The following is a 72,089-nucleotide window of genomic DNA, read 5'->3' on the forward strand; positions in this document are numbered from 1 at the left end:
GGAGGATGGCCAACATCTCTTGGTCGTATACATTCATTTGCATCTCCTTCTCATTAAGCTTGCAGCTTTCAAATGCAATCACACCATGCTCTTGCAACAATACTACACCAATACCCCGACCACTGGCATCACAGTGAATGGTAAAGAGCTTAGAGAAGTCATGGCAAACAAGGATGGGGGCTGAAGTAAGCGCATCCTTTAACTATTTGAAGCTATGATCTGTAGTGGCATCCCAAAAGAATGACTCTTTTTTCAAGCGATCAATCAAAGGTACTGCAATGGTGGCATAGTGCTTAATGAAGCATCTGTAGAATGAAGAGAGACCAAGGAAGCCACATAAGGAGGTGGTGGTGGAAGGAGTGGGCCAATCCTTAACACATTGCACCTTTTTGGGGTCAACCTGTATACCATTTTTGCTCACAATGTGTCCCAAGTACTCCACAGATGTCTGCATGAATATACATTTGCTCTCCTTAGCAAAGATTCGATACTCTCTTAATATGTCAAACACCCTCCATAGAGGACTTGCTGTAAATAAGGATGTCAAGTGCTCCATAGAGGACTTGCTGTAAATGAGGATGTCATCAAAGAAAACAAGAACGAACTTAAACAAAAGGGGCTGTAGGATTTGTTCATGAGGCTTTGAAAGGTGGCAGGGGCGTTAGTCAATCCAAAAGGCATCACAAGAAAGTGGTAAAGTCCACGATCAGTCCTGAAGGCCGTTTTGACCTCATCTCCTGTCAGCATACAAATCTGATGGTAGCTAGAGCGCAAGTCAATCTTAGTGAAAAAGCATACCCCTTTCTCTTCCCCTTGGCGTCTTGACCCGGGAATCATCTTCCATGGTGGACAGCAGCTAGGACTATTTGAAATAGTTTGGGGGTAGCCATGAATTCTTCTAATTGAAGCTTTCCCTGACCCGGAGAGCTCAACCCCTTCAGCCCGTGAAGGATTTCTCTTGCCAGAATGAAGCCATTGAGCTCAACATGCATGGGAGCTTTGCGGGCAGCCATGAAATCTTCACTTGAGCTTCAAGAATGGGAAGCTTCAAGTGAAGCTTTCATGGCTGCCCGCAAAGTGCATGCCCCTTTTAACTCATCCAGCAAATCATCAATCCATGGAATGGGGTAGTGGTTCTTCTTGTTCAAATCTCTGTAGTCAATACACATACAAAAGGAGCCATCTTTCTTTTTTACTAAGAGGACAGGGGATGCATAGGGGGAAGAACTCGATTCAATGAAACCCATCTCCAACAACTCCTTGATTTGCTTTGCAACCTCTTTACGCTCACACTTGGAGAGTCTATAGGGGGGTTTGTTCACTGGCTTGGAATGGGGCTCTAGGTCGAGTGGGTGGTCCACTTGTCTCTTGGGAGGGAGGGATGTAGGCATCTGAAATAAGTCATTGTACTCCTCAAGTAAGGCTTGCAAGGTAGAGTCATGTGATACTGCAGAGGGCTGATCAAAAGTGTCATTTAATTGCAAAACAAAGATCTGTGAGCATTTCTTAAACTCCCATTTGAGTTGTTTTGTTGTAATGAGCTGAAAATCAGCATGATCTCGAACTCCCTCTAGGTGGATAGCATGTCCATGCATCATAAACTCCATGTAAAGCTAAGAGAAGTCCATAGCAATTTTCCCCAATTGTTTCAGCTAGTCACAGCCCAAGACAACATCAATGGGGCCCATATCTAGGGCAATCAGATCAACCAGTGCCACATAATTTTCAGCCAAGCATAAGGGAACTACGAAACATACATGTGTGCTGATTTCTTCTTCTTCATTTGCTACCTCGACCTTCAAGGGGTGGTGTAATGCCATAGGGGTACATTTCAACCGATCAATGGCTCATTTATTGGCGAAATTGTGAGTGCTTCCACTATCCACAAGGATAAAAGCATGCTTCCCATTGATACTGCCTTGAATGAGAAGGGTACTAGGGCTGCGGGAACCCGTCCAAGCATCCAAGGAGATCAAACAAAGGGAAGTGGGAGGTGGGTGGGATGTAAAATCAAGTATCTGTGAGGGAGCACCGCCCGGGTCAAAGGGAAACCCATTCTCCAAGTCATAGAACTGCTCATGATCAACATCCTCCGTGGGCTCAATCTAGTCAATGGCCAGGTTATCCTCCTCATTGTGCCAATCCTCCATGACATACATGCTATGAACTTTGACCTTAGTTGTCTTGTACCGGGCATTAGGAGGTATGATCAGTAGTGTACTTATCTCCACATTTAAAGCATCTCCACATTTAGAGCATAGGCCCTTTTCTTTCTGTTCCTTCACAACATCTAGGGAGATGAACCGTTGACTACTGGATCCATGGGAGGGTGATGCAATGGATTGTTTATTTTCAGCATACCAATTTTCAACAATAGAGCCCGATGTTGTCCCAAAAGTGCCCATTTTTCTTTCAGCATGGAAGGCGGGGTAAGTGGATACTTTGGGGCTCTTATTAGGCATAAGAGAGCCTCAAAAACCACCTCCGTATGGGACTGATCGTGAAGGGATCCGGGGAGATCCAACACCTTGCTGAAAATGCTCATTCTTACAGTACTTTCTTGCATATCTCTCAGCCAGTTCGATTGCATCAAACAGTGTAGTGGGTTTTTTGGCCATGACATCAGCCGATAGACTTGATTCCAACCTATAGATATACTTGTGCAATTTAGCATCATCACTGATGCTTTCCACGTACATGGTCAAGTTCATGAATTGATTGGTGTAGTCACGTACAGTGAGGTTACATTGGTCAAGAGAATACCATCTTCTTACCAACCGTTCTTTTTCCACAGGGGACACAAAAACTTGGACCATATGCATTTTGAAATCTTCCCAATCAATGAATTGTTGATTCTCCCGATTGATATAGTGCCACCAAGTGTGGGCAAAACCTTCCAAGTGGAGAGAAGCAAAAAGTATTTTCTGATCATTAGTGTGGGGGTAGATGTTGAAGTAGGACTCCAACTTGGATGTCCATTCTTCCAGGTCAGATGGTGAGGGGGATTGCCCATTGTACTTTGTGAGAATGACCTTGTCACGCAAATCATAGGGGCCATGCTACCCATGAAATCCTTGTTGTCCATGCATCCCGTGGTGGCCATACATGCCCTACTGTCCATACATCCCTTGTGGTGCATTTACCCCATGTTTTCCATTATAACCATGCTGTCCATGATTGCCAGGATGGCCATTTGTACCATATGGTCCTTGATGGGACCGACTCATATGTGGTGCATGGGGGCTCCTAGGTAGAGTGGGTGAAATTCGACCCAAGGTGGAAGAAGGCCTCAAGTGAATGTTGTCGGCATGATGGATAGGGGAATTCAATAGGGGCTCATCATACATATGAGAGGGTTCCCTAATCTCATAAGTAGAAGGGGAAATTCCCTTAGCGCCAAGTATATCCTGTGGTCCATGCAACGGTTCCTGATGTGGAGGCTGTCTAGAGTCATTGGTCTTCTCTTGGGATGAAGCGGTATGAGCAACAAGAGCAGTGAGTTGTTCCAAGGTCTGTTGATTCTTTGAGTTTGAGATAGCCATGTGCTCGATCACTTCATCAAACTTGGACATCATCTGGTGGTGGTTGGTGACCATATCATTGTGGCGTTCCATATGACAGAGCTCATGTTGACAAAGGATGTGATTAAGAAGGGCATACGGGTCCGTTTCAGGCATTTGCTCCTGTATGTCACCATGCTAATCTTGTGCTAAGCTTGGTTCCTCATTCATGGAGGTCCGGGAGTCTCTAATCTCCCTAAGGAGTTCCTCTTGGGCCTTGCTTTTGCCTTTCTAGCCAGCCATCTAGATGCAGTCCACAGGACCTACTGTCAGTAAAAAGGGCGTAACTCTTAGTAGGAAACTCTGATTGCTGAGGTTTTGGACTCAAGTCAGAGGGGACAACGGCCTCTTTGAGATGAGCTATTAACCTTTATGACAGAAAATGATCAAAATTTTATGTAGGGGTTTTATAGTGTCTGTCCTAGAGCGGTCTGCAACCTGTCCACAGTGACCCTAGTGCACAAAAATGGGCATAACTTTCACACTGAAACTCCCATTGGGGAGATTTTTGATTCAAACCGGAGGGGACAAAGTTCTCTTCGAGATGAGCTATAGGGTTCACCCTCAAATTCAGGACATAATTTATTGCAATGGAATCTTTGTGATAGTTGTGCAGGACTGTGACCAAAAACACTGCATATCCCTTAGTGCCAATGTCTTACATGGATAGAGCATAGATCAAGGGGCCTGATCTGCCACATCAATAGCATCTTGAGCATACTGAACATAATCCCGATCATCATTGCATACCCATTGACTCTGCCATGCGTGCATAAGTACATTCACTACTATACATCTCCATTGACTGCATGTACCTCAAGTGGCATACATGGGTGCCATTAGTATTGTGGGGTATCCAAGAGGGATCATTGGGCCAGGGAAGTGGGGCTTATGGAAGTACCTGCACCTGCAAACAAGTATTGGGCTCCGGATCACCGAGAGGTGGGCAAAGTTCCCCCCAAGCCGGGTTGTGCACCCCTTCAGGATCTTAAGTGGTAAGGGAAGGTCACCTCTCTTTTGTCTTGCCACCTTGCTTGGCATCGACCTTTTTCCTCAGTCGGAGTATACATGGCAGACATTTTTAATTAGCAATCAGCATGAGATGCATTGAAAAGAAGACATTGGGTCTTTTCATGAGATGCAAGGAATGATGAAGGTTGGGGTAGGGGTTACCTTGGCAGTCCAGTGACTCACTGGCTGCTACTTACCCAATTTACAATGGCTAATATTCATCCAAGATCATACAACAAAGTAAGGGTTAATGTCAGCCATTACAATGAAATGCGGGAAGAGGTATGATGCTTGTATGCAATCTTGAATCTCTCCAACAATGGATTAAGCTCGACAAGTGGCTAAATTGAGAGATTAAGATCAGAGTGGCATACCTCTTTAATGCTTGTGACGACCGTTGAAGACCGAATCATCATGATGCCGCTTGCTCCGTTGATCAAGTCCAGTTGTTGGTTAAGCATCCGTGGAAGAGTGCTTCAGCATTTGAGTGCTCTTGCTGATGAAGAAGGCGCCCAAGCTTATCCCCGAGCTTGAGCTTCAAGAATGGGAAGCTTCAAGTGAAGCTTTCATGGCTGCCCACAAAGCTCCCATGCATGCTGAGCTCAATGGCTTCATCCGAGCAAGAGAAATCCTTCAGGGGCTGAAGGGATTGTGGGGTTGAGCTCTCCAGGTCAAGGAAAGCTTCAATTAGAAGAATTCATGGCTGCCCCCAAACTGTTTTAAACAGTCCCAGTTGTTGTCCACCATGGAAGATGATTCCCGGGTCAAGATGCCAAGCGGAAGAGGAAGGGGTATGCTGAATCAGTGCCCAAGAGTGCTGGGGAAGGTAGAAAAGCAAGAGAAGATCACAAGGACTGGGGGAGGGGCAGGCAGAGCAGGGAACAACAGCGCAAAATGCGCCGCGATTTTCGGGCTGTTCACTAGGCCCTCTACCCGGCTATGCCCCTCCACAAGGGTGTTGTCCTTGGTCAGGGGGGAGTTGGGAAGGCTCCTGGACCCTCAAATGAGGACTCCCATGGCTGCTCCGGAGGGAAAGAGAAGATTTTCACTGCTGTGTGGCCATGGCAGCTTACCTGGGAGGAGAGAGAAAGAGGCTGCAGCAAAAAGTAACTCAAGTTTTTCCCTCTTCCAACTCCTAGGATCCTAAACTTGGCCTGGAACCCTTAAAATTTGCATGAAAAGAAGTGATGACCTGCTATTTTAACCGTTTTACCTCCAGATATACCTGAGTCTCTAGCCATAGCTCCTGCTTGCTCCAAAAAGCTGGTTAACTGTAGTCCTTCTTGCTGTACATGTACCTATAAGCTGAGTAACTAGGGTTTTTGGGATTTGAAAAGGCAGAAAGGGAAAAGAGGAAAATGACCAAAGCCTGAAGCTCTGATACCACTTGTAATGAAAGAAGCTGAGGGGAGAGAGAAAGAGAGCTGAGGAGAGGGAAAGAGAACAAGAAGAAGAAGGAAGAAGACTAGAAGAGGAGAGAGAAAGAGAGAAAAGAGGGGAGAAGGAAGAAGGAAGCCATGGAAAATAAGGAGGCTCTCTGGTTAGGCCATTTGGTAGCAAACCTTAGTATTATTGATGTGATTCCTACACTACGTTAGGATTCTATGAGTTATTCAATTGACCAAGAATCCATCTTCCATGAGAAAACAAAGCACATTGGGATGTGTTACCATTTTATCCAAGAGATCATTGAGGATAAGTCCATTGAGCTTGTCAAGATCTCCTTCAAATCGTTGTCAATCCTAGGTTTCTCTATGGCTCTAATGGAATGAAACTCCTTCAAATCGTTGCCGCCTGACTCTAGACTATTTTGAACTAAGTAAAAAGGAAAACAATGACAATAGTCAATGTGATAAAAGTATGGATACCATTATCATTTCTCTTGCTTAGTCAAATAGATCAAATGTCAAAAAGACAAGAAGTGAAGAAACTTGTTGCTAATAACCTTCATTGCAAGTGGGAGCAACGATCATCTCCAAGCATTTTGGTTTGTTGTTGGACAATGTCTTTCAACTAGAAGCGATTATCTAATGACTTATATAAATAATTTCAAGAATACTTAGTGGTACCAACTTCATTAGGAAGCACCATGGAAAGATATCAAACTGGTAAATTAAACCTTGCCATAAAGCACCATGAAAAGATAGCACACTACCTTGCATCTTGTGTGCTCTTAGATGAAGCCCCATGGGAATCCTGGCTTTTCTTTTAAACTCAATGGTGGGTACGCATATCATGATTTGCACATACATATGTTTGTATACAATTAGTATCAGCCTTTTACAACCACAAGACTCTTTGTAGCCAAACCAAAGTAATGCTAGAATAATGAGGGACTACGAATGAATACAACCATATTTGTGTTTACAGTCATGTGGGGGCAAAGGGATATATGAGATCATATCCCCAATTCTGTACTCAAAGAACTTCATTTGCACAAGATTCTGTCCAACATACATGTCAAGGAGAGTCTGAAGCAGAGCCTCTATCAACATTGCTCGCTTCATTAGACTCGACAATCTCTACCACATCTAGATCCAGTTCCACATTGATTAGTTCACCACATTTGATTAGTGATGCCTCCACCTGTATAGTAAAAACATTACATACGCACGAATGCGCGTGCACGCGCACACACACACACACACACACTCACTCTCTCTCTCTCTCTCTCTCTCTCTCTCTCTCTCTCTCTCTCTACAAAAGAAGAAGAAAAGAGAAATTCTATCAGTATATACCAGAGTTCAAAAACTGAGGTGAGAACGATGTAATATAAGCCCTACATAAGACGGCATTAATACATGGTGAGATAAATAAGGGCTGAATGTGTTCTTAAATGGGATTTTTTCTCTCTCTAGAGGGTCCATTAAAAAAAATGCCTATTTATCAGAAGTGACATTTTGAGATTGAAATGATAGACAACATGCTGTTGTGATATGGACTAAACAAGTCAGTTTCCCCTTTACCATCACATCAACCTGGGTGGATTAGACAGCATCAAGGGTTTCTTGGCCACTCAACTGCACGGTTAAAAAACATCAAATCTTTTTGAAATAGGTTGAGGTTGGCCTTTCATTGATGACAGGCTGGCCCTAGTTTTGAAATGTTCCAACTTTTTGGTAACCCAATGTGATGATAGCAGTCAATTGGTGAAATTCCAGGTCTTCACATCCTACTTAAGTGACGATTTGAAGTGTTGCCATTAGTCGGTTTTATTCCAGGTCTGGAGTGTGAAGCAAGCCTCTAACACAGATCAGAAGACGAAATTTAAAAATACTATTTTGCTAATATTCCAGATCTCGAATCTGAGGCAAGCCTCTAACACACACAGATCAGAGTAAAAAATCAAAAAATATTGTTATCTTAATATCCTGATCCTGGAGTGTGAGGCTAGCCTCAAACACATATAAAATGGGAGACAAAATTTAAAAATGCTTTTTACCTTAAAATCCCGATCTCTGAGTGTGAGACAAGCCTCAAACAGACACAGAATGAGTGATTAAATTTTTAAATACTAGATTTAACAATAACAGATAAATTAAAGTTTTCTAGTAACCGCTTTCGGTGCTTTTTATTGTCTTACATAACATGTACACAAGGGACCATTCTAATCAAGTCAATCATCATAGCACCTTGCTTAGCTTTTTTTTAAATAAAAAAACTTAACCAAAAAAGGAAAAACAACAAATAACTATTTCTTACACAACAATGCATGCTTTTGCATACTTTGCTATCTTCATTGCACAGGACCAGGAACTGGCAACATGGTAAGCAACTGATGCAAGATGACTGGCCAGCAGCATAAAGCGTGTGAAGCTCTAGGAAAGAACTAAACACTTTCTTGATGAACACATAGACGAAAAAGATTGAGAGAGCCATATGAACCTCTAATACAATCTTGTTTCGTAACCTAGAAACAGGTAGCCTATTGATTAGTTGCATCAATGAGAAGATAAAAGCTTGTAGATACATCACATACAGTGGCATGCCACACAATAGCAGGATAGAAACATGTTATTAGCTGTTGTAGATATGAAACCTACAAAACAACAATGGTATTTGAAGACTTCAACAAGCAAAGGAAACAAACTTCTGCAATTCAAGATGTAGTTTAGCAGTGTACCTTCCCAATCTCATTAAGTGGACTCATAATGCACCCTTCCAGATTGATGTAAGGTCCAGACTTGACCCTTATGTTGGACCCAATAATGTTCACACCAGTTTTTCCTTCGTGTGCTTTCAGTGCTTTTCCAATAGCTTGCTTCAACTGTTTCTCCACTTTGGCTTGTTCTATGAGCCTTTCCAAGTCTTCCTCTTCCTCTTTTATCTTCTTGACCATCTTTTCTATGTCTTCAAGTGGTACAGGAGTAGGCATCACTATTGGTTCACTGTCATGAAAATTTGAATAGCATAAATATCATCACCAAGAACTGCATAAAATTTGAGGTCTTTTAAAATGAGCAAGTTCCAATCCATAATTTACAATGTTAAGAGAGTTTGTTTTGTAAACATCTGTGGATAGATTTCCATGTATCTGCAGTCCTTCCACAATATCCATAGGAAAACCATTAAAACCACCTCTTTAAAGAAGTTCCTAGTCAGGACCACCACCCCTCCACCTCCCCCCCGCACCCGGCCTCAGGATCACAAACCCATTTGATTTCTCGCTTCTCACTGTATTTTGCAAGCCCTAGTTCTGTTCTCGTTCAGTTTCTCAGGCATTTCCACACTTTTATGAAACACATCCACTGTCTGAGCTGTTACATGGGACATTGTTACAGCATTGTGGAACACAGGAATAAGAGAAGACGAGTGTTGCAGCAGCAGTGCCAGTGATCTTAGGTGCATTCCACAAGATTAGAGCCATTTGACCACATGCAGAAGCAAAACATGTGAGTGCTGCAAAGATACAAGATGCAGCCAGAAAGATGCAAGTCTAGGAGCAGGTTCATGTGACAATGTCCAAGAACAACAGAAGTTCACACCATAGTTGAGGGAAACAGGGAAACGGAAATGCAAACAGACATGGCAATTTTGGAGGAGGGGGAAACAGAAATGCCACGTCATCAGAAGGGGGGTGAGACTCGAGAGGTTAGAGCCTAGGGGCTTAGAAATTACGATATAGATTACAAGTTTCATACTCAAAATCAAAGCTGTCTAATTTCCAAGTTTTGAAAGAGTTCTACAAAAGGCATAAGCTGAAAGGAGCTTCCTGATGCGTACAAGGATTTTGAAATATAATTCATATGCTAATTGCAAATAAGGAACAATTCTAAATAAGTGCATAATGCAAAAAGAAAGTGATTGATAACTAATAATCATCTCATAGTTCCTCTTCCTCTCCATCTCCCTCTTCCTCATCCATTTGTTTGCTGAAGCAGAGGGCACGAGGATCGAGACACGCTATGCTTTCTCACAGCAGAGAGACAAAGAGAGAGAGTGCAGAGTAGTGAGGAGAGTGAGCACGACTTGTGGGTACAATGACAAGTGTACCTCTTTAGGTTTTTAGATAGATATATATATATATATATGAAAGTACAAATGTGCTAAGGGTGTGTTCACACCCGTGCACATATAAAAGGCACGATGGCCCTTTATTCCCACCACATTTCATAGTCTTCAGTTGTTGTAGGCAAATCCTCTTCATCCTTCTTATCCCCGGCATCTTGCACAAACCCAGAATCCTACTCACTTTTATGAAAACCTATATACACATCTCGAGAATACTCTTCATTTTTGTCAACGAACGTAGGTTTGCATTGACAAAAATGAGGTCATCTACTCTTTGAAGCCCTAACGATTCCTTTTCTTCATGCGGATGTCACTAAAGGTGCTCCAAAGCCTCTCTAGTGCTGATGATAAGCAAACTTGGATATGAATCCTGATAGCCAAGTTTTGAAGCTCATGTGAGTCTACTCCATAGTCCTCCCACCAAGTCACAGCACCAACATGGAATCTACAAGATAAATACAACATTGAGAAAAGAATCCCTTATTGATTCAAATTATAATACTAAAGAATGGCTGCATAAAGATTTAAAAAATGTAGATGGGATTACCTATCACATTGAGTATCATGCCACCCAAAAACTCCCTCCTTATTACAAAAGTTTGCAAGTTAATCTTTCACCAACCTGCATTCCTCTGGAGTAGGAATCGACTTCTCAAGAGTTAAATTCCAACCTCGCACCACCTCTGCATCTGCTTGAATAAAATTTTTCCCTCGTGTCGGAACTCAAGATCCAATGCATAAGCTGCAGAATGTAATGGAGAGTAATATTGATTCGACCTACTTACCGCAAGTTTTTCAATCTCTTGTAATCTAGCATTATCTATCTCAATGGATCAATTTTCTATCATCCAATCCATTGCCTCATCTTCCCAATATAGGGAACATCACTATCCACATGACGCAACAACTTCACAATGGGCAAGCACAAAAGAAGTAAATTTTTCACCTCTGGAAATAAATCCTCTTGGATGATGGTGGTATAGCATAGTTGTGACATAGCTATGCGAGAAGTAGGCCAACCCTCCCATTTTGGACTAACCACCATTTGCTTCAATGCCAGTCACATGTTGTGCAAACAGCGAAGCATTAAAAAGTTAAGTGCAAATCTAGTCTCTGCATACTTCAACAACTCTTTCTTTGCAAACTTCTTATATAATGCCAATGAGAAATGGTGACGAGTGATGAATATCACTATTTCCTTACATGTAGTAATAATGGTTTTTACCCATGGCAAAGCACCAATGTCCTTCGACAAATTCTTGAGACAATGTTCCATGCATGGACTCCATGTGATAACAAGATACTTGCTCTCTAATAAGCCACCTACTGCTCTATTGGTGGCCTCTCCATCTGATACAAATTGCACAACATTCTATGGTCCCACATATTCCACAGCCTCACTCCAAAGCTTGCATAAAACAAAAGTTGTCTTCTATCGTGGACCACACTCTGTGGACTTAATGTAAACTGCTTTGTTGTAACAAGCTGCAAGCACTCCCTCCAAAGAATGACTGTGCACATTTGTCCATCCATCACCTAGCAATGATACACCATATAAGCTCCACCTTTGCTTTATTGGTTGTATGGCCTCTTTAATGCTTGAGACCTCATCCTCGAGAAGCTTTTACCACAAGGCATCATACATGGGTGGTGTGTAGGTGGGCCCAAATTGAGCAATCTCTCTAACCATCTCCTTAAAGAAAGGAGATCACGCAACATTGAAAGGAATCCAACAAGAATTTAAAAAAAGGGGCTACTACTGCATCCACTCGTGCCTCTTACGCTGGGGATGCCAAGAAGTAAACAAAGTATTTTGTTTACATCGAGAGGCTAGTTGAGAAGATGTTGCAGTTCCATGTATATTAAAAGCACCTCCACTAGAGAAAGAAGATTGGCTTCCTCCATCTCTACGTGCATGAGGTTCAAAGGTTGCACTAGTGGGTCACCTTGATGTTGGAATAGCAAAGGGATTTTGAGGAGTCCTTGATTCTTGAAACATTTTGTGCTCTTTGTCTATTTGAACATGCTCCTCCATAAGGATCTTGGCGCAAGCCTTAATCCCAGTTCCACTGAGACCAAGTAGATGGGCTTTCACCCTTTCTATTTATCCACCTTTTTCAATGCCACAGTAATGACACATCCACCACCCAGCAGCACCTTTCTTACTATTGTACTAGCGTAAGATCTTCACTTGATCCCACCAATATTCAGCTTAGGTCCTCTCTTCTCCATGCTAGTCTCATTGAGAAAGGCTTCAGCAGCTTCGGGGTTCATATTTTGAGAGGAAGAGAAAGCTTTGGGCTCTGAGAGAGAGAGAGGTGGATGCTTAGCTTGATGGTTGATTTGGATTCTCTAGCCTTTGATGGCATGGGGCAAAGCTGAAAGACATATTTATAGCGTTTCTAGACCTAGTTGTTACCCCTTACTCCATTATTTTTAAAACTTTATGACAGATTTGATTATTGATTGTGTGGTATAGTAATTACTTTATTTCCATGATTAAAATATGTTAGACAGAAAGAGAAAAAAAGGCCTGCATCTGGACTGTTGGAGAGAAAGACAGAGACTGAGACAGAAAGATGCTAGTGGTAGTTCTAGGTTGGTTTTAAGCTCTTAGCTCATAATTAAAGTTTGGCAATAATAGGTCTGTTCTCACTGTCCAGCTCATTATTGGAGCTTGATGGAAAGTGCATTGTCAGTCTATGGTGTGGTAGAGAGAGAGAGAGAGAGAGAGAGAGAGAGAGAGAGAGATATGCTTATAACTGAAGTTTGTTAGGAAGCGGTTGTATTCTGTGGTGGTGGTGGTTGGCAGGTGGGGGGGAGAGAGAGATGCTAATAACATAAATTAGTTGGTAGGTGGAGTCTAGGCTGTGGTATAGAGGTGAGAGAGAGAGAGAGCTGTTAGTGCAGTTTTGGCGGAGTGATAGACTGTTTCTTTAAAATTTTGTGTGTTTATGTTATGTTACCACATGGGGGGGAGAGAGAGAGAGAGAGAGAGAGAGAGAGAGAGAGAGAGAGGATCTGGATTCTATTACGAAGCATGGGCCCTGGACTCTGGAGCATCACAACTATCACGACTAATTCGTGAAAGAAACGACCTGATCTTGATATCTTCAAATGCGTCTAGAGCTGGGTCGTGCCATGCAGGCCTGATTTAAAACGAAACATAAATACGTTGACTCTTAAAGTTGTTCATTATTAATAATGTTCAAGATTAAAAACAAAACATTACAACATTTTGTTGAGAAACCCTTCAACCTTCACCCGCAGTTTGCGTTTTAGCGTTTTTGCGTTTTGTGTTTAGGGTTTGCAGCCCCAAAAAGGGGCATCATCCTAGATTGACTATGCCTATTTATAGGCCACTCTCTCATTCATTCCTCACAGCTGATTCATTCAGTCCATCACCTCTTCTCTCCAGCCTCTCCACTACCCTCACACCCTTTCAAGAGGACATTGCAGTTCGTGGTTCGTGGCTATCTTCATCATCTTCCTTGTGCTACAGCACCCTTGTTCCCTTGTATCACATTCACTCCATGATTCAGATCTTCATCATTCCATTCATCACAGTTTCTTCTCTCTTCTCTTCTCCTCTCCATGTTTGCCGAGTTCACTCCATGTTCCTCCCTGCCAACCCTAATGTCTCACTGGTACATCATCTTTTGACATGGTATCAGAGCTAGATCTGCTCACCTAGCAGCGAAGATCCTCCACTTCAGTGAAGGCAAAGACCGATGGCGGGTTCGGCATCCACTTCTCTTCTTCTTCCACTGCATCAAAATCTCATTTTTGCACATTTCAGGTGTTTCAGCTTGCTGCCCACACCCCGTTCGTGGAGTACATCTCAACCGAAGCTATCCATTGCTGTCTCCATCAGTTGGCGCCCAATTTCTAGCCCTCTTCACGTAGTTTGGAGCTTATTCCAGCCAGGCGACCGCTGTTCCTGTGCAAACCTGCTGCCGTACCACCTGCCATGTCATCACAGTCCTGCTGCCTACGTTTTTAGTCTCTCTCCTACAGGCTGTCATGCCTGCGTTTTTAGTATTTCTCTCTCCTGTTGCCTGCGTTTTTTATCTTTCTCTCACCTACTACCGACGTTTTTAGTCTTTCTCTCTCCTGCAGACTGTCCTGCCTGCGTTTTTAGTCTTTCTCTCTCCTCACCTGCGTTTTTCTACTAGTTGCAACCTCTTACTGCTGGTCACATCCTCCTCCCACTAGCAGCTCACTTCCAGCCCTTCACACTGCTCTCACACCCCTTGAGGCGGACATTGTGGTTCGTGGTTCATGGTGGCTGACCTCTTCCTTCTTCAACAAGGCACACTGATATCCATGGCTTCAACACCGACAAATTGCCAATCTACTAGGTGTTCCTACTACAACACGAACGGTCATCCCACCGAAGACTATCGACATCGACCTTTACTCCCCACCCCCCCGGAGTATATGCATCTTCCACCAGGCACTCCTTGTGCCACCTCTCCTTTCTAGGCCACAGAGATTGTTCTGCATCCGCTATCGGAGTACTATGCCCAAGGCAATAAGATGCATCCGATACACACTAAGTCCTTTCGAGCACATGGAGGATCGATTGGCGCTACAACCTCCTGGAGATCGTCGCGATGCCAGCGGTAGTCTTCTCCCACTTATTTTCAGGTACAGTGGCTTCCACGACCTACGGATCTACAGTCCGCTCTATCAAGAGACAGTGATTGTTTGATACCGTCTCCTCGTCAGTCTGCTCCTTCCAGAGACAATGGCTGCTCAACTCCTTCCTCTTCTTCGGCTACCCAGTCTGCTCCATTGAGAGACAACGATTGTTGCCCACCTCTTGCTCATTCTGAGCCCCACCCTCCCCCACCCTCGACTACTCAGGTTCGAGAGGCTACCTCTGGGAGCTCTTCGGCACCCCAGATACCTTCTTCAGCATGACCGGTGGTACTTCCTTCATCATCAGACATTTCGAAGTCCGTGATCCATGAGTTATTAGATTCCCTATCTACTTCAGAGGGGGATTCAGAGAGGGATGTTATTTCTTTGCCCTCCAAGGGGCCATCTACTTCTTCTTTGACTTCAACGAGGGCCCCTCCACCTCCCACCTCAGAGGGAAAACCTACTCCACATGAAGTTCTTCACCCATCCTCTACTTTCTTAGGTGGCTATCTTCGACTAGTCATCTCTTCTACTAATACCCAAGATCTTCAGGTACCACCTAGATTGGGACCTCTGAGGTTCAACCGCGACTTGGTGATGAGGCCTTCGTATTCCTTCCAGCATGGATGCACGGAGCTAGTGGCTTCTCTCCCGAGATTGTGTTTCGGGTTTTCCAGTTCTCTCTGTCTACTGGTCTTTACTGCAGGTTCCCTTTCCGGTGGATATCTTGGATCTTAGGGATCCTCTGCATCTTCTTCCTCCTCTTCTCGTCTTGCCTTCGTCACTTGATTAGCATGGACCCACCTCCTGAGATCAAGTACGGGCATATCCTTATGGTTCTCTGCGCCACACAAACTCCAACATTCCTCCTATGCATTGCATGTTGTCATCATCTTTGTACTAGGGCACTTGGGCAAGTGAACAATTTCCCTGCGAGGGACACTGTCCAAGTGGCTCTTTCTGCATGAGCATTCTTCAGCATGTAGCATTGCATCTCCACCTCACTCTTCTCTTGTTCCCCTTTTTGGGCCTGAGAGGGGGTGTTGAGAAACCCTTCACCCGCAGTTTGCGTTTTGCGTTTAGGATTTGCAGCCCCAAAAAGGGGCGCCATCCTAGACTGACTATGCCTATTTGTAGGCCACTCTCTCATTCATTCCTCACGACTAATTCATTCAGTCCGTCACCTCTTCTCTCCAGCCTCTCCACTACCCTCGCACCCCTTCAGGAAGACATTGCAGTTCGTGGTTCGTGGCTGTCTTCATCATCTTCCTTGTGCTACAACACCCTTGTTCCCTTGTATCACATTCACTCCATGATTCAGATCTTCATCATTCCATTCATCAGAGTTTCTTCTCTCTTCTCTTCTCCTCTCCATGTTTGCCGAGTTCACTCCGTGTTCCTCCCCACTAACCCTAATGTCTCGCTGGTATGTCATCTTTTGACACATTTACTATAAAAAAACGTTTGGAAATTGGATGATACGATTCAAACAAAACATAGTTAAAAACGAAACTTCAAAATTAAAACATTTATTATTAAAAAGGTTTGGACAACACGATTAATCCAAACCACAAAGAAAGTGAGACATTAGAAGAAAATGTTTGGACGAAACGTTTAAAACAAGACGTAAATAGCAATCATTATCCTATTTCGAAAAACAAGCCAATTAACTGAAAACGTTTCGGCACCTCCCAAGGGGTGTTTTGGGACATTTCCCACTTCTATGGTTCACACAGCAAGCATGCAAGTTTCAGTGCCCAAGACTCATAGATGTCAATGCCATGACAGCCCAAGGCAATGCTTAGTTCATGCATAGAAAATACTCATTAATGTGAACTTGATGATGGCTCTACTATAATTGTGTTGCCATGCTCCAATTCAACTTTCTCACTTTGTAACGCCAATGCTGTAGCCTACTCTTATAACATAGCTCACATGTAAACAAACTAATTGCATGTCATTAGTTCTTCAGCTAGTAAGTTGTGACATGACACACATCACATCACATCACATCAGTTCATTTCATTAACACATGCCCTCACTTTGATCTTTGTTGAGAAATAGACAAATGATATATGCTCCAAGAATAGCTATCCTAAATCCCATATGCACAGTGAGAAGAGTGGAACAACTCAAAGTCTATAAAGCATTGTACTTGACTATGAAATGAATACAATGTCATGATGCTTTGTACTTTCAGTTAAGTGTAGTGTCATTGCCGATCTTACACAAGATTGTGTTTATGAGTCCAAGCTAATCTATCTTGGAACCTAATTCACTTGTGTAACAGTTTGTCTCTACTTGTTCATGTCATTATGAGTTTGGTCTCCATCTTTCAACCACCATAGCTTGTGTCATGCTCTAGATCCGCAATTTCTAACATGGTATCAGAGCCCAGTCGGGCATGGCACTAATCCTCCAACTTCATTTCACTCTTACCTAGCTCAACTTGAGCTCAGATCAACTCAGAACAAGTCTGGAACTCCAAATCCTACTCCTTCTCAATGCCCTGCTTGGCAGCCATAGCCAAACTGCACCTACCTTCAGTTGAGCATTCAGATCTCACCATAAAGGCTATGTCAGCTCTTGCTTCCTTCACCAAAGTTACTCCTTAGCTCAAGGCGCTCCCTGCTATCACATCGGACGGCGACATTACCATCTACAGAAGGCGGCATTGCGTGATCTTCAAAAACGACACAGTCTGCAACAGCGTAACGATTCGTACAGCTCTGCTCACAATACACAGCGCAATTCTCGCAGCCACCATAGGGCTTTTGTAGCAAATGAGATAAGCTTCATTGTCATGTAAAAAGTTTTAAGAATGATCAAGTGTGCAGTCCACACAGAGCAAAAAACCAGGCTGCTGCAAAAACCCTAATCCAAGAAGCCATAGCCAAAGCTTCAAAATTTGACATTCTTCACAGGTTCTTCTCACTAAAGTCATCAACAGTGATTTTAATCACTAAGCAATACTCTCTAAAGTTCATTACTGTTCTGGAAGTGCCCAAGCAAGCTCAGAAGCCATCCAGGAAGTTTATGAGAGAGAAAGCAGATCAAGTACCGACTAGTATTCATTAACACTCAACTAGTGTCAATTTGACACTGATTCTCTTGTGTCTCTTGACACATTAAAATACAAACTTTTGCTGGTTAACTAAAGTTTAGCAACATGGCAGAGCTTGAGCAAATAGCTAAATTCAATGGTAAAGGATTTCATGCATGGAAGGAGAAGGCCATGTATCAACTGATGCGAAAGGACTTATGGGACCTGTTTGAAGATGATGCAGATAGCAAGGGGGAAGATGATGAAGACGGGTTCGTTGAAAAAGACCAGCTCAAAACCAAAGAATGGAATAACAAGGCACTAGGTATCATTGCCTGGGGACTAAGTGATGATGTACTACATCATATATCTAGCATTAGAAATGCTAGAACCACTTGGGAAGAACTTGACAGAATGTTTGGTACCCAAGCAAAGAACTCAAAGGTAAAACTCCTCGTGCAGTTTTATAAACTATGTATCAAAGACAGTGCTTCTATGACCACGCACATTAACAAGTTCAAGAGCCTAAAAACCCAGCTTGCAACTCTTAAGAAGAATATTGATGAAGATGAAGCAATAGCCATACTGCTTGCAAGTGTAAACAAGGATCCATATGAGAACCTTGTGTCCACTCTAAGTAATGTTCCGAGTCTCTCACTCAAAGATATTGAGCACTCACTGCTTGATGGAGAAAGCAAATTTGAAAGCAAAGAGACCAGATCAAGGGAAAACCTTTTATACACTAGAGGAGCTACTGGACCCAAGGAAAGAGGTCGAGGATTCAACACCGACAACAAGAGTCGGATGGCATGTCAGTATTGTGGTAAAACTGGCTGCATTGTCAGTGAATGCTTCCACAAGAAAAGAGCATAGCAGATGCAGAACGACCATCACCAAAGTCAATTTATGAATGAAGAAGAAGAAAAAGACACTTCAGCTACCATCAACAACTCTTACAGGTTGTTCTAAGGAATTTGTTTCCATAGTGGATCTCTATGTTTCCCTTAGTGGATTTGATTGTAAAACCCTTGCCAAAGATGTAAAGTCTCAAGCTTTAACTTGACTAGGCTGCCTATGAGCTAGTCTTCCAGGCCATGTTATCATGTAGGGGGGGGCAAAAGCCAGCAAGTGTAGGGACTCATCATTTGAGAGGGGGTGTTGAGAAATAGACAAATGATGTATGCTTCAAGAAGAGTTGTCATGAATCCCATATGCACAATGAGGAGAGTGGAACAACTCAAAGTCTATAAAGCATTGTACTTGACTATGAAATGAATACAATATCACGATGCTTTGTACTTTCAGTTAAGTGTAGTGTCATTGTTGATCTTACACAAGATTGTGTTTATGAGTCCAAGCTAATCTATCTTGGAACCTAATTCACTTGTGTAACGGTTTGTCTCTACTTGTTCATGTCATTATGAGTTTGGTCTCCATCTTTCAACCACCATAGCTTGTGTCATGCTCTAGATCCACAGTTTCTAACAATCTTCACATGAAATACAAGCGAGTCATCTTCATGGGTCCAACACGGAAACCTCTTTGTATGAAACTGTCAGAAGTGGATGCAACAATGGAAGCATAAACATGTACTGAAATAAACTGCTAAACATAAGACAAAAGAGAAAGGAAAGAAGGAACCCTGAAGAACACAATATAAAACTCAGTGTATGCTCGGAAAATGAAATCCATATATCTAACACGAGACAATCGCATACAACAGTGAGTCACTGGCTACGTGGGCATCAGCACTGGCTCCTCTCTCCAACAAAAGATCCACACGAGTGATGGTGAATGACTGACTGAGGAGGAGGAGCTTGAATAAATAGGACAAAAATATGTCCTCAATATGATCAGGTTGGACTAGCAGTAAATGCTAAATATGACCAAAATGAAGACCATAAAAAATACCTAAAATAATCTAAATAATGCCCAACCCTAAAGCATGCACAAACTCATGCATGAGCTGACATATTTGCTAACACCCACTCTTAAATCATGGGTGATCTAATACAATACAATGGTACAATGATAATGAATCATAAACCATATAACATAGAACCACCAAGTAGAACCATGGATACCTAAGCAATGGGTGTGCACTGCGCAAGCCACCACCAAGGTGCCTTGAAGAAAACCTTATGTCAATGTCAATCATACTAGCACTTGAAAATAGAAAAGATCATAGCATATCTCTATGTTTGTCGCAATGTCTCGCAGTAGCATACATGAGCATCCTATTAAAAATGCCTCTAGAATATACATTGTCGGAGCGTTTGGAATCGAAAGTCTACCTCGGGGGTAAGAGACAGTAGGGTGAAGGGAGATTCAAGGAGAGGAGTAGACAAAAGAGAAAGGGATTAAAGAAATAGGAGATGTAGAAGAGAATTGATAGAGATGAATCCTATCAAATTATTTCAACATCCTATCATACATGGAAGACATCAGCTTATAATCATAGCTCATAGCCAAATACATCCAAATAAAGGAGGATTGAAGCCCAAGACACACTGAGACAATAGCCCAGCTCATACACAAATACACAATATAACCCATGAACATAATCCATGATCCATGTTGTTGTCGTCCATTGGCTATTATAGGTACTCACCTCAAAAGTACATGTAGCTTCAATCTAATAGTGGTAGAAGCCTTTACAATTAGGACATATTTCAAATACTTTTGGCAAATCCCTATCAAAGCTAATGAAGTACTTCGGCCCTGTCAATAACCTGTTAATAACAGGGTATTCTAGCCCTCAAACAAAGCTTCAAAATGCATACAAATCCAATCGTAAGCTCCTCTAATGAATGCCCGAGGTTGCCTTGCTGTTTGGGGACCATATCCAATACATACTTGCATTTAGATCACTTGCAAACTCTTCCAAATTGAGTGGATTATGGGCTGCCCTGTTTATGACACTTTTGAACAGTCCAAAACAGCCCATAGACCAAGAAAAATCACTCCTTTGGCTGCCCAAATGGTACACTAAATCCTCAGGCAAGATTCAAGCTTTCTCTCTCATCTTGGCTTTCTCTCTCATCTTCTCCAACCCATTCTCTCTCAAATTTCTCTCTCATCTTGGCTTTCTCTCACCTTCTCCAACCCATTCTCGAGAGATCTCAGCATTTCTCGGCCACTTTGAGCAGATCTCAACCAAATTTGGTGGACAGCATAAAGATCTCTACTATTAAATTTCTACAAAAATTAGGTTTTGACAACCACCTCAAGACCCGTACCAATTGATGAAGGCATCGTACACTAAATTCAACATCTGAAATTTGTGTAATTGTCAGGGAATTCAAATGCTAGCCCATTCGTTGTAATTTGGGGCAACATTTGGCTAGTTGGTGGTTCCCTTTATGCAAGTCCTGGGTGAAAAATTAAGAGGCAATTGGCCCAAATTGATCGTTAATTGTTGCTATAGCAAAGAGGCTTTTTAGAACAGCAAAAGAGATTGTGAATCTTAGCTTGTACTCATTTCATTAGCAATCAAGTTAAAGAAATACCAAAAGAGGCACCAGTTTTGGGGCCAACAGGGTGTCCGATGTCCGAGATTATTAAGGTAATTTGTGCATTTCAAGTTACATTCATTTGCTGATTGTTGTAGTTAAGTGCTTAATCAGGGAATTACCACCCTTTCCAAGAAGGAAGATTGGTTTCACACATATATATCCTCACGTAGGTCACCATTCAAGAATGTCATCTTGGTGTTCAATTGATATACCTTCCAATCATAATTTGCAGCCATAGCAATAATACACCTAACTATAATCATATGGGATGTAGGAGCAAATGTCTCCTAATAATCGATACCCTTCTTCTGTGCATAGACTTTGGCTACCAAACATGCCTACAACCATCAACCTTGCACTTCAATTTATAGACCCATTTGGTTCCAACGGCTTTCTTGCCAAGTGGCAACTCAATAAGTTCCCAAGTATTATTGGTGGCAATAGAATCTAATTCTTCTTACATGGCATGTATCCAATGTACATCCTATTGGGCTTCTTCCAAGAAACTACACTCATCTTTCTCTAATTGAGCTCATAAATGCATATTCATCACAAGAATCATCTACTTCTGAAAGATCAACTGCATGAGCCTCCCCACATGATGTGCTGCATTTAAAATAACCATGCGAAAAGACTACATTTTTGGCACAAATTACATCTCTACTAACAAATCCTTTTTGTGTGTGTGGATCATATAATTGATAGCCTTTGCTTTCCAAACTATAGCCAATAAAAATGCCTCCTTCAGCACGCATGCATAAGCTATGCATCCAAATACTCCAAAATAATCAACCTTCGGTTTGTTTCCATATGAAGCCTCAAAAGGTGTGATAGTCTTTAGTATCTTCGTTAGCGTAGGATTCAAAACATGACTAGCACACTAAAGTCTCTCTAACCAAAACTTATGCGGTAGCTCTTTGCTCTTAAGCATACATCTGGTTATCTCCATGCGTGTGTGATTCTTTCTTTCAGCCACTCCATTTTGTTGAGGTATCATTCTCACATTGGTCTCATGTGTAATGCCATGCTCAAGCAAAAATGTCTTAAATGCACAAGACATAGACTCCCCAACCCTTGATCCGAACATAAGGTCTACACCTTTAAAATTGTTTCTACTTCCAATTTTGCAACCAAGTGTTTGAAGTGCATAAATACATCCTAGAATAGAAAAGTTCTGCACATCATGAGAACTTCTCTCATATGCGTCCAACAAAAATAGGCCCTTACACACGATACCTGACAATCAAACAGCGTAGTTCAGCTCTCTGTCTCTAGTAATACACTTGTCATCCTCAAAGATGACCTCAAATCCATACTTATTGAAAGCTCAAATGAACAATAGATTCATTGTGATACTAGGCACAAACGAGACATGTAGAAGCATAAAATCCAAGCCATCTACAGTAGTGATCAGCATGAACAAATACCACAAACATCATAACAGATGTTATTAGCACATGTAGCACATTTCCCTGCAAAGGCTAAATGCAATGATGTGATCAAACACTTCCGTGAAGTGATGTGCCCAAATGCCCCACTGTCAAAATATGAAGCATGCTGCATTTCAGCAACACTAAATGCACTACCAGCCATGAAAGTGTCATTATTGCATGTCAGCAATGCATAGTCCTCCTCTACAAAGCTGGTTCTAACATCCCTATCCGAAGACCGAGTGGCACATGTCTCCTGGAGTTCTTTTTCTTCTCCTTGGCCAACCTTTTCCTGCATTCATCAATGTAATATCCTAGTTTCTTACTGCAGTGGCATTTCTCCTTTTTCTTTGTCTTTTCTATATCTTGGGCAGCCTTGTTAGATTGCTGTCCCATATCAACCTTGGGCTGATTTTTTATGTACTGCTTTGCTTTACCCTTGCCTTTATATTTAGAGAGCATGGGCTACATCCCTTGAAAGCATAGCAACATTTCTCCAAGTCTGTTCCTCTTGTCATAAGAGGCCTTCCAATTCCACCAATGTAAGGGGCTGTTGTAGCAAGTTCATCCATATGTACATTAGCAAGTTCTAGCAAGTTCTCTCCATAAGTAAGAGATTTTGGCTTTATTACGAGCTCCAAACATGTGTTCCAAGACATCCCAAGCTACTTTAGAGGTCTTGCATGACCATATATGACGTATGATAGCTCTCTTAACTGACAAGGCACTCAATGACAAAGCCTGTGCATCCTTTGAATCCTATCTCCTCTAATTTGCTATAGGAGGAGCAAGGGCAACAACAAGAGCAGTTGGCTATACTCAAGTACCACGCTAAGGTGTTTAGGTGCAAGCTCACTTGGTCTCTACAAATCTTTTGTGACATGATCCCATGGATCATTCGCAACAAAGACTGCGCACCATAAAACTCCATAGGGGATAGTTGGTGCGATCTAGTTTGTCCTCATGAGTGAGGACTCCCAAAATGTTGCTCAAATCCCCAGTATTGTGATTTGACATTGCAGTAAATTAATGCACAAATTGAGAAACCAAACACTTCCAAGTTGGAGTGTGAAATACTCGACTGATTACCAAAATCCCAACACGGGATACTAAAGCAAGCACAAAACTGTCAAAACTATCAATCTTCTCGAAAAGCGTGCCTACTCTACACAAAGCAGCACCCAATCTGCAATTTACAGCAATTCAGTGCTGTATTACTGCATGTGCCTTGAGATACATGCCATTAAATGCAGCACCTTGATCCTGAAAATCCCCAATTTTTACAACAATTTTCCAAATTTGTACAAATTTCTCAGCCCAATGTTACATAAACAGCAAAACAATACTGTTGCAACACTTGTCCACTGCTTTGGGATACATGCCATGCAAAAACCCCAAACCTCAATGAAGAAATTCTGAGAAATTGCAGAGATTTTATACTTATAACCTGAAAATCCGATGATATGTCATGCCGAGATGTGTGCTAGACGCAAGAATCACAGAAGCGCCATATTCTTGCACAAATCTCAAGGAAATTGTTGCTGCTTTTTGTCTTCAGCCATCTGCGCTTTGATTTCTGCATTATTTTATTCAGTATCTACATCTAATGCCTGTAGCTGTATTGTTATATGTAAACTCAACTGATGGCAAATAGTGCTCCCACTATGTTTTGTGGTCTGAAACATAGCACCTCAAAAGATCCAATACCGTGGAATTTGCTTCCTCAAACTAACCATCTGTCTACAGATAGAAGAATCATAAGAATTTTAGCATGGTACCCATATTCTCAAACAACCCCTTTCAGAATAAACTGGTCATCCGAGGGTCTCAATCACTAATGATCAACTCTGGCATACCATGATACTTAAAGATGTGTTGCAAAAATAATCGTACCATATGATTAAACATTATTTTCTTCCTCATCAAAATGAAATGGGCATGTTGTTAGCAGAGTATGCCAACTCATGTGTGAGTCTGAGCATGTATTATGGCTGGGCACATTAGATAGTTATTTTAGGCATTTTTAGTGTCTAGCATTTTGTGCTATTGTGGCATTTATTGCTGCCAATCAGCCAGTATTAAATGCTGGCCGACCTGACATATTTTATGGCATTATTCATACCTAAATATATTATGGGCTCCTCCTTGGATAGTTCAGTTCATCACCTGGAGGTCCCATGGAGAGAAGAGCCAGTGCTAGTGCCCACGCAGCCAGTGACTCACTTTGTATGCAACAATCTCGTGTCTGATATATGGATTCCATTTCCCGAGCGTACATCTGAGTTCTCATTTGTATTGTGTTCTTTCTTTCGCCTTCTCTCTCATCTTGTGCTTCAGCAGTTTATTACAGCTTATGTTTACGCTTCCATTGCTTCACAACTTCTAACATGATATCAGATTTCAAGATTTGTGCTTTTGCTGTGTTTTCTTGTTGCTTGGCTGGAAAGAGGAAAATTTTGATCACGGATAGGTTGCCTAGGCACTAGCAAACAAGGAAATATCAGGAAGCAACAGTGAACAGCGATTGGAAGCGTGTAAATCCATTGTAATAGATTGAACAACACGAGAGAAAAAAGAGACTGCAAAGAAAAGAAGCACATTGCAAAAAAACTCACAAGAAGAATACCCAAGAAATGGAATTCCGAATCCATATACCAAGACAAGAGACAATACAAGACAACAACGAGTCACTAGCTGAGTGGGCAATGGCATTGGCTCCCTCTCTCAAATAGGACCTATTGTAGGGTGCGCATTGAGACAACTAAGGAGGAAGCCCCGGCATATAAATAAGTTATAAATAGGGTATATCCATGCAAAAGTTGGCCAGCCCAATGAATAATAAACCAATCAGATTGGCCAGCCAACAATAAACGCCAATAAATCAAGTGCCTAAAACACAACCAAAATCAAGACTGGAAAATAATGTGCCCAGCCTATTGATACACAAACAAACTCGTATATGAACTGCCTAATCTACTAATACCAACATCAAGGAAGGAAGGCTAACCATAATAAAAGACGTCTTTCTTTTGAGAGAACGTGTCACGAGGATGTGAAATTTTATTATTTTGCTTAGCATTTGATTGAAAGTTGATCAAATGTGCAAATGTGACTTGCACATGTGAGGTGCATGTCAATTATTTCACAATCTGGGACCAGGACCCCGAGATATCAGTTGGTACCAAAGGCAAAAGTTGTAATAAGTTATGTCTAACAAGTACTAGGTGATACCTGGTGTTAGATTTGGGCCCAAACAAATTTGTTGGCCACTAATGTCAATGGTAACATTAAAGACTAGGCATTAATTAATTAATTAATGCCGATCCAAGGATCAATAACTGCTTAGGGATACTTGGAAGACAAATTGGCCTAGCAAATGAATTGGCTGGTGAAATTAAATTTTTGAGCACTAGGATAGTGTTAAATTAATTTTCAAAATTAATATTCTAAAATTTAATTTAATAAACTAGTTAATGTTAAAAAATGAGACTAGAAGGCTGCTACTTAGCAAAAACTTGCCCATGCAAGTGGAAAATACGTTTTTCAAGCTAGGAGAGAGAGAGAGGGGGGGGGGGATGCTGCTATTGCTACTACGGCAATTGACAAGCCAGTTCTAGCGAGCAAGAGACCCTCCAAGAGCTAGAGACATGTCAAAAGAATCTACAACAATTGATGACAGCAATTTGAGGGCTGTTTCAACCAGGTAATATCACATTCAGGGTATTTCATCAATGGAGACAACTTTCATGGCTGTCTAGACAAGGCAACAACAACTAATTTCTTCCATTTTCTCGAGATTGAAGTGTGAATTTTCTAATTTTCTCTTCAACATTCTCTCTCGTCCGCCCACCTATTCTCATCCTCTCTTAGCAATTTCCAACAAAATCAGCCATTGGAGGTAGAGGTTTTGACCAATCTTTGCTGTTAACCCTAAATTATAGCAGAAATTAGAGTTTAACAATCACCTCAGGATGTGTGCTTAGAATTGAAAGCCTAGAACTTGAATTCCAATAATTGAAATTGAAGAATTTCAAGGTGATTCAAGAGGTCAACCAACCAATTTCAATTTAAGGCTAAATTTGTTTTGCAAGGAGCAAGGTGAGAGCCAATTTCCCAAGCAAACCAAGGGACCAACTGGTTTGAAGGCTTGTTGGTCATTAATGATAACAAGTAGCACTTGGATTAGCGGAGGAGATCAATGAATCTCCATTGAACTCCATCCATTTGCAATAAAAGATAAAGAAATACCAAAAGGAACGCCGGTTTTGGGGCCAACAAGCTGTCCATTTCCAAGATTAAGTGGTAACATTTGCATTTTCAATTTATATAATTTTATACTTGCTGTAATTAGTGTCAAATCTAGTTATTTACCTGAAGAAGAAGATTGGTTTCATGGTTCCATTGTTGGAATACCCTCAAATCCCTTGACTTGGTGGGCCCTAGGCACCTAATTGAGGATCAAAAGTTTTCCTCAAGTGCTAAAATTGTGTTCGGTTGAGCATTTACACCATGTAATCTTACAGTGAGATGGAATCAAGCAATGACGATGCATGTCATTTTGCAAATGCACATAATGAAGGGGAAAATGCAATGCCTGATCTTGGAAGAGGCTTACACCATGGATAGCAAGGAGAAAATGTGGTTGTGAATCAAGAAGCAGGTCCTTCAAGGCCACAAGATGCTAATGACCAGTAAGGAGATAAAGAATATGAAGCCAATTCAACGCTCAGATGAAGGCAGCAGCTAACATCTTTGTTCATTTGGCCACCTATACAAGGGCATTCACCGCCCTCCACTCTACTACTCATTTTGACTGGTCATTCTTCCGCAACTCAGTGTTTGCCCTCATCCCCATCAGCTGGTCGTGCGTCTTCTAGAGCTGGCAACCTAATCTACAACTACTACCACACATCCAGAGGCTGCCCAGCCTGTTATGATCTGTCCTAGAGGTTTTCAACATGCTGGCAATTTCAGTTCATGCTGCCTTCTGCTGTGCTGGTGGCCACCCTGCTGTCCTTGACCTTTGACTTCAATGCCACATCTGCATTTTGCATCCTACATGCACTCTCCATGCTTGCGACTTCGTCCTAGCTAATTGCGACCAGCTGGCAGCACTCCTGCTGCATTTTGTTGGGGGAGGTAGTCTATGGGCAGCTGACAGCACTCAAACGTCTTTCTTCAGCTGTGTTTGCAGATTTCTGGTCTCCTACAGCAGGCACCATTCTCATCCATCATCCATTTCTTATAGGAGCCCATCTTCGTATGCATTCTTGCATTTTCTGATCATCTACAGCCAGCATTGTTGTGTTTGCCATACACACTCTATGTTTCTCTCTACGAACTCTACCATTTCTGCACAACATTAACCACCTAGAGATGCCTCAAAGGTTTAAGGCATATGGGACAAAAGCACAACATGTCATCAAGATTACAATCCACTTTGCATGTGCCTGATGGTACTTGCTACCAACCAAAAAGACAAAAAATTTGGGAAAACATGTTACTGAATATATCATGATGCTGCAAGGGAGATTCAATAAGATGCCCATGGTTATGAAACCCCTCAATGGCTACTCTACCCTCTTCATAAACTGCCCACTTCCCTGTTTCCGTTGCAGCTTTACCCTTGCATAATTCTGCTCTCGTCTCCTTGAGGTACCCCAGGCTCAGCTCATCTACGACCACTACTTAGTTCCTTTAAGTAACTTGAACTGCTTCAAAACCTCAATCTTCTCCCTTTTCTCTTGATATTTCAAGATGGCATTACCTTTTAGTTTAATCATGCATAGCTTTCTAATATTAGTAAGGAGAGAAATGCAACAAATCGATATTTGCATTTGGCCCAGCTCACGAATATAATGCTGCAATTCTAACCCTTCAAGTTCAATCACATCAACCTGATACCCATTCTTCAAGTACACCACCAACTTGAATATAGCATGATAATACATCCCAAAGATCTTCCTCTATAATGCCAGAAATAAATTTGGATGATTTTGTGGGACGACAATGTACAATAGAGAGGCCAAGCACACTCCGCGTCTCCATGTCAGACAAGCAGAGGATCCACTGCAAAGTATAAACAGTGGCTATAAGATTGCAAGAGGTGAGGTTAGCCACAACAACAAGAGATACTCATGAATAGGTTACATTGCATGGATATGGATAAGGAAAATCCTTTTCATCAAGGAGGGACAGGCCAAATCATCAAATCCAACATAGCTGCCACATAACTGAACCTAGCAATTTGATTGCTAGCCCAGCTGCCAACATCCTATCCATCACACTCCTGCTAAATGGTCCAATTCACTTCCTCTCTCACTGAAGTAGGCATAACTGAATGTAAGTGAGCGCAGAATTCACTCCATTCAGGGCATTTAACCATGAGATCTTGCTTACACAAAGATTAGTTGTTGTCCATTGCAGCTTCTACAGTCCTCTTGAGACATCTACAAAGACTGCCCTGTTTGGTCTCCCTTTTGTCCTTTAAATACCCTAGCCCCCAAAGACCCTATTCAAATTTTATCTTGTGCCTGACATTCACCGATGTAACCCAGTCCTACTTCTCTTGCTTTCAATGTATTCTATTCAGTGTCCTTATTGCTTTAAAACAGTCCTTCCAATTTGCTGCTGTGTTTAAGGATTGTACATGAGGAATAGATTCATCAGTAGATACACGTGAGTGTAAGGAAACACTAAATCATTGTTAAGCTTCAATAGTTTCGATAAAATCACAAACACTACAGTAAAGTGAAATGCAGTCAAGTAAGTACTGACACTCACAGAGAACCAACTTTTCTTCCAAAGAATCCCTTGCACCTTGGCACTCTCCTAATGACATCATGCATCGGTTTGGACATCACAAATCGAGCAAATACACAACCTGAATGGAGCCTTCTCCTGGATTTTGAGATGCTTCCATCCTTCATTTTCCTTTTTGAAGGCACAGTTGGAACAAAGATCTGTACAACACGAGACCATAACTAAAAATAGCAGTACATCAAAGAGACTTTAACGTACATATAAACAAATGATAGCTCTTCCAAGACTATAATCATAAGATGTATGTAACCCAGTGCAAGCTAATTTAGACATTTCAAAAACAGGTGAAAATTGATGCTTCAGCAGATTTCAATACTTTCTTTGTCAAGGAAAAAGACATTTCCCCCATTAAATACACCCCCTAATGTAAACATTGGTTAAGGAGAATAGGCACTGACATATTAATAGAAGGCAGACTTCTAAACACCAAATTAGGTGTCAAGTTGGCCACACCCTAAATTGTCAAACAAAGGAGAATTTTAGGAAACTTCTGAAACTCGCACTAGATGTTGTCTGGCCTTGCATCACACCTATTATATGTAGTTTTATAGTTATAGTCTGCTGTTTTGTAATGCACAAAGATGAAATTTACTCAATTCAAACATAAAAATTACTGAGTTCAAGTTACTTCTATTCATCCATACATGACCAGAGTTACAACATTTTACACTCTCAAAAGCACTGGTATGATCCTAAGATCACTTGAAATATCAAGTACCCACCTAGATTGTGACTTTCTAGTTAATAAATCAAATCCTAGATGTAATAAGCATGGGTTGTAGCTCAACAAAATGATTGCATTGGAAGACAGCTCAACATGCCAAAACCCAAATTAATACACTGCATTGTAAAGTTTGCATAAAATTTGAGACCCTAAAGCTCGAAAAGCTGAACAGTAGAAATCAGAAAACAAGAAAGATGAGTAAGACAGACAAAGACAGAAAGAGTGAGAGAGTGAGAGGAAGAAAGTCGTATTAAGATCTATTAGAGACCAAAATGACCACAAGAACCCAAAAAGAGTACCACTGATCAATGATTTATCTCACCATGGAATAACAAAGAAAAATAAGAAAGGGGATATTGACATGATTGTATACAAGAGCTCCTAGCTCTCCTACCATCCTACAAGATCCATCACAGGACTATTGTGGACAGATTTCAGCTCCTACATGCTAAAATCTGGTGAAGTGCATCTCTTTGGTTATGTCCAACAGTATGAGAGATGGTAGTCTAGATCCTCAAACAGCCTTGTAGATGTTGTCTGGTCCAAGGGCAAAACCATCTAGTTGCTAAAATTCTCTCTTAACATTCTAAGAGGGCCTAAATGCTTCGTGAGCTCGAGCATAGAAGATTAAAACTAATGGGACAATCACGATCCATGTTATGTTCTAGTTAGGACAATAGGCAATCTCCAACTCTCTTTTACTCAAAGATGCACTCTCAAACATAATGAAAGTAAATGTCATGCAAGGATGGAACACCAAACCCATTTCCATGTTATTAGAACTGGAACACCTTGTAAAGAATATGTAGGATAGCTGAAAGTGAGTCCACACTACCACTTTGAAGCTCTACAAATGCATGTTAAAGCAATGTAAATAAGAAAAGGGCACATGATACGATTGACAAATAGAGAATGGATAAACTCTTGGAAACTGTCCAAATGCTCAGAGTAACATGCTTTTACCTCAAATTCTTCATCTGGAAAATTGATGAAGACCGCTTTGGAGATCAATTCAGCCATCTCAGCCTCAGAGTTAGATGGCACAAACACCATCCACCACTGCAAGCCACGTGCCCTCAGGCGACCCATATTGAGCTCGTGCTTCAGTCCTTTAGGAGGAGGTTTTTCCTTCTCAAGCATTCTTCTTTCAACCTGTTCTCTCCAGGGGGTTCTCTCTGCTTTGAGCTGCTCCCTTCTCTCATTTCTCTGCTTTCTGCGTTCTTTCGCAGACAATGTCTCTTCTTTGGTCTCCACTGCGAGCACAGGCACAGCTTGGGCCGAAGGAGCAGCTTGGCATGTGACAGAGGAGGAGGGTGTACAGCAAGTCCGATGGGAGAGCTGCAGGAGAGCTCTCGAGGCTGGAGATGGAGGCAAGTGGGTTGCGCAATACATTGCTTGCCAGTCTTTAAACACCCACACACACACAGACTCGTGTGTGTGTGTGTGTGTGCGTGCGTGCGTGCGTGCGCGCGCGCCCGCGTTCGTGTGTTCCGATGGCGCCCACAAATCAGATCACTTGTGCAGACGCAGCGCCCGCTATGGCTGGCCAGCCACTGAAGTAACCGATCTCTCCATTCACCATGTGTAATAATAATCAGGCTAGATAACATACGGTTTCGTACAAAATACCCCTTCTCCTTACTATGCTTATAACAGTAGTATTAATCACGTTAGTGATAGTAGTCTGCTTACTGTGCTTATAATAGTAGTATTAATCACGTTAGCTTAAGCTTTTCTTTTGTGAAAAATACCGCTTTTTATCATTAAGGTGCAAAAGTCCATGGATATCCGTCTTGAGTCAAAGATATCCAATCATAAGAAACAACTAGCATCATTATGGTCCATGGATATCCGTCTTGAGTCAAAGATATCCAATCATAAGAAACAACTAGCATCATTCAAAATCATGTGGAAGGATTTGCATTTACAGGATAGGTAACCACTCTTGTTGATATCAAAAGTATTTGAACATCAAAACCATCCTCCATTGGAAGTGATTTTTAACAAATTATTGTCAATAGAATATCTGCAAAAGCATATTAAGTTCACCTAGAATTGTGGGTTTCATTCTTTGAGCATTGTTATGCTCTACGGTGGCCAAGGGAGCTTCAATTGACCTATTCAAAGCAAAGAAGGAAGTGCACATGCAGCAAAGGGCCTACAATAAGAGGAGATGGGCTGAGGCAACAACAGTTGGCAAGAGTTTCTTCCAAGCAAAGGCATCTCTATCCCTTGATCAAATCAAGCTATGTTTTGCCAATTTATCTACTATTGGTTTATTCTTCTATTTCCTTGCTAAGCCTCCAAATGAAACAGAGTTTAAAAGATGGTTTGCAAGCACCTTTTAGGCTAGAGCAAAGCTTCTACAATTTCTATTTGTGGGTAAGGGTTTCTACATGGTCCTAGTTGCTTCACAGCTAGAACATGATTAGATTTTGGGGTGTGCAGCTGGCTATTGGTGGAATCTAGTACTTACACTCCCTTGGAGTCTTGGCTTCTCACCTAAGAATGTGCTCTTCATGAATGCCCAATGTGGGTTACATTCCGAGGGCTTCCATTGTGGCTCGATGGTGAAGTACTAGCATTGGCCTTGGCTCTGACAAAGGCCCTTCATGTGCCAAATGTTGCTGCTAATACTAGCACCCTCAAGCCTGAGTGAAGGACTTGCATTCTATGGGATTGTTGACAAAGTTTGCCCGAGTTTATGAAACCCAAATATACAAACGGGTGGTTTGATGTCATCCTTCATGTTAGATTTGGGACCTTCCTAGATGCATGTTATGTGTGCAGACAAACTGGGCATTTTTCCAAAGATTGTCCTACCAAGAAGGACAATGCACCCACGCCTAATGACAAACAAAATGAGGAGCAATCACTTGGGGAAAAGAAAGATAGTGTTCATATGGCTACGCAAGAGAAATAAGTCCTTGCTACAAACTTGAGGGGTAAAAAGAAGATTGGGGATAGCATAGTTGGGCAAGGAAGTAGTAAAGGAAAATTGAGGGTTGTCCAAAATGTTGGTACGATGACCCAACCCAGAAAAAATATGGACAAGGAGAACATTGCTCTTGGCACTAAAAGGGCAAGCCAAACTAACAAAAAGAAGAACAAGCTGTTAATCAAGCAGCTTGCTCGCATACCCCTTGTGGATAGGAGTTACTATGTTACAATCAAAGGGAGCAAGGAGATGGATGGTGGTGTCTCTTATTACTGAGATCAATTAAGACTCAAAGAGGCTGACCACCATTTCATGGAACATCAAGGGACTGTGTTTCGTTAAAAGGAAGGAAATTCTTTATGGAGCCCTCAAGAGAAGGAAACTTGACAATTGGCCTTGCAAGAGATTAAAGTGGATGCTATTGATGCTATCTAGATAGCACCACCAGGATATGTCACCCTTGCTTTCTGGATGCAAAAGAGGGCATGGTGGGTCCTTGCTACTTATTAAGGATACTTTGCAACCTACATTGTGCTAGTTCTCAAAGGACAGTGCATTCGTAGCCATGCCACCAAAGTTGGAGGAGAAATCATTCATGTGATCTCGACCTATGCATGCAATGCTTCTAGGATAAGGGTGGCACAATGGGAGCTTATGCAAATGATGATGGAGGCCTACCCCAAGTTGCTCTTAAGAGATTGGAATATGACAGAAAGTAGAAGCGATTGGTCCTACGAAGCCTCATGCATGAGCAAGGATGAGAATGACAAATGGCAAAGGCTTCTGTACACCCACCAACTTAAGGACTTGAACATGGCAGTAGCCTCACCATGTGTCTTTACTTGGCACAATAGGTAGGGGACTAAACTGGAGAGGAGCATCTAGACTTGAGAGAGCCTACACCAATCGGGATGGATGGTGGCTATCCTAGAACTATCGCATGGAGGTCCTAAGCAATTATCTATCTTCGGATCATGTGCCACTTCAAGTTACATTCAGGGTGATGCTCCCAAGAGTTGTAGACAATGGTCCCCCCTCCCCCCTAAGGCTTAACACATCCTTCCTTAATGACCAATGGTTTCTTATTAGGGCTAAACGACTGTGGAAGGAGACGTGGGAGAAACATACATATAGAATCTTGAGGTGGGAGGCACATAATGAAGCCCTTGTGAAGCTTGCTAAAAGTCACGGCAAATAGTGAGTCAAGAGTAGAAGAGAGGGGCAAGACAAGGCCTCAAGAGTGAAGGGCAACCTGTTAGCATCTTTGTCCTTGTGTCCTAATGATGATATCCTTGTTTGCCTATTGTAGGAATGCAAAAACATTCTATAGTAGCAGGAGAAGTACAAAATTTGGGCGACATGTGTTTACCTCAAGACCAAGTGGGACTTGGAAGGGGATGCACCGACCTCCTTCTACTACAAGGCCTTAAAGTAGGAGGTACAAAGAGAAACAATCACTTGCATCAAGGATGACATGGGGAGAAGAGTGACACAAAGCGAGGAGATTATGGAGGCCTTCCATAGGCACCTATCCTCTATTGTAGGTGTTGAATTTGTACAACCACTGGACTACAACAAGAGAATGGCAAAGCTATTTGAAGGGTATTCAGAATGCATTGCTACTAGAGGTAGTGTCTTAGTTTAGTAGACCATTCTCAATAGATGAGGTTTCCTATGTAGTGCACTTAATGAAGGACGGGAAATCCCCAAGCATTGATGGGATCCTTGTTGAAGCCTATAAGGCCTTATGGGATGTGTATAGGGAGGATTTAATTGGGTTTGTCAATGACTATTTCAAAATGAAAATGAGATGCCTAAGGACCTAATTAAATTGATAGTGAAGTCCACTACTAGGATGAAGGTGGACCAATGGAGGCTCTCACTATGCTCATTGTGGCCTACAAGGTCCTTGCTAAATTACTAGCCTTATATATCAAATTGATCTTTTCTAAAGCAGTTCATCCCAACAATATGGGTTCATCTTTGGTGGGAGAATTCAAGTCCATATTCTCAACCTTACCTTTGCAATGGACTGGGCCCTAGCTAGTTGACAAAAGTACATGATGGTTAGTGTGGGCCTTGATAAGACCTACGGCCGTGTTAGCTAGAGGTTCATCCTTGCAGTCTTACAGGTAATGGATTTTGAGCATAGATTTGTGAGCATGGTATCCACTCTATTCATAAATGCCTTAGCCTCCATCTACATCAATGGAGAGGTGTTTGATGCCTTCCCTCTCCAAAGATTAGTCTGACAGGGGTGCCCCTTGCCCCCGCTACTATTTACAGTAGTGTTAGACCCAATTATTAGAAGGATTGATTAGCTAATCTAGCTAGGGACCTTATAGTCATTGGTACACTGCTAAGAGAAAAGATTTTGAATGCTATGAAGGCAGGCATATACTCAAGCTTTCAAAATAATGGAAGAAGCGGTTCCTGCCGCAAAGTCAAGCCCAGAATGTGCAAGAAGAGAGTGAGGAGAGTTTGGAAATGAACACCCTTGAGGAGGTTAAATTTTTATTTATGGGGGACCTTGCTTAATAATTTTCGAAGTAGGGAAAGGTTGGCTAAAGCCAAGAACATCTCCCCTATGTGCCCCTTGTGTAATAGGGAGGAAGAATTGTTGTTTCACCTGCTGTGGAAATGCATGGAAACAAAACCCCTTTGGAGGGAATTGAGAGATTGGTGGATAAGGCAAGTTTCCATGCATTTATTTCCCCTGATTGATTTTGTTTGGTGCCTAAGGTAAGTTGAATGATGCATCACTTGAGATGTGGGATGTCATTCGTGAGGTGGACATCCATTGAATTTTAGAAACAAAAGAGTCTTTCAGAGGACTAAAATGTTTCATGGGCTAGATGCTTCTCAATGCAAGCATCTAATGTTAACCCCAACATGAAGAAAGCAAAAGGAAATTAAAAAGATGCAGGGCAAAGGCGGAAAAAAAAGGTAGCCCGACAGAAGAAAGAAGAGAAGAAAAGGCCAAAAGCGCAGGGGCAACCTTAAAAAGCCAAGGCAAATGAAAAAGGGGAAAGGTGCATTTTAAAATACAAAGGCACACCCTGAAATCTTGTAAAAAAGTGCCAGGCGGTGGAAAATCTGGAAAGATGAAACAGAGGACAAAGACAAGGCCAAGGTAAAGAGAAACGGAAGACAAAGACGCACAAGGAAAAGCGCAAGTCAAAACTTTTGTAAAAGAGCGCAAGCGCATCATGGTTTAATTCAAGGAGCGTCGGGCTCTCACCCGTGCAATTTGTAAATGTAGACGGGCGGTGGAAAGGAAGCTAGAGAGATAGAGGGACAATGGGAAAAGGGCCTAGGCCACAGCCGGCCATGTAAAAAAAAGGGAAAAAGGGGATGACCGCCCAAAAAGGGATTTAGGGTTTTGTATATAAAGTTGAAAAGTGAATGCGAAGCTCATTCTTGTGTGTGGCCAAAAGTAGCTCTCCTCCTCTTCTTCTTCTTCTTGCTTGCTTGAGCTTGTGCTTGAGAGAGGGAGTGTGAGAGTGTGAGGGAGTGAGTGTGTGAGGGGGGTGAGGGACCATGGGGTGGAGAAGCTCTCCATCTTCTCCTCTCTTCTTCTCTTCTCTTCTCTTCTCTTCTCTTCTCTTCTCTTGCTTGCGGTGATGGAGCTTGGAGCATGGGGCTTGAGGATGGAGCTTGCTTGAAGCTTGCACTTGGATCATGGAGCTACCGGAGTGCACGGGAGAGGAGGTAATTCAAATGGCATGGAGGTAAGCTCACTACACCCGTAGATATGGATGGCGCGTCGGTTATGTGAGAGGTAGCCATTAGTGCTCGGCTTGGAATGCTTGAAACAATAAGCGGTCCGTGGGTCTTGGCGGTTGAGCGAGAGCTCCCACATCTAACCTTTGAATAATTCTAAAATAGAATGGCCCATGTACTTTCAATCAACCCTATTCTAAAGTGAATTTAGCCCACGAAATCCCTTCAATTACATGAATAAATCTTTATGACAATACATATACATGCATACTTCAAAACAATCCATGTTTCTTCTTCAAACAAGCTAATCAAAGGCTATAATTCTAAGTAGAAATGGATTACAACAATGCTACCCTATTCTGGAGAGTATTTAATAGTGATTCTCTACATACATGAGGCTCAAAATAGGACAAGTTTTGTCTCATACATCTTTGCATCATTTATACAAGTTCTCTCCATACTTTTCTAAGACAAAAATACGTGTTTTAGCCTTTCTTTTTCCTTTTAAACTTAAAAGCCTTATTTTTCTTTTCATCTTCCCTTGTTCCTTGCAATCATGTGAGCAGCCTGATGGCACCAAAAGACTAGCATGTTTTCCTCCCAATTTAGACAACAATGGCATGCATACTCCAAAATCATGAAAAAAACACACCCTTAAAGCGTATGTACAGTGGCCCTTTAATCACTTAAGTAAATACTCTCTAGTTTCTTGAGATATTTTATGGTTTGAACTTAATGAAGACTTTGTATCTTTCATGGCACATAAGAACATATCAACCTCTCCCAGTCATGTATCAATATTGCTTTATCACTTCATAAAGTCCATTGAAATAACATCGCATACGGGGTCAATTAAAATCTATACATGTCTTTCATTCACTAGACCTATAACCTCATAAATTTGAGCAAATAACATCCTATATGCATATAGATGAATATATCCAGGTAAATGGTCTTTTCTATGATTTTGCATTTGTGAACCCCTAGCTACATGACATCCACCCCCTCTAAACTTGCACATCCTCCAACATGTGCCACTTATTTTATTCTTCATCATGGTCAAGATCTTTTGCTGCACCTTCATTATCTTTCTCTTTCTCTTCTTTTATGTCATCTTGAGTAGATCTAGTATCATCCCCTTCCTTCTTCATAAGTGGAATAATTTCTGATAGTTTAATCTATTTTCTAGTTATGGGTATCTTCAAATATGTCCTGTCCAACTTAATAAGTGAATATGTTGCATTATCATATGCATCTTCACAATGTAGGGATCAAAGACAATCCTAATGGTTCTATGGTGGTTATCTAAAGTGTTGTTATACACAATTACCCAATCTCCTTCTTCCACAATTCTAGGTTGTAGTATGTGTCTCTTGTCAAATTTGTCTTTATTTCTTAACATGCCTTCTTTTAATCTTTGTACTACAAGCTTAATATCTTCCGTCCTTCTCTCCATTAGATCCACAACCCATTTGTAACGCATAGAGAGAGGGTAGGTAGGATATATACAACATATCTCATCTATCCACAATCTCATAGGCATGGTCAATAGATCCACAATCCATTTGTAACACATAGAGAGAGGGTAGGTAGGATATAGACCATCATGGTGCCTCAAACCTCAAAGATGAATACATCTGATATGTATTGCAACTCTCAACAAATTGCAAGACATCCTTATACATGCATTTCCAATAGTACCTCTCTTTGATCTTGTCAAATGTAGCTTATACACCTCTATGACTAGCCCATAGACTCTCATGAAATTCATATAAAATTTGAGTAGCCCTGTTACACACTGCTTGCAAAGGAGTTCCTCTCTTACGCCTTGGATGCTTCCAAAGAAATTTGTTCTTCAAAAAGTAGCCATACATGTTTCTTCTAATCATCTTAAACTCATCATTTGTCCACCTATCTCCCTATCTCTTATTGTTTAGATACTCAAATATTGCCCAATTTGTAGCTATCCCAATCATATAGCTCTTCTACAAAAGATTTTACTGAAGAAACATAACATTCATGATAGAGTATAGATTCTACAATTTCAGCCTCGATCATCAGCCATCATGTCCTCTTCATCTTCATGCATTTCTCTAGACAACATATCTACTACTAGATTATCCTTTCTTACAATATGTCAAAATGCAAGATTCATAGATTTTATGTAGATGGCCCACCATAACATGGCAATGGCAGGAATAGAATATCTCGCAAACAATTTGTCTCCACAATCATTGGTGCTCCAATAATACTCGTCACATTTTAGAGTTGTAGCTAGGGGAAGGGCAAGAAGTGAGCTTTTTTGGGCAACCTCCATTTCTTATTTCACATAGTCCACTTATTCCATCCCTATATTTTTCCACCTCTACCACCACCACCATGGCTATCTCCGCCACCACTACCACCACTCCACCACCACTACCATTACCCTCACCACCTCCATGATCACCACCACTACCTTCACTTTGTGTACTTCTCTTTCTTTCTCTCTCTCTCTCTCTCTCTCTCTCTCTCTCTCTCTCTCTCTCTCTCTCTCTCTCTCTCTCTCTCTCTCTCTCTCTCTCTCTCTCTCTCATTCTCAGTTTCTTAGTTTCTCTCTCTACGTGTATATTCCCTTTTTCTCTTTCTAGCACACAATCAAATAGTACTCTATCTTGTGTAAATGATTTTTCTCTCTCTCTAGCACGTAACATGGATATATTCATGCGATCACCCCGAAATGGTACACCATGGCCCACACCTCACACACACACACACACACAAATTGCTCCATGTCTTTATTCTCTCTCAGTTTAGGGTTGTACATGTAATTTCTTCCTCTCACTCTACATTCTCTCTCTCTCTCTCTCTCTCTCTCTCTCTCTAACACACACACACACATGTATGTAAATCTCAGTTAGTCACTCACTCTCCGTGTTTATCTCCCTCTCTATCTCAATTTCTCTCTCTCATGCATGCGATTAGTCCACATTGTATAATAATGCTGCACATTGGATTACGGATTGGTTTATGGCACTATTGTAATAAACACTTTTCTTAAATCCTAAATATCTTTCTTTCTCTCTCTCACACATAATGTGAATGTTTGTGCGGCCACTTTGTGTCTTTAGAACTTTAATTGCAATGGATTGATATCTCCCTCCCCTCCCCTCCCCCCCTCCCCCCCTCTCTCCCTCCCCCCCCCCCCCCCCCCCCCCAAACGAATTTGATGCGAGACAATTCATACAAGCAATCAAAATGTACATTTATATTGTGTTAACTTTGGAAATAATGCTTTTGCTTGACACATTAAGAGAGACAAGGTCACCAAAGGCTTGTCAAAATTTTGACACAAGCTATCCAACTAAATTATATAATAGTACTTTCTCGACAAAATAAAATTTGGTTGTGCTAAGAGGTAGTGTTGGCATTGCATTGCTGGTCACAGTGTAGGTGGTGTTGGAAAAGTTCTTCTGCTTCCAAATAAAATGTACAAGTTTTCTTTAGTGCGTGTGGGTTAGTGTATAAACATGCTAGCATTTGCATCCATTCCAAACACTCGAAGGTACACATAGTATAGTTGCTTATATGCCAAATATGCTTTTCCTTCTGTGACAGGGTCCATGAAATCCTGACAAATACATGTTGGATTCTTTGCAATATGCACATCATAACACTCCTCCATGGCACAAGTTAGGTGTCTCTAGTTTGAAAACCTCATGCTTCAAGGGCTTCACCACTATGTGGCCCTTTATAGTTGCATCCAGAGCCAATGCTGAGTCTATGCTTTTCCTTGCAGCCTATGAAACACCTCTTCGATATCTACATGAGCCCTTGTTAGCATCCACCTCTTGTGCCACCTTTTGTAAAACAAACCCACCACTCTCCAACATGTGGATTTCTTTTGTTGTCAAATTTGTGCCTCGTGCCACTGGCTATACTTGTGGAACCTTGAGTGGTGCACGATTAATGGAAGAACAAATGTTTCATGTATGGTCCACATTGTCATTACAAAACCACATGAATTGGTGTCGCATTCCATGTTGATTGCTAGCTTCTCCTCTTGAGTTGAACCACTCCTTGATGTTCCAAAACGAAGGTGTAGGCACCCCATGCGATGTATTTTTGAAAGGTTTTTTGCATTTTCCCTCTCTAGCTCCCAAACATCCTTGATATTGCACATGTCTTTGAATTGGAATCCATTCATAGCCCAAATGGTATCATGAAGGACTATCTCCACCATCGTTTCCTCCGAAGAATTTGGTGATACTACCCTTGATTGGTCAAAAGGCAAAGGGTCCTCAAAGTTTATTTTTATTGTGCCCTTTCTTTTAGGTACGTTTTCGATCACATACTCAAGCCTCTGAGAAGCATTGGCTTCCTTTGACCCTACTTTCCCATCAACCTTACATCTTCTTGCTACAGTTACATTGTCCCCTCGAAAATCAAGACATTGATGTAATTTGGTTCCTCCTTCCACCTCCTCAACCATCCTTGTTGTTGCTCAGGGTGTGGGGCTAATTCCTTATTGTAGTCGACTCAAAAGCTTCTTTGCGGTGGGTCCTACACCATGGAACTTTTCACCAATGAATGCATGCCGTTTTGTGCTCTATAGTAAAGCATTGGCCAAATCATTGACACATGCATCGTACAAGTTGATAGATCCCCTGAATCCCTCCCTTGCCAACCAACTTGCATGCATTGGCCCTACTAGGTTTATGGTTGGCATATGGGCAATGTCCTCCACCACCTAGACAAAAATATAGCAAGAGAGGATCCAACATGGATATCTGATATGCCACCAGCTAAGCCAACAATCCATTGCTGGTATATTGCAATCTGCAACTTTCCATGAGGTCCACAAAGCCCGAATGGATCGATATTGCATTTGTTGCATTATCTTTCATGGTTGCACACCTCCACATGTGGCACAAGCCTTTATGCTCATCTTGGAAACTCTTATGCACATGCTGTGATGTGTGTATTTGGAGACTTTGTTCCCAATGAAATAAGCAAGATCTCTTCCTTCCTTGCATTACATTGTCTCGACCACCATTGAATACTGTGCGGATGGTGCTCCAGTTTGGTAGTTCCCTCATTTGCCATGAATCCTCGAAAATCAACGCTTAGATGTCCACACTTCTCCATTACCTCATTCATCTTTGTCTAGGAAAGAGCTTGTGCATCCTCTTCCTTCATCTCACATATTGCCAAAGTCATCAACTCTTGTACACTACAGAAACATAAGACAAAATGGAAGAGTAAGGAGAACTATGTTTGTTAAGTTCACATTGTGATGGTAGAATCATGTAAGAGAAACTACCTTGGGTCATACACATGTGCTACCATGGTGGTCCAATCATTAATGTGATGCATGTGGTTGAAGCATATCCAGCTATTTTGTAGGTCCCTAGTGCCATTCCTTCACGTACGATTCACTAAGTCAATCCCTAAGCCTAGCCCAATCGTTGACATTTTGAATATAAAGCACCTACTATCATTGTCAACGACTTGCCCAGGAAATAGGCTACCAAGGAAAAATTTGTATCCACAACGCTGCTTTAACTTTAGAAGATGAGATTCCATTCCCTAATCACTCTCAATATGTGCTCCATGGACCATGTGTTTAAACTTGCCTGCACAAAATATTGATCTTCATATGCATGTCTTTTTAATGATATTTTGGGATGTGTTGTGAATGGAATAATATGTCACGTGTTCCTCTAAATGAGTGGTTGGAGTTCCTTGAGCATTATCGAGAGTTCAGTGTCAGACATGGGGACACCTTGTTGACAAACCAAGGCACTTGTCACTAGCCTTCTAGCCACAGTCAATTGCAGGTATTGAGGTCTAGCTGCACTAGAGTCTCTTACCATTTCTTCTATAGTCTTTCACACGTCTTTGACATTAGCTTTGCATGTGCCTTGTTGCACCTCATGGTTATGTGTGCCCTAATGGATGAATAGTCTTGACATTGGGCTCACTGATATCACATAATACACTACACACTCGCACTTGGAGAGTAGGATGGGGTTTTCTTACAATAGAAGCATCCAAGGCTTCTGAGACCATCAAGTGACATTCCAATGGCTAGAATGCTAGTATTGAGTTTACTTGCATGGCATGTATTGGGACTTGATTAGTATGATTTACTTGCAATAGGGTACTAGAACCATGTGATGCGACTCCGCAATCATTTTAATGATAGTGGAGCAAATGAAGAATCTTGTACATGTCTATGCCACCTTGTTTTTTGGGAGCCAGAAATTGACCTGCAACACAATTTCTATTAGGACACTCTAGTTCTCCGACACATTTGCTTCGGTGAACAATACTACCGGGGAATGCTATCGATGTTGACATGGGCTTTGTCCAACAATGGCCATCATACTTTTGCTCCATACTCTCCATTGGACACATATTGTCTACTACTAGTGGAAGCTCGTATGCCACATTGCCATCATATAAAATTGGGATCTCCTCCACTCTCTCTTTAGCGCCCGTATTCTAAAGCAAATGATGTAACACTCGGTGTTAGTCCCCCAAAATCATTATTTACTCAATTACACTTATAACATAAGAGGAATGTTGCATTGCCTCCTCTTCCACATCAATCATAATGGAGATGGTTTTGTTTTTCTCAATGTCCAGGGGGTGGTGAGGCTTCCATGGTGATTGTTGTTTTCTCAACGATGCAAGGGCTTTGGATGAGGTCTACGGTGGGGGAAGGCTGCAATGTACACCCATTTCCTTGTTCGACAAGATAGTCTTGTGAGACCAAGGTATTCAAAACATATACCTAGCCAACCTCATGGTCATTGTTGCAGTGGATCGATGTGACTTGTATTCATCCATTTGCATGGGCTACAGCAAGGACATGGTAGCCATTGCCATTGCAAATGTCTTCCTTCTTCAACATTAGGAACTGACTACTTGTAAAGTGCATAATAGGTTTGGCAGAGAGGGAGGATACATATATGTAGACCTCGGTGTTTGATGAGCACTTGATGCTAGATCCATTTTCAAAGCTATCTACCCATGTACGAATACACATGTCAAATATGGGTATCATTGAAAGACTTTAGTGTAGGGATGTATGTCATATATGAGAGAGGGAGAGAGGGAGAGAAAGGAGGATATATAAAGCATGTGCATGAGAGAGAAAGGGGGGAGATAGAGCCCAGATAGAGAGCATGCGTGTGTGTGGGAGTGCCATACATATAAAGTGTTTGGCATGAGAGAGAGAGAGAGAGAGAGAGAGAGAGAGAGAGAGAGAGAGAGAGAGAGAGAGAGAGGCAGTAGAATAATCCTAATCCACACGCACTTGCACTCTTTCGTCATCCCTCCAAAAAAAATCCCATATAACTAACATATTAACGTACTATCATATTAACCGATTAATTAGTATTACTATACTAACACATTGATTTATATGAAATTAATAACTAATTAATTAATAAACTAGTTGATATGCATGAACTAATGAATGAGCTAACTAACATAAATTAACAAATTAATTAATAATTTAATTGATATAATTTGATCAATACACTAATTAACTAATCAATAAACAAATTGATACCATCTAAGTAAATATTAATTGATTTATGCATGTATTAATTAATTTTTATACTAATAAAAATAATCATTTATAATTTAATTAATAGGTTAATATTAATCAATTGACTAATTAATAGTACTTATTTCTAAATAACTATGTCACAAAATTATTTAACAATAATTTAATAAATAAATACACAAAATTAAAAGTAGAAAATTACTACTTGAATTAAAGATATTTACTAGTTGTTAATAGTTATTATTTTAAGTAAGCCATTATTAACTTTAACTAATTAACTAATAAATAATTTTATTAGTATATATATATGTATGTATGTATGTATAAAACACAAGTAGAGTTAGGCAGTAGGATCGAGAGAGAGAGAGAGAGAGAGAGAGAGAGCGAGAGAGCGAGAGGGGGGAGAGTCAAAACCAACATTTTATTAATAATTAAATTTAATTAGTTAAATTTAAATTTAATTTAATTAGTTGATTCATTTAATTAGATATTTTATTAAGCCAGTTAATTTTATTGATAATAAATAATTTTTGTTAATTTAGCTAATTAATTAAATTTGTTAAAAATTTAGTTAATAATCAATTAGTTAGTTAATTAAAAGTTTATTCACTTAATTAAATAATTAAATCGTTAAATCTAATTAGTTAAATAAAAATCTAATTTTAAATTTTTTATTAATAATTAATATTTTTGTTAGATAATGAATTTATTTAGTTAGTTAATTTTATTAATAATCAATTATTTAGTTAAATAACTTAATTTAATCAGTAGTCAATAAAAATTAATAAATTAACTAATTAATTAAACTAGTTATTTAACTCAAATTAGATAACTAATTTAATTTAATTATTTAATTTACTTATTTAATGAGTTAATTTAATTAATTTATTGATTAATTCAATTAACTATTTTTAATTAATAATTAATATTTTATTTTATTAATTTATTTAGCTTGTTAATTTGGTTAATAATAAATAATATTCTTACGTAATTAATTTAATTATCTAGTTAATAACTAGTTTAACATTTTTGTTAGTTATCTAATTTAAATTAGTTAGTTATTTGAGAAAATGGGGGGAGAGAGAGAAAGAGTGATGAGAGAGGGGGGAGGGAAGAGAGAAAGCATGCAATATATGTAATTTTTTCTTACCAAAAAGAGGTCTTCGGTAGCCCCTTGTTGGATGAAAATTTTTTGTGGCAAGACATTCTTGGCGAGAGTAAATTTTCGTGCAATTAGATTTGTGGGTTATTTTCTTGCCCAAGAAGGGGCTGCTAGCAATCCCTTCTTGACAAAAAACAAAGCACGATTCCGAGAATAAACAATATGGAGAGAAGAGAGAGCAACAGAGTGAGGGGTTTTTTTCACCCAAGAAGGGGTTGCTACCAACCCCTTCTCATCAGAAAAAAAAACCCATAAGTCCGAGAATAGAGAGCATGGGGGAAAAAGAGAGTAATAGAGTAATGAGAGAGGGGATGATAGAGAGAGAGAGAGAGCATGCAATATTTTTTCATCCAGGAAGGGACTATTAGCGATGCCTTCATGGGAAGAAAAAAGAAAGTATTGGCTATACTCTCTCTCTCTCTCTCTCTCTCTCTCTCTCTCTCTCCCTCTCCCATCACTCTATTACTCTCTCTTCCCCCCATGCATTCTCGGACTTGTGGATTTTTTTCCATCGAGAAGGGGTCGTCAGCAGCCCCTTCTTAAGCGGAAAAAACCCATACTCTATTGCTCTCTCTTCTCCCCATGTTGTCTATTCTTGGAAATGTGGTTTGTTTTTTCACCAAGAAGGGATCACCAGTAGTCCCTTATTAGGCGAAAAAACCCACAAATCCATTTGGGAAAAAATTTACTCTCGCCAGGAATGGGTCATCGAAAAAAAATTCGTCCGATAAGGGGCTGTTGCCGGCGAGCCCTTTTTGGCAAGAAAAGATTACACATATCACATGCTCTCTCTCTCTTTCCCTCTCTCTCCCCCCACTTTCTCTCTCCTTCACATATAAAAGGGTCCATCCCCTACCCTCCCCCCTTTTCACATTGTGAATCGTTCCCACAACTCTCGATATGTGGCTCTCTCTCTATATATATATATATATATATATATATATCCCTCCCTCATTCTCTCGCCTTTGTCTTTTAAAGGACCCCTCTCCCCTTGTAATTCAAGTTTTTGTTTTTTGTCCCCTACCCTCGGCACAGTTCTCTCTCTCCCTCTCACTCTCTCCACACCTCTCACTCTCTCTCACAATCACACAATATACTCTATCTCACCTTTCTATTAATTTTTTCCTCTCTCTCCACCTCTTACTCTCTCTCCTCCCTCTCTCTCTCTCAATCTATCCCCAACTTCCTCTCTCTCTCCTCCTTTCCACCAATATATCTATAAGAAGTAACCCTAAGCCCCTCTATCATGGCTAGATTAGATTTCAAAAGACAAGATCATGTCACCCTTTTTGAGGGTGATGAAAGAATTGCAGAAGGTTTAATTCGATAAAGTTCCCCTTCGTCGAGCTTGCTCCCTAGATGAGTGGGAGTTCTTGTCACCACTATGCATCAGAGAGGTGTGAAGGCCCATTGCAAAGGCAATACCAAGATTGACGTTGAGGAAAACACAATTGCGAAATGGCCAATGGAACAGGCGGTAAGTAGTCCCTACCTTGATTTTTGTTACTGCCACTCTATCTCCCCTCTTACCCTATTTTCGATCATTGTTTGCAGGAAAGAGAGCGATGACTGGATGAGTCTCCTGAGGACTCTAACTTGCCTCCATGACCTAGAGCAGGACAAGTTGTTGTCACTAGTAGCATGGAATTGCAAGGGGAGAGTCACCCTCCAAGAGTGAGGGGGAGAGCAACACAAACACGATCATTGACTTCTACTGGTTACAAGTAGCCATTGCAATTGCATGTGGGGAAGGAGTGACATCAGGAGAAGGTGGGCATGCTTCGATGATGCAGATGAGGAAGGGCAAGAGAAAGCTCGTAGTATCGAAGTGTGATACTGATGAGAAAAGTAACAAAAGTGACGACCATCAAAGCATTGAGTCCTTTGGTGCACAACAACAGGGGTGTGGCCACACAGAAAGCAAGAAGAACTGAATGCAAAGAACTAAAAAGGAGCGCATGATAGAGACCAGGGAAATGACTGATGAGACCGCTCTCATAGTCACTTGTGATAATGTATTGTGTAAGTATGCATGGAAGACTAGTTGGAAACGTTGACAGTGAGTGCTTGCAAGAGATGGTAGCATGATTTAGATTATATTTTTCATTTCTTTATGTTGATGTGGACATTAATTACTTCATCATCTCATTTAGATGTGGACATCTACCCCTTTGCCACCCATCCCATTATGTCATTTGGTTTCCATGCCTACAATTAGACAAGTCACATCGAGGTACAAGCAACTCTCATATACCTTTTTTAGCAGCAGATACGTTAGATGGATGGGTATATTCATAGTATCATTAAATACTCCAAGGCACTAGTGCAAGGAGGTTGATGATATGGCTAGAAATGAGTGGGATGCCGATTGGCTAAAGAAGCTTGAGGACTTTGAGGTAGAAATCAGCAGGGGCACCAATTGGGCCTTTTTGTCAAATTGCATGTTTTATGTTTGGGATGGTAACCATCGGCTCACAACATGGATGGATTAGATACACGCATATGAGTGACCCTAAATCATAAGACCTTAACATTTTGCAATATGTTTATTTCTTATGTCATCGTTAACATAATTGATTGTTTGCAATAGTCTTTCCAAATAATGCGAGACAACATATGCATGTTGATTGTTGCCTTGTGAAAGTGACAAGTATGGTAGGGGGGGGGGGGGGATTTTGTCAGCTATATCTTGTACAAATAGATATGCAATGTATCACATTCTCATATGTTTGGATTGCCCTTGTATGTGAATGGTCACATGGATGATGAAATATGCATGAGACCCTAATATAGAATGTATACAGACTAGCACAAAAGGGGGTTGTCCATACCTCATATCTAGACCTTGTTTGCAAAGCAAGGATGTTAGGGTAGGCTGGCCACGCAACTATTTTTGACAAGTTAACTGATGAGGCAAAGGCATGGATGTAAGTGCACAGAAAGTCAACACCCATTCATGCATGGTACACGGCACCATTGATTGCACTTGCCCACGTTATGTGGAAGGTATCTTAGTTCTTCAAGCTAACTTAGTAATGTTTTTCTTGATGTATTTTTTCCCAATGCAATGACATTGTCCTTAATTACCAAAATGCAAGATGAGTATGATATGGTGGTGCGACCAATCAAACAGAAATGGACACAGCTCTTTGACTCTGAGTTTAGAACCAAGTGGGGCGAGGTGTACTATAGTGTAAATGAAAAGCTCGTCAAGAAAACTTGACATTTGCTAAGAGTTGCAAACCCTAGCTCCTCAGAGAGAAGTGGTATTAGTAAATTGCTACCTCTTTGTACTTGCCATTGATATGTACTCAAACTATGTTGGTCCAGAGTGATAATATTTTTGTCAATGCAAAACCGTCTCATGCTTGAAGTGAGGCTCCAAGATGGGGGGTGTATTGAAGAAGGAGAGAGTATACAAATGAGGTAGATCGCGTAAGGATATTGAAGGCCATCGAGAGTTCCAATAGGAAAATTCGAATATTGATGGACATGCTTGAATGTAGGTTATTCTTGTTTGTCTAATTATGTGCATTGTAAGTCTGATGAATTGGTATTAAATGACAACTTTAATTCAAGCTGATGGAAATGCACTGTTTCGAAGTTGGGTAAGACAAGAGACCTTCTGAGCCATGTTGCAAGATGGTGGAAAGAGATTTCTTTTGAGTTGTGAGGACTACTATAACATTCGAGTGAAACATGATTTTTTCTTCCAATACACGTAGAAGATAAAGAAAAAACATAGAGAGCAAATGTTCCACATTTTCTTCCATGATTTCAAGCCAGATAAAGATATAGAGTCACAAAAGTCAATGGAGTTGGTAGCATGGAGGCTTCTCTACAAGTAGTTCACAATATCCTTCTTAAATAACATGTCTATGGTGCTACCTTGCCAATCCATTCCAAAAATGTAATGGTTACTTTGCAAGTTAGGTTCATGTATGAGCAGATGGAGAGGGGGGCTATACAAACTCTATTAGGAGAATGTGAGGATTGGGCAAACCTGCATGATGATTAGTGCATGTATGAGGATTACTAGATAGAGCAAGAGTAGGGTGAGGAGATATATCAAAGATGCCTTATTTTCCTTGACTATCCAGAAGGTAAATACCCCTCTAATGAGAAGGGTTTGTACCAAAAATACTCAAGGAAAAAACAAACACAAGAGACATAAGGATCTAGAGGCATGGTAAGTAAACAAGTTGCATTCTTAGGAGTACATTGCACTTTGTTGTCTCCTAATAAAGGGACTATGATGGGTTCATAGGAAATTCTTACTAGTAGTGCGGTTGCCAAAAAAAGAAAACAAAAGAGTAAGCACATATCTAATATCGTTGAAGAGAGGCCAAGCAAAGTCCTCATCTAATATTGTTGAAAAGAGACCAAGTGTCCTCATCACAAATTAATTTGCTTTCTCCACACCCAAAGGTTTGATGTTTCAAAGTACTATAGCCAAGACATCTCTTGTGTCCTTTTAGTGAAAATATTTTATTGAATATGAATCATAACCAACAAACCATGTAGGCCCCTTGATTGACACCACACTGAAGAGCAGATTGCAATGAAAGGCACAACCGAGGAGGTTCATGTCATCGGCATGGATAGAACTATACAACAAGTCTTTCTAGATCTTGTAGTGGAGAGTGTTACCTTGTACACTGTTATAGAGAGATGCACGACAATGACAAGATGCAGTGAGGCAATAACCGAGGATACAACATCACATTGAATTGATACATATATTATAGAGTACCAAGATGGTAAGCTTGTTTTTGCACAAAACTCATGATGTGAAGGCATGCTATTCTTGTTCATCACCAAAGTAACAACAACAATATTTTTTACTATGTAGAGGGTGGAAGAACTAAAGGTCTTGGATTTGAGGTGACAACGGATGTGGCTCGTGTGCAGAGAGGTAAAGAAATGATGCTTGTGAATTTCACACATGCCGTGATTGAATGACGTCAAAGCTTTAAAACATTTTATTATTATATGATTTTAATAGTGATGTGTGTCCCTATGTAGAGAATGAAAGGATGCAAGAACACAGACTGGTCACATGGAAGTCCCTTTGCAAGACATTGTCTCCCATGAAGCTACAATGATGCAAGATGTGCCAACCACACACACAGGTAAACAAACGTGTATCAAGAATATTATCTATAGTAACATTCAATAAGAAGAATATGTTACTATAATCAATGAATCAATGTGCAGAGGTCCATACAGAAAACCCCATGGAAGATCCCTTACAAGTTGCTATCTCCCATGCCACTATGATAGCAAAGGTGGAGTGATGTAGTGTTCTGTGCAACCCATTCGAGACAGGAAATGCATTACAAAATGATAAGCCAAGCGAGGCATTCTCTCAATTGGTAGAGGTATTAGAGGAGGTCAACCAACACAAGATGGTTGAGATTGACAAAGAAACCACAAACACAACATGTGATATCATGGTGGTTCATCTCTCTAAAGATAGTATTGTGCATGGATTGGGGGATGGAATTCCATCATGGAACTCCCATATTGAGACAAAGTCAGTCGATGCCATATATTTGGTTGATTATGTTCTCAAGGACACATGGATGTTACTTTTCCTTGCCACAACACACTCCATGGTAGAGCTTGTTGAGTAGGTTGTGGAGGATGGACATCGACGATGGAGTTAGGGCAGAAGTGTTGGGCCTTACACATGGCACATGTTGTTCATTGCGAGATGCTCATATGTGTCATTAAAGGTAGAGAGGTGAGAGTTTTAAAGTCATGATATGGCCATGTTGGGGTTTAGGTATCACAGTTGTTGGCTAAGTGCAATTACTAAAATTAGTATTTCAAGCTTTAAATGCAAGTACACGTGATATATATTCTAGCGCACATGCATTCAGATATCGCTGACAATGGAATCATCCCTCTGAAGTTCACAAAAGATGACATTACTGCGAATGAGTGGGTGTGAGATACATCAGGATCCCCATTAAGAGGCCAATATGAGATCCAATGTTGCTAAACTACTGCATAGATGCTTTGTAGACATTTAGTAGATTCCTAATTCATTATATAAATACCAAATACTGTAGGTGGCATGCAACGTGGCAAGGCTTTTTGGAGCTCGTTCTTGCAAATGTACACAAAAGAAGGGGATACCATTTTAGACTGCAATGCGGGATGTGGTGACCTTGCATCAGTAGCACTAAATTCCAATAGACAAAATGCATGTCTGTATTGCTTTACCAAAGATAGAAGATATCTAAGAGTAAAGGTAATCTATTTATATAAACTTGTACAATATTTGACAATATTGTGGTGCTCTTTTTTGTCATACCAATATATGGGTGCTCATCCTCCACGTGTGCATGTACAAGTACCTCCTACAACCCAAAAATTAATTGTGTTTGCTATGAATAGGGTGCTTGTATATAGGCAAACAAAGCAGAAGGGATCATTATTGGTGAAGCCCTTGGAAGTGGGCAGGTATTGGGTGACTTGCAACCAGTGCTCATAAGGTTTTTAAAGGAAACATCTACATTGTTTGACATTGCCATCTGGAACTCCATGAAGGAAGACAACTTAAGTGAGCTACTCCAATTGGTTAGAAGTGAATGTGTGAAGTCATCAAAGCAAGCACCAATCTTTGTATTTCAATATGGACAAGGCAAATGCATAGCAACTCCCTTCTTCTAGAAGGAGTTACACAAAGCCCCTTTTCCTGAAATGTTTTGATGACATTGATTGGCCGCACTTCAACCCAACAATGATATTATTTGTGGATGATAACATGGAGAAGATGCATCCACCCAACGCCTTTATATACATATCCCCATTTGAGGGAAACCCCATGGATGCAGTTCTCTTAGAGCACATGCTTCCCTACTTGACTGAGCTAGCATGCTTCCATGGTTTAGTCAAGTAGGAAAACCCCATGAATGCAGTCCTCTTAGAGCACATTTGAGGAAAAATAGAGAGAGAATAATTGGTAAAAGATGGGGGATAAATACAGAGATAGAGACTTGTACTTGAGGTAATTAACATGGGGGGAGAAACATGGGAGGGGATGGTGATGGTGGAAGCGGTGGAGGTGGTAGTGACAGTGGTAGAGGTGGTGGTGGTTGTGGTGGTGGTGGTGGTGGTGGTAGTGGTGGTGGCAATGGGGGGTAATAGTGGTGCTTGATATGTGCACAAGAGAAGAGGAGAAATAAGTGGACTATGTGGAATAAGAAATGGAGGTTGCCTAGAAAAGCTCGTTTCTCACATGCATTCTTGTAGTCACTCCTCACAATTCTCTCTTAATCTATGGATATGTTCTCTTTCATTCATTACCTTGCCCCCAAATTTGACTACATACTTGTTTTTCTCATTGTATCCTATCCAATAGCCCAACCTAGGGTTTGTATCAACAATGATGATAATGGATCTTTCACTTGCATAATCAACTTTCCTCAAATTTGCTATAGTCTTTAATAGTTTCTTCAATTTCCTCATAGCCTTCCTACTCATCTTATCCCATTGAAATTTCTACCCTTTTCTCAATAATTGATGCAGAGCATCTATAATATGTACAAAAAGGAGGTATTTAGATACAACAAGACACATAGGGTTCAAGAAATATCCTCACCTTTGAAATGGAAGAGCAAGTCTCTTTCATCTTGTCAATAGCATCAACTGCTGCTAGAGATGGCCTTTTGCCATAAGGACCACACATATGTCTAACAATCACAACCTCATTCACCCCAAATATTTATTTTGAGTCATAGTCTTTTCACATTCAATAATATGATTAGCAACAAATCTTCTACATCCAAGTTCTTTAATTTCTTCGTCTTTTTTCTTTTTTGCGCATCCTTTTATCTACATGTTATCTAGAAAAGGCATGGTAATATGAGGCAAATAATCCCATAATACTTTTCTCATTGCATTCATAATGGGTGCGAGCAAATTCATTGCCCCCATGGTAAAGTGTGCATCTACACTAATCCCAATGGTGCGTTCATGTTAATAAGATTCATGCTTTCAATTGCTAATTGGACTGATCATAACTATAATATAAGTCACCCAAATAATATATTGCTCTACTAGCAAATGTGTTTGCAAACTCATCCACAATAGGACCTGCTCCCACATTCCTGATGGTCACTCTATTAATCTGATGCATATCCTGAATGAGCCTCAATGCCCCATTTTTCTTGAGCATATTGTGAATTGTCTATTAGAGTGAGGGGTTGAGAAAGGTTTTGAGATTCCCATCCTTATCTTTCATTCAATAGATAAATCAATCTAGATAGGTGGGCCTTTAGCATTGGAATTGGCCACAAGTTCCATAGTACATGTGGAATAGTGAAAATAATCATAATAGCAACTATATCCGAATCCACATAGCCAATGTCATCTAACTAAAATAAAGCAAAAGCTCTTCATGCCTAGCCAACATATCCACAAAACATTGCTTCTTTGTATGTAAAAGAAAGTTATCACATCCAATTTTTAGCTCTTTAAGAGGTTCTGAAACAATACCTTTCAGATACCTCAAGTTTGGATGATGGGAAGCTAGCTCAATCATCTCTAGACTATTTGGAGACAAGGGCAATGAGACTGGTTTCAACTTTCTATTTGCCATCTTATACTTCATATCCACTTTCACTTCAGCCTTGTCATTTGAGCATGGACATTTCTACTTCACAAACTTTCTTATCACCTAGTACATATCCAAGGAACATACTTATACCATGCTATTTTTAGCTTTTAACTCAGATTTTAGCATACTTGAAAGTTTAGCCATTGTATTCATATAAGATAGCCTATCTTATATCCTAGTTATCCATTCATCAACTTCCAATAAACCACTTTCTTTCATGTTGTTTTTACTCTAAAAACCATAATGTTTTTCATTTCTTTTCATGGTCTCAACCTTTTGAAAACATAGAGAATTTCTTATTGAAAATCCAATAAACCCTATAGAAAAAGCACTCGTACCTATTTATGATATGAGAGCTTTTTCCATAACATACCATCCTACTCCCACTTTACAATGGTGTCTACTAAAACCCCATTCTTGAGAATCTCTAAAATCTTTTACACTTGATGGCAAAGGATAATCTCTCAGTGTATCATGATTTCTTGCATGGTTCACATGGAATGTCAAAAACTAAAAATTCATTTTGCTATCATGGCTTTTGATCCTCACATAGGTTGATCCATGATCTAGCACTTTTGTCTCCATGCATACAGTTATGAAATATGGCTATCCAAAGGATAGTTTGATAGGAAGAGGAATCCTCCACAAATAACTCTTGTTGTGTTGGGGACATCTCCAATAGTAATATTTACATTTGAGCAAGTTGCATATAAACCTCCAAGGGCATTGTTAGTAGTCCACATTCTCTATCCATGTTCTATATCTATTCGCCATTTGTTGTTTTCATACAAACTTCAAACTATTACATTGATTTTTGAACCATGATTAATAAGAGCAATACAAGATATTTTTAATCCCCAACTTTCACAATGATTTCAGTGGTTACGTGAGCCCAATGATTTTATATATGTAATGACTCCTAGGTATCATACATCATCATTGTAATGCATTTGCCACACACCTTTTCGTGCATGGTTGCAAACCACTACATCTTCAGGCTTAACATATTTGTCTATATTATCAGTTGACATTTTCAATTTTACAAATTCAATTTCAACACTTTCATTATTATCAAGCATGGTCTAAGTACCTTGCAGTCCAGGCTTCTTCACCTTGCACCATAGCATGTGTCAGCTCTTCAAGTTTTTGCCTTTTTTGTTTAATGATGTCAATACTTTGTTCATGGAACTCCCTCTTGGAAACATCAAGAATCTCTCCAAGAGCAAATTCCACTTTAATGTTTAAGATGTGCTCTTCTAAGATATTTTTCAAGTCAATTAGAGTTTTTATATCGACCACAACTTATATCCTAGCTATTTCCCCTTTGACTTTGCATAATCCTGCTTTTTCTCTTTTCGAAACATCCTCCATAGAATGCTCTAATGTAGGCCTAACAAGAGGTAGAGGTGGATGCAAATGAGATCTGTCACTACATTTAGTAGCCCTCTTAGATGTTCAAGGATTTCCATAATCTCGTTTTCTCTTTTTTTCATAAGAACTTTTGTATTTTGAGACTTAATAAGATAAGCATGTGTAGAAAAGGTATCTAATGGAGCATCCTAAACTATATTTTTGCAAATACTATTTCATGCCTCATTTGAATTTGCTCTAGGAATTTTACCATTTTCTATTGTATGCATAGCATATGTCCAAATCTTTGCTTTCTTGCCAACCATGAATGCACAACCACGATCTTTTTCAATTTGCAAACCATATGTTGGGGGTAAAGGTGCATGTGCCTAGCCACTTGTGTACTACTACAGTGACAATATCTACTCTTGCACATTGCAGGTGATGGCTGCCCATCATTGTCACTTCATTCTTTATTCTTTTAGTGAAAATTGAATAAAAGGGAAGGCCGGTCACACATTGTGACTGTTGGAGTTTCCACATCTTGAGTCTCTCTCTCTTGCTCTCTTGCTCCGTCTGCCATAGCTCACACCTCTCTTGCTTTTGCTTGCTTGTGCTTCCACTTGGGCTTCTCCCTTCAATTGGTATTAGAGCCACATTCTCCATGAGCTTGAGCTTAATTCGACATTGCTTCAACTCTCATTCAAGTTACCTACAGCAGGGTTTCACCATTGGCAACCATAGCTCCACCTCTTGAGGTTCATATTGAGCTCTCATTGCTCTAAGACTTCTCAAGACATATTGGGGCTATCTTAGGGCAATCTTGAGCCTACATTGAGCTTATTTCAAGGAGTATTCGGCTCAATATTTAGGGCTAGAAATATAAATAGGTTTTTTTTATTGTGGCCACTTTCAAGCACTTCTTCTTGCTCAACCACTCCCCACCATTGGACAAAGGCTTTGGCATTGTTTACCACTCCTCCTAGCATTTTGACTATGCAAATAGAACATCATGTTGTCATAAAACAGGGATAGCTATATCTTCAATTTTTGAAGCTTGTGTATGCTTCTTGGGATGCTCGTATACCCATGTTTCGTTATTGGATACTTGGGGGATCATATGTCATTGGTTTGAGATGCTATTGGACTGATTTGAGCACTCTTTTAGCTTAGTTTTATCATAGATATCAATGCTATTATAATAGGGCTGAATGCTATTTATATGGAAAATGTCATGCTCTTGGCTTATATGATGCTCCTAGGATGCTCATTTGATGCTAGACACCTGGGGAATGTTTGGCCAATGTATTGCAAGTCTTTTGGATTGAGTTGATGTAAGGTGCGCGCCCCATCGGTTGTCCAGGCACACTTTTAGTGGTCTATTGAGAAACGAATCTAAGCGTCACTGCCCGGCACTCCCACGGAATGTTCTGAGTTTTGTCACTTAGGGTTTCCCAAATCTGCCTTGCAACGAAACGTTCATGGTTGAACCCACTAAGATCGACCTGAAATTTGGGCTCCTAGTGGCCAAGGTCTCCTATCAGCATTCTAGCGTCGGATCCTGGACATCCTACTTTATGTAGAGATATCCAAGCCAAAGCAGACCCATGTTGCACTTGGTTCAAAGAGAATGGGAAACGAGAGGGATGTGCTACTCAACCTCTTTGCCCATAGGGCATAGTCCCATTCCGGTCCCCATAAAACGGCATGAATCGGGTTCTAACCTAACAATACCTAAAGGTCAAACAATGGTAAAATCCTATGAGAAGCCTCCCAGTTCTTTGGGACCACCCTGTCGTAGGACGGATCCGTTAGGGGCTCCGCCCACCCGCTTCCCTTAATAGCTTTAGTTTTCTAATTATGTCCTACCGCATTTATGTGCGACACTTACAATCAGCTTCATTAATTAAGTCTTTAAGGCAACATGTTTCGTTTGCATAACTTATAGCATAGATACAAAAACAGAGCAAGCAATCTATTGACAAACAAGTTCAAACAAGTTCCTTAACTTATCTTCAAGTTAATCTTTGTCTCCCCGCCCCATCAGCTGTCCAGGCACGCTTTTAGCGGTCTATCGAGAAACGAATCTAAGCGTCACTGCCCAGCACTCCCATGGAATGTTCTGAGTTTTGTCGCTTAGGGTTTTTCGAATCCGCCTCGCAGCAGAACGTTCATAGCCGAACCCACTAGGACCGACGTGAAATTTGGGCTCCTAGTGGCCAAGGTCTCCTATCAGTATTCTAGCGTCGGATCCTGGACATTCTACTTTATGCAGAGATATCCAAGCCAAAGCAGACCATGTCACACTTGGTTCAAAGAGAATAGAAAATGAGAGGGATGGCCGCTCAACCTCTCTGCCCTTAGGGCATAGTCCCATTCGGGTCTCCTAAAACGGCATGAATCGGGTTCTAACCTAACAATACTTAAAGGTCCAATGATGGTAAAATCCTGGAGAAGCCTCCCAGTTCTCTGGGACCACCCTGCCATAGGATGAACCCATCGGGGGTTCCGCCCACCTGCTTTCCTTAATAGCTTTAGTTTTCTAATTAAGTCCTACCACATTTATGTGTGACACTTAAAATCAGCTTCATTAATTAAGCCTTTAAGGAAACAGGGTTTGTTCACATAACTTATAGCATAGACACGAAAACAGAGCAAGCAATCTATTGACAAACAAGTTCCTTAACTTATCTTCAAGTTAATCTTTGTCTCTCGCCCATACATGAGAAATTATGTATCGCTTCTGTCCAATAGAATTATCCCTTCTGCCCTGCAGAAGTAACTAGTCCAAATCACATGGCACCACAAATTCAATCCTTTATCTAGAATAGGATCTCCCAACATGCCTAGACATTGGGGGCCATGGAGGTCTTCAACTCCATTCTAGACCTACCAAGGGGTGTCCAAAGCTCCAACTGACCCACAGGCTGTCTAGGAGCGAAACATCATTCTCGTGGTTGGCCTTTTCACCACTCGACTTTCGGCCCATGAATAGAGCAGTGTCCTCTTTGGTTTAGTCCGCGATGCAATCATGGAGGTGATCCACCTGTGCAAAATATCCTTCCTTAATTAAATCCTTTAAGAATCAAGCATAAACAAGGCATTCAGCCCTAATATCATTTTCCAAGAAAATATTCCTTTATTCCCATGGCGACTTGTCATCACAGACCCTTTCCATGCATTTACCATAAATCACAAGCACTTGGAATAATCATCCAAACAACAACCAATAACCAGTTGAATGTAAAAGCATTTAGGATGTTGTTTGATCAACCAACAAAACCGATTACATTCTTTCCAAACAATGCAAGAATAGATGATATAACATTTCCATCGTATATTTGCTCTCCCCCTTGGGATCTAAGAGCAATACTATGCAAAAATGTTTCTTAACACTTCCTTCCTTCGGTTAGTGCATATGTTAAGGGTTCAAACACTATTCATGATGTTTTCTGTATGCAGGATGTGAAGCCTATTGGCTATTCATTGCCTTCTCTTGTGAAGGTCTCACAGGCTGATTGTCCATAAATAGATGAGAAAAAGGTGAAGATGTCCAAGATTCCTTATGCATCCATAGTGGGTAGTCTTATGTATACCATGATAGCCACCTATCCAAATATTGCTTTTGTAGTTGGTGTTATGGTACGTTATATGGCTACACCTAGTAAGAGGCATTGGGATGCCATGAAAGGTATCATCAAGTACCTAAAGGGCACTACTAACATGTGCATTTGTTATGGAAGCTAGGATATAGGAGTCATGGGGTACACTGGCTTTGACTATGCAGGACATGTAGATAGTAGGAAGTCCACTTCTGGCTATGTGTTCACTTTTGTTGGAGGTGCAATTTCATGGATGTCCATGGTGTAGAAATGCATGACCCTCTTCACTACTAAAGAGGCTGGGGCAACCATTGAGGCTTATAGGGAGGCCATCTGGTTAGGCCGTTTGGTTGATGAGCTTGGTATGCTAGATTCTATCCCTATACTACATTCAGATTCTCACAAAAAGTCTTAGGAAGATGATAGGCATCAGAAAAGGATTGTTAGGGTAAAGGCACCTTTGCCTAGCCGCCTATGTATAACTACATTGATAGTATCCACATCTGCACACTGGAGGCAGCAAGTGCCCATCATTGTTACTTTATTCTTTATTCTTTTTTTGACATTTGAATAAAGGTAAGACTGGTCACACATTGTGACAGCTTGAGTTTCCACATTTGGAGTTTGTCTCTCTCTTGCTCCTGCTCCTTCTACCATAGCTCTTACTCCTGGTCGTGCATCCACTTCAGGGCTCACCTCCCTTCATTGGAACTTACAATGGCCTAGCTTGGAGCTTCTTGCATGCTAGTTCTATCTACTCTCTCCGCGTGTGCCTCATCTCCACCATTCTTTTTGGTGGTATGGTTTCCTCCCCTTCCTCTTCCAGTTGTGCCTGTGTGGTTGTAGAGGGGGCTAGTTTTGCTGCTGTTGTTCTTCCTCCACTTAATCCTGCTCAAAGTCAGGTCATTCTTCATAGATTGGCTTTGTTGGCTCTTGAGAAAGAGGTTTTGCTTGCTGCTCCAGCTACCCAAACCCTAGCAAGTTGAGTTCTTGTGTGACAATCCAATTGAGCTCCTCTACTCCTCAACTGTGCTAGGTTTGGGTGCCTTGGCATGGAGTCCATGTTGTAGCGTTCTCCTTGCTAGCTCTATTTTTCTTTCTACTTCCTCGAGGATATCCTATTCTCTTGACTATGTTACATTTAACACTGTGCTTAAAAAAGCTCTTTGTTGCTCCAATATCCTCATCTCTACAGTTGTGGCTTTGCTCTTTGCCATGAGATGTTCACTCTCTGAATAGGCCAGCTGATAAGTGAAGTCTTTGATTCTATCTTCATTCTTGGCTACCCATCACTTTACTTTCTCTTTCATCTACTCTAGCCCTTGATTCTAGTATTGGGCTAGAGTGGTGAATACTTGCTCTTGCTCCTGCCACAATACATGCATTTGTTCTTTTTTTTGGTTTTGCCGCTATACTTGCTTAAATAGGATTGCCTATTCATGGAGAGTTGCTTGAAGTTGATTATGTAGCTCTACCAACTTGTGGCCTCTTCATCTTTTTATGTTTTTGCTACATGCAGCTCTTTTCTTACCTCCCCTCTTTGCCGCTTTAACTCGTTGTTTTCCAACTCTAGGAATCTATTCTCCCTAGAGTTGAAGGCAAACATCTCCTCTAGAGCCATATAGTTGTCTCTTTCTTCGTCGTATACATCTTTAAGGCTTTCTTTGCCTTGCCTTGCCTTTCAGGCCTCTTTTAATGCAGTCATCTCTTTGTCTATGATGGTCATTACCCTTGTTTTTTCTACCCCATAGGGTGCAAAGGTGTTCTTTTCTTCTTCCATCTTTGCAAACAAGCGTGGCCTTTTTCTCTTCAGACATCTTGTCGAATTGGCTCTGAAGCCCTTTTACCAACTCATCGTATTCTTCTATGTTGCGCATGGCTAAGGGCACCAAAGTAGTTGATACTTCCAAGAGGGGTACCTTTAGCCTTTAACACAATTTGGCATCACTTGCTATTGCTAGCCTTTTAGTTCTTGCAAGGGGGCTTCTTCACTTGGTGCAAGCGCAAGTCCTTGTACTTTTCTCACTAAATATTGCACCCAAGACATGACATTGCTTTCATTGATCACCCCTTCAATGGTTCCTTGCATTGGTGTGAGTGTGGGGTGACCATGACATGTGGGATTGCATGTAGAGGGGCCTTTCCCTTGCCTTTCGCCACTAGCCTTTGTCCTGCCTCTTCTGCCACATTGCTCATGCCTGGCACATCCTCTTGGGTGGGCCTCATCATTGCTAATTCCTGAGATCCAGAGGGTTGCTCCATTGATCTCCTAATAGCCAATGCTATCTATTCCTCCTATTGTTGTTTCAGCCTTTCTTCCTCTTCCTCTTGTTTCTTCTTGCACTCTTCCTCAAGCTTCCTAGATTCTTTTTCCACCCTCTATAGTTCTCTATTTTCTTCTGAGGTGGAATGGGTTTGCATAATGGGGATTTTCAATGTGATCTTCCTTCTTCCTCCTTGGCTTGACAGCTCTGAGCCTTGCTGCTCACTAATTGCCTTTCACTCGAGGCTCCTTGTAGGTGAGTGGTTTGGTTAGCCTCTTTCTCATTAGTAGCTTGTTTTGTTTTGTCTTGTTGATCCCTATTGAATTCATCCTCTCCTTGCTCTTTTGCTAAGAATGAAATAGGTGGGCTCACTAGAGTGGGGGAGTGATGCTCCTCTTGGATCGATAATGGTTCTGGGGTTTTCTCTACTATTTCTTCTCTTTCCACTTCCCCTAGGGCTTCGTGGATTATAGCTATTAGTACCCCTCCAAACCCTATGGTTGATGCCTTGGAAGCTGGTTTTTCCCTTTCTGACTCCGCTGTGGTAAGCCATAGACTCTTCCCTTACTACCCTTGGTGCTCTTGCTAGCACCTTTGTTGATGCCTGGATTATTTTCCAATGTAGGTGTTCCAGTTTACCCATCCCCAGTGCATTTGTTTCAACACTCTCAAGCAATAACACTCCTATTCTATTCATGAGGGCATCATATCTTTGGCTTGAGAAGAGGATATGGATCATAATTACTTACAGTCAGATGGTGGGATTGGGGATATCAGCCAAGCTGATCTCATCATTTGTGTAGACTTTCATTTGTAGCATCCTGTAAACATCCCTCTTGGGCATTTTCTCTGACTTGTCCACTAGTGCTAGGGCCTTCTCCACAATTTCTGGCTAAGTGCAACTTCCACTCTTTTGGTGGCATCTCCTTGTTTGATTGCTATTATACCACTATTCTCTTGGGCATCAAAGCTCCTCAGGAACTCAATGCACTCGCTATGGTTGATGTCCTGCCCCACCTTTTCTAGGTACTTGGCAAGATTGCATCATTCTATCATTTTCCTAATAGTCTCTTTAGATGTCACCAACCCCCACAGGTTGTGGATGATGTGGTATTTCAGCTAGTCTAATGCACGTATCTCCATGGCTAAGCCGTATCTTCTATGTTCCTCCTCCAAGAAGGGGAGCTTGTTGGCTTAATCCTATTACCCTACCATTTGGGTTCTTGTCACCACACAACACCCCACAATTATTTTTCCTTAAAGGGAATTTCTTGCATGGAAGGTAAAGTGACTATAAAGATCAGCATCCGGTGATGAAAGATACAAATCACAAAATGAGAATTTCCACATCAATCAATCCATATATTTTTACACAAGGCTTCATGGAGTATATTTACTTCAAAGAAGAAGAAGCATTCATTCTTTCCTTTAAAGTTCAACTCCTATTTTGATTTTTCATTCATCTTTCAATATTACCCCCTCCCTCTTGGAAAAAATGAAAATCCTGTGGAAGTAAGTGCATTCTTGGCGTGCCTTACTGGTGCAAGAGCCAGTCATAAAACTTCAGGTTATACTCTAGTGTCACATGACAGTCCATATCTTAGGTATGAATGCTCACTTGTGTGATGTAAGTTGATACATCGGTCAAGAGGTCCCCTAAGTTGATTCAACTTGCAACTTGGAGTTCCTCTTGACCTATTATCCAAGTATGTTGCAGGATATTATCATCTAATGGCCAATTTTTGTCATGGCTTAATACCCTAAATGAGGTTGGGGCTATATACATTGGGTCATACTTGGAAGTCTTGATGGCACATCATTGCTCCACATTGGTCATGATTTGATAACCCTCTTGAGCCCATTGAATGCACAAAGTACACCACTTGCATAAGAAATTGGACTCAAACTCAACTAATCATTGAAGTGTAGCAAGTTCCTATGGTGGCATGGGAAATTTTCTCTTCTTGTAGGAGGTGATTAAGCATTGTCTTAAGGCATTTTCTCGGGAGATTTCACGGGCAATCATCTCATCTACAATAACGGAGGCCTTAGTGAAGATGAATTCATATTCTTCCCAAGAACATGGCAAGGAATGTACCTTGCTTGCTATGGGTTTGCCAAGTAGGTCTAGGTCCAAATGTTCGTAACTTCTAGCAAACAACGTGAAATTTGAATCTAATCATTGGATGCATGTTATCAAGTCATCCCTTGTATCCATGGCCATGTTGAAAGCCACTTTAAGAATGGATTATTGTTGTTGTAATGGTTTAAGTTCTGTCCCAGTGACTTTGGTTTGGTTGGACTGGACAAGTTGGGATGTGGTAGTTTCACCTTGGGATTCTCATTGGGTTTGGTGAACTTAGTTTGAGAAGTTTGGAGTTTGGTTGATGCTTTTTGTCAGTTTTTGCAGTGGTGATCACATCATAGCCATTATGTAGTGGAAGCTCATTATTGAGTGATAGCTCAATGATGCTTGGTTGAGCTTTGGGTTGATAGACCGTTGGAGCACTCATGAATTGATCACCCTGTCTTTTGGTTTTCTCCTCCCCTGTTGTGATTGATGTTTTTGGGCCTTGGTTTTTGGAGCGTGAGGTTGAGGATGATACATGCCACTTGAGAGTTTAGGTAGCCACACCAAGGTGTTACCTTCATAGTAACCTTGTGCCGGCAATAGGGCTTTTGGGACCCAACACAGCCTAGTCACTTGTGAATCATAGGAGTGCCAACTCCTCCATTTAGGTCTAAAGTGTGAGGCACAAAAACTATGAGTTCCAAATGATTGGCATTGTGAGACTGTGGTCAATGCTTAGGGACCCATTTGAGTGTTTTGATCAGATCTTTGATTGTGGTCTCTAGCTGCTGGTGGGGTTTTACCATGGGTGTACATTATGGTACATTAACCCCCTCCTTAGGATTGACACTAGATTTAACTACCGATAGCACTACAGGCTCTTGGATGGCCTTGGTGCACTTGCTAAGATCTGTCACTATTCTAACATTGCCAATGGCAAGGTGGATGCGTTGCGAGTCATAGTCAACATTGAGCTTGTTCTTTGAATACATGACCCAATAGTGATTCCTTACCAACACTTTGCTTTTTAGGTAGCACATACAAAATGATGGTCTCTCGGTCTCGATAAAAACCATTAGTTTGCATTTCCCTAAGAGTGGATAGGACTGCCCCCCAAATGGGATGAGTTTTTACATGGGTTGGTTGCAATTGAGGTTGACCCATAGCAATCCAATGATTATACGTTAAGATATTAGAGTCAGTTTCCTCATCAATTAGTGCATCAAAATTGTATGTCTTTTGAGTGGTCATGGTTATTCACAAGTAGGTTGGAGCCAGTGCTTCCTTATATCCTCCTCTAGTTTAGTGATGGTTGCAACTCTCATATTCATTGGTGGTTTTATCATCGGAGGTTCGTGAAGTGGATGTGACGGAGGGTAATACTTTTTTATGCGACTTCTATTGAAAAAGCATATGCCCTCCCCCTCTAGGATTTTGAGTTTCACATTGCCCATTCTATTGATATTGTGAATCTTGAAAGAATCCAATCCCCTGAATTTCATTTTCTGCTTGTGTCCCTTGACAGAGTACAATAGGACTAGGTCTCCTTACCCAAAGTCTCTTTGTTTGACGTGTTTATCAAAACTCTTACATCGTGCCTTCTCATAGATTAGGACATGGGTTGCAATGAGATGAGTCTCAGCTAGGCATTCTAGTTCTACTAACTGATTTTTCCATGCTCCCTTGCCCTCCTATCTCTCCTGGACTACTAGTCTCAAGCTTGGAATAAAGAACTCTACTAGTAGAATCACTTCGGTTCCATAGGTCAACTTGAATGGGATCTGTCTTATGGCTATTTTGTAGGCTATCCTATATGCCCATAAAGTTGACATGAGCTTGTTGTCCCAATCATTGCTTGCTTGAAGTAAAGACTACCATTGTTAGGACATTCACCAAGGTCTTGTTCATGGATTCGGCTTGATCATTGGCTTGAGGGTAATATGGTGAGGACTTCCTGTGGATTATCAAGAAGGTGGATAGCAAGTGAGCAATCACTTCATTGTTTAAGTGTGTGCCTTGATCACTAACCAACTCTATGGGACAACCAAATCATGAGATTACTTGCTCCCAAAGAAACTTGGCCGTGGTCCTAACATCATTTTTCCAAGTTTCTTGAGCTTTCGCCCACTTGGTGAGGTAGTCTATGGTGGCAACAATGATGTACTTGGCTTGAGAGTACTATGCCATGGCCTGATTGGACCAATGAAGTCAATTCCCGATTTCTAAAATGTTTGGCACACAATCACCATGGTCAAATCCATTTTGTCCTAACAAATAGGGACTTTGGTCTGTTGGTAGTCATCACAATGCTTCACAAACTTAGCTACATCACAGAATAGCATTGGCCACCACAATTGAGATTGGAGCACCTTGCATGCTGTAATGTCTCCATTGAAATGTCCTCCAATGATCTTGCCATATGCTTCTGTGCACATCATGCATTTCATGCTCGCAAACACATCCTTAAGATTCCATCCTTTCCTAACCAATACAATTGACCAACGATCAATTGATAGGGCTAGATCTTCAAGATCCGTCTCCATAACCTAGCTTTTTCTATGTGTTGTTCAGTCAATCCATTCTCTAGGATGTGGATTATGTCATCTACCTAGTAAGGTGTGAGGTATACTCTAAACAAATCTCATTCACTGGACATTCTAAAAAGATGTGCATCTAGTAGGTCATCACCACTTCACATGTGGGTATGCGAGACATGTGATTTGGCATATAGTGTTGGTTATTCAGCTTCTAAAGACTTTGACTGTTTCCCTCTCACCTTCTTTAGACTCTTGCATCTTAGATGGATTGGGAGGTCCCCCTCGGTGCATTTGGTCCTGGGTGGTCGAGGCATTTCAGGGTCACTATCAGACCCCACCTCTAAATTAGAGTTGTACACACCATCCTCACTAGAAGAGGCTATTCCCCTTGGTGGTTGCAGATTTGAGGTTGACTCCACTCCAAATAATGGTATGGTGGAAGGTTAAATTAATCCAGCTTGCTCATAATCTACCACCTCTAGGCATTCTAGCCAAGCTCGATCGCAATCTACCTTGGCAACTCCTTTGTTCACTCTAAACATGTTGACCTCTTGAGGTTTAGTGTCTGGTCTAATTTGCTCAATCACTTTTTCATCTGTGTCATATTTTATGGTCTCTAATTTCTCTTCGCTTCCATTAGTGATGGAGCCACAATCTTTGTACTCATTCTTGGAGTCCTCATATTCAGATAGAGTATCATTTTTAGGGTTCTTACTCTCAAGCTTTTTCTGACTTGTCATGAGAGTCCAACTATATGACAAGTTCAAGTCGTGCACCTTAGGCCATTGCCACTCCTTTCTCTTTGTGAGATCCTTGAGGGGCTTTAAGTCTACAACTGGGTTACCAGCTAGCCCACTTGATAGGCACTCAAGGATTTTATGGAGTTCCAATTTGTTAGTTGGGATATGATAGGTGATTGGTGTTGGTCGGCCGATGGAACTCTTGGCCATGATACATAGGGTAATTGTGGGTAGGTTTGAGGTTGTGGCTTGGTTGGGTTTACTAGCCGAGTCCACAGATTGTCCATATTCATCCTCATCATTTGAGAATGGGAGATCAATGGTTGCCAAATATGCATATAGTCACACTCATTCTTAGGACAAGGAATGTACTTTGTTATGGGTCCATACCTACTTCTAGCCTTTGAGTCACCCTTAAGCATGGCAGAGATGTCATCTAGGTTCACTAGGAGATTTTCCAAGTGTCTATCTATACTCGGACTAATTTTGATACGTTGCCTAAGAATATCAAGCCATTATTCCAATCCTCTATCACTTGGGCATTCCTCATCCAAGATTTACCTAGCAAGATATCACTATCCACTCCCTTTATGTCTATAAAGTTCACGGAGAATTGGATTCCCACTATCTTTAAAGGACAATCCTTCTTCAAGACTTTGAAAGGTCTAATCTTCATTACATTATCTAGAGTAACATTGAATCATGCAGTTTCTATTGGTGGATTTCCCCAAGCTTGTAGGACTATGTGGCTAAGTATACTAACTCCTACTCCTATGTCTACTATCCCCTTCCACGTAGTATCTCCTAGGGCAACAACATGTAAGACCGCACGTATCTTAGTGCCTTCCCAGAAGGCATTCACTTATGGGGAGGTAGACATTGGATTTAGTGTTAGGCTTGGTAGGTGTGTCATGGTGTCATGATTAAGCACATCTTGCAGTTCGTATCTATTAGTTTTTTCTACCCATCGCTTTAACCCTTGCCATAGCGCGGGGTTTTGCCTAAGCAATTCTCTGAGTGAAAATATCACAGGGGTTGATATTAGTGTGGTTAGCAAATTACCAACTGTCTTTCCCTCCTTTGCTTCATGGACTTCCTACCAACACTCTTGGGTATGGTATCCATGCTCTGCCCATGAGACTGTGCATGTGGTGATGTTGCCTCTCCTACTCTCAAGTACGTGGGAGAGACTGGTGGGCTCATGATTGAGAGTTCATTGATCTCATCCTCAATGATAGGTTCAACATCTCGCAAGTGAGCTTTGTCAAGAATCGCGTGGTGGGGGGACTTGCTTGAGGTGCTGCGCCAAACACACATTGCATACACAAGAGGAAGCTCACTCAAGAACAGAAGAAGAGAGATGGAGGCCAAAACGTTTTCTTGCTGGTTTTTTCTTTCTTCTTCCACACACTATACAATGTACACAAAGTACAGATAAGATACAACGTAAAGGAAAGTGGCCTTCTAAGTCAAACAATGCATAACCGACTACACTAATCGACTAGCGTTATATCTTTACCAACTGTAGGTAGGTGTAATAAACTAAATATAATAAGTGATAAGTCAGTGGCCATGTGAGTATCATAATGACCACCAATGTGCTAAGTGTAGACGTGCGGACTCATCTAGCCAGGCGGTCCATCATCAATGTCCGCACGTGTTGAGCTTGCCAACTCAACACTCCCCCTCAAGCTCAACTCTATCTCTGCAACTTCAAGTATGCTTCGTAACTTTTGAAGCTTCTCTGCACCTAATGCCTTTGGGAAAATGTCAGCTATCTGATCCTGTGTGCTGATATATACCAAGTCAATCTCTCCTGCAAGTACCTTCTCTCTCACAAAGTGGTAGTGTACCTCAATGGTTTTGTCCTACCATGGAACACTAGATTCCTAGCTAGCTATATGTTGCTCATGTTGTCACAATGAATGACAACTAGACCATCTCCTTGCATGTCCAAATCACCTAATAACTTTTGTAGCCATACCACCTCACATGCTGCCATAGCAGCACCTCTATACTCAAACTTTGTACTCGATAAAGCAACTGTAGGTTGCTTTTTGCTGCTCCATGTAACTGCTGCACTACCAAGGAAAAACATGAATCCACGTGTAGATCTTATGTCTAACATGCTACCAGCCCAATTTGCATCTGTGTATCCAAAGACTTGTACGTCCTTACCTGCCTCATAAAAAAGTCCATAATGTAAAGTGGACTTCACATACCTCAATATACGTTTAACTACATCCAAATGAGGCGTTCGAGACATCTGCATAGACTGATTGACAAGACCAATATCATAGCTCAAGTCTGGCCTTGTGATAGTCATGTAAATCAAACTCCCTACTATCCTCCTGAACATAGTAGGGTTTTCTATCTCATCTCCAACGTCAGTACTCAGCTTCACATTTTGCTCCAATGGTACTGAAAGAGGCTTACATGCTGTCATACCATACTTGGATAACATATCCAAGCCATACTGCCTTTGGGATAGCCATATACCATCATCACATCTGATCACCTCAATACCAAGAAAGTATCTCAGCTCACCCAAATCTTTCATCTCAAACTTCTTCTTCAAGAAGTCCTTAACTTCAGCAATCCCATTGTCACTGTCACTTGTAATAATCAAGTCATCCACATAGATGACTATGATGACCAACTCTGCATCTCCCTTTCTCACATAAAGTGAGTGATCAGCATCAGAAATACAAAATCCAATATTGACAAGATACTCTCCAATCTTATCAGACCATGCTCTAGGTGCTTTCTTCAGCCCATAGAGTGCCTTCTTTAACCTGCACACATATGTGTGATGCTGCTGGGTGCTCCATATACACTTCTTCTTGCAATTCACCATGCAAGAAGGCATTCTTAACATCCATTTGCTGCAAACTCCAACCTTTTGGCTACTGCCAAGGCAATCACACACCTAATAGTTGCCATCCTAGCAACTGGACTGAATGTCTCTTCATAATCTATGCCATATGTTTGAGCATAGCCTTTTGCAACCAGCCTAGCCTTATACCTGCTTACTAAACCATCTGCATTATGCTTGACTTTGTAAACCCACTTACAGCCAATAGCTTTCTTACCCTTAGGTAAGGGTACCAAATCCCAAGTCTTATTGGCTTCTAATGCAGCCATCTCCTCATCCATTGCTGCATCCCAATGAGCATGACCAACAACATCCTCAAAACAAGTGGGCTCAACATCCTCAACTAGTTTCACAATATAAGCATAATGGTGAGCTACATAACCTTCAAAACCAAATCTTTTAATAGGGTATCTGACCCTGCTAGATATGGGTACCACCGGATCACTCAATTAGGGCCAATGCTGTCAACAACTTTGTTCCAACACAAAGCAATGATCGCAACCCACGTTGCTTCCATTGCAACGAGCCCGGACACTTCAAGAGGGAATGTCCCAAGCTTGGCAGAGGGCATCGCCAGGGGAAATTCCAAGGTCAAAATAGAACCGCTCATGGCCAATGAACCACCGTTATGGCCAGAGGGAGAACCTCCAGTGTTTCCAACAAGGAGCTGGTGGACAATGAAGAAGATCCATCCATGGATGCTGACATGGAGAGGGCAATGGTTCACGCCAGTCTTCACAAGAAGGGTCCAAATCGCCAATTCTCGGTGATTCAAACTCCATCAAAAGATCAAGGTAAAAGCTTCAAAACCTTGATTGACTATGGCAGTACACATTCCTTCATTTCACCAATCTGTGCAAAAAGATTAGGGATAACCACAATAGATGCACCTACTTTACTTGTGGAATTAGCAAATGGTCGTGAAGTCACTTGTGCTAGGCAAACTACTAAGGTGAAATTCCTACTGGGTGGGAAGCCAACTTCTATGAGATTCGGGGTAATGAACCTAGGTGTCCACAAATGTTTACTCGGAATGGATTGGCTATTACCCAATGATGCCCACATCCACTGTGGGAAGGGCCAAGTCTCCTTCCAAAATTCTGAAGGGGAACTAGTCACGACTCAAGGTGAGGCTGGTAAGCCAAAAATATAGTCGGCAAAAGCAACACGGATAATAAAAGGTGTTCAAAAAGGCCTACCTGTCTATCTAATTAAACTGAATAAGCTAGATCAGAATGAGGAATTTGGAGAAGAACCTTCATGGTTAAAGGAATACACAGACGTATTTCCTGAAGATCTGACAGAGCTTCCTCCCCAAAGGGAAGTTGACCACAAAATCAAACTTGTGCCAAGAACTGCACCGGTCGCAAAGAGGCCGTATAAGATGTCCATCCCATAAGCTATCGAACTGAAAGAGCAACTCAAGCAACTGTTAGACCAAGGCTACATCCATCCTAGCAGTTCACCATGGGGAGCTCCAGTGTTGTTCCAAAAGAAGAAAGATGGAACGCTTCGCCTATGCATTGACTACAGAGGGTTGAATCAAGCAACTGCCAAAAATAAATATCCCATTCCAAGAATAGATGAATTACTTGACCGTCTTCAAGGAGTGAAGGTATTCTCAAAGATAGATCTCAGATCTGGATATTATCAGATAAGGATCAAGGAAGAAGATATTCCGAAGACTACATTCAGTATAAGGTATAGAAATTTCGAATTCCTAGTGATGTCATTCGGGCTAACGAATGCTCCTGCTACCTTCAACAGGTTAATGCAGGATATCTTTAGGCCCTATCTTGATGACTTCGTACTCGTCTTTTTTGACGATACCCTAGTCTACTCAAAACAGGGAAAGGACCATGAACCCCAGCTTTGCATTGTTCTTGAAACAATGAGAGCACACAAGCTTTATGCCAAGAAGAAGAAGTGCACATTTTTCAAGCGACAGATTGAATATCTAGGATTCATTGTATCAATAGAAGGAATTTCAGTAGATCTAGCTAAGGTTAGAGACATTTTGGAATGGCCAACACCAACTTCTATCAAAGAAATACGTAGTTTTCTTGGGTTGATAGGATGGTACAGAATTTTCATCAAAGATTATGCTTTGATTGCAGCACCTTTGACTGATCTACTAAAGAAGCAAGTAGCAATTGCATGGTCACCTGCTGAATAGACCAGCTTTGACAAACTAAAGCAAAGCTTAGTATCAATACCCATCCTGAAACTTCCTGATCTTAGTAAGGAGTTTGAAGTGGTAACTGATGCTAGCTCACTTGCTTTAGGATGTGTACTTATGCAAGAAGGTCATCTCGTATTATTCTTTAAGAAAATTGAAGAGCTGTGAAAGGAATTATGCTACCCACGACCTGGAGCT

At 41.0% G+C, this 72,089-nt stretch overlaps 1 protein-coding gene and 1 pseudogene across 1 annotated transcript; both read right to left on the reverse strand.

The window, feature by feature from the left end:
- Nucleotides 1–6,674: 6,674 nt before the first annotated feature.
- PTAC13 (plastid transcriptionally active 13) lies at nucleotides 6,675–31,849 on the reverse strand. The gene is made up of 4 exons (XM_087697823.1): nucleotides 31,227–31,849; nucleotides 29,501–29,679; nucleotides 8,695–8,959; nucleotides 6,675–7,157 (listed from the first exon to the last, which is right to left on the reverse strand). Exons 1-4 carry the CDS (start codon nucleotides 31,653–31,655, stop codon nucleotides 7,032–7,034), a joined length of 999 nt encoding a protein of 332 aa, XP_087553949.1. The 5' UTR covers nucleotides 31,656–31,849; the 3' UTR covers nucleotides 6,675–7,031.
- LOC148022186 (uncharacterized) lies at nucleotides 10,626–13,953 on the reverse strand (annotated as a pseudogene).
- Nucleotides 31,850–72,089: the final 40,240 nt, after the last annotated feature.

This window comes from Lygodium microphyllum, chromosome 17, assembly GCF_053477565.2.
Source record: "Lygodium microphyllum isolate KBCC chromosome 17, Lygodium_microphyllum_v1.1.10, whole genome shotgun sequence".
NCBI classification, from domain to species: domain Eukaryota; kingdom Viridiplantae; phylum Streptophyta; class Polypodiopsida; order Schizaeales; family Lygodiaceae; genus Lygodium; species Lygodium microphyllum.

Coding starts and splice junctions, on each gene's coding strand:
- PTAC13 (XM_087697823.1), bottom strand. CDS start 31,655: ATGTATTGCGCAACCCACTTGCCTCCATCTCCAGCCTCGAGAGCTCTC. Junction 29,680..31,226: donor TTCCAGATGAAGAATTTGAG/GTAAAAGCATGT, acceptor CGTGTTGTACAG/ATCTTTGTTCCAACTGTGCC. Junction 7,158..8,694: donor CACTTAATGAGATTGGGAAG/GTACACTGCTAA, acceptor TTTACTATACAG/GTGGAGGCATCACTAATCAA.